The sequence below is a fragment of the Acartia tonsa genome, chromosome 6, assembly GCF_053477335.1.
Source record: "Acartia tonsa isolate MP-2025a chromosome 6, ASM5347733v1, whole genome shotgun sequence".
NCBI lineage: Eukaryota > Metazoa > Arthropoda > Copepoda > Calanoida > Acartiidae > Acartia > Acartia tonsa.
In genome coordinates this window covers 26,384,914-26,457,002 of record NC_137265.1, presented here as the reverse complement: position 1 = coordinate 26,457,002, position 72,089 = coordinate 26,384,914, and the positions used below count along the sequence as shown (strand labels likewise).

Sequence of the window (72,089 nt, the reverse complement as noted above, 5' to 3'; positions counted from 1 at the left end):
TGAGTATCAAATGTATTGTATAACCTTTGCCTGAAGAACTGATCATCTGCTCTAAAGCTTACTTTGCCCGCTACTTATGGAATTGCCGTCCTTGTTAATATAACATAATATATTTTAAGTATCTGTCTAAGGGCTTACCTAATATAAAAATTAATAATAATTGTTGATTGGACAAAGCAATGATAGAATGAATGTCAGCTTTTTCATGACCTTAAGGTATATTATTCTTGAAATAAACTATATTTTGAAGAAAAAAGAAAAGAGAGAGAGAGAGAGAGTGAAGGAAAGAAAGAGACACAGAAAGAGAGATTTAGAAGTGGGGATTCTAAATTGTCTAATCAGTCGTATCTAGTCTTTATTCAGATCTACAAAAAAATACAACAAATTACTTGAAACTTGAGATAATTTATGAGACAGTTGTTTTTAAAGTTAGGTTTTTTAAAGATTGGAGTTTTCTAAGACAGGCGTTTTTTATATTAACCTATATATTTTATAGAACAACGAACGGTTGGTTGTATGATATTTTTTTGGATTATATTGATTAATTTCTTGGTTTTTGCTAAAAAAAAAACAACAAAAAAATGCTTTTTTGTAAGAACAACGCCGTAACATTCATATGCAAACCAAATTTTCTTTTATTTTCTTTATTTGCTATCTTACAGACTACTTGTAAGGTTTTACAATCAAAGTATTCTAGATATCATCAGAGGGAAAGAAAACTATGGTAGATATATAATAAACCTCTTTTAACCTCATTAAGACTCCCTATAAAGAGAACCCCTGTGCTTAGCAGCCAGCAAGATTTTTTCGGTAAACTATTGTATATTTACATCTAATTTGTATATTTGTTTTTGAAGGTACAGTTACCTTATGTTTGTTAATGTTCGTTTGTCTATTTTTTTAGCTTTGCTTTATGGATGTTGACATCCTTTCTTAGGTTAATTATCATTGGAAATTTTAACGCCTAAGCAACACAGATAATAATTAGTCTTACCTACAAGGTTCATACGTTTGTTTCAAATTTAGGGATGGAGAAATATTTTATAAAAAGTAAGATGAATCAATTTTTTGGAATGGATTTGGATAAGAATGACTGAGACCGTGTTGAAAAGAGGATGGGGATATAGATTAGCAAAATTTTTAGCCCTGTCAAGAAAAAGTTGCAAGTTATAGGGCAATAGTCATGTGGGGCATTCCTCAATCCTATACAACCGAAAAAAAACCAAAAGAAATAAATCGTAGGTGAAGTTGAGATTTTTTTGTGAATTAAGTTACTTTCTCTGAAACTACATTAACTTGGTGTTAATATGATTAATTGTAATTATTGATGGTGTGCTTTCAAATTATTTATACAGTTTATTAGACTCTCTTATAAATCTCAGTCATGAACGCAATCATAATAAATTGTCTGATTGTTTCTAAATAGGTATACCCTTATCTTTGGATAGATAATTCTATCATTTCACACAACTTGAAGCTTCAAGTAATATCTTCAATAGATGTAGAGTGTGAATCACATTATGAACGTTATATATAATACCTAAAACAACTGTGTTTTGGGGTTTTGAGGCATGCTTTGTCCTTATTGAAGTCAATATAATTACTACGTAACGTTATTTCTTTAAGCAACGTTCCAACAATCAGATGATTGTTTTCTTTTGGTTTTATTCACTTTTGAAGGTTTAATGATCAACCAATGTTTGTTTTCAGTAACAGGATTCTAAAACTAAACTTTTATTTAGAGTTATACCTCTTTTATTTAGAAACAGATAATTGTCTAATAAACCCGCCATTGTGGTATTAGCTGCACTAGTAATTAAAGTTGAATTAAACGTCTTAATCTTAATTATGAACGGTCAGATATGGACGCACACCCTAACTATTATGCACGCTCTAAACCCTCCCCAGCCTTGTTCCTAGCTGTCTTGTAATTAGTAAAAGAATATTTTCATTATTTCAAAGTTTTTTCGAACACTTATTAATTTTCTCTCTTAAAACTTGTATCTAAATTTGGATACAGTGAAAATTTCAGATTGAACAATACAATGAAAGTATCTATAAATTTAAAAGCTTAACTTATCTTCCTTGTAGCTATCTATGTATCACTGTCTATTTTTTGAGCTATCTGGTCATAAATAATAATATATCTATCTACATAAACATGTATCTATATAGGCTATATAGTTTTGTTTTGTGTATCTAAGCTTTTATAATGATTAATTCTCATATTTTACATATCATATTTGGGTCCTACAAATCAGAAGGGAATATATCATCTGAAGAATATAGCCTTCAACTTTTTGTTCCTATAAATAGCCATTTCGGATTTTTGATTTCTTTTCTTGTAACAATGGGAATAGCTGTTGATGAAATTTAATAATAAACAAGGATGACAACATCCATAAAAGCGAAGCATTGAAACAGTAGGACAAACGGACATTAACACTTTTAGTGTTAGAAATGAATAATCAGAATATAAATGTATGAGAGCCGAAGCAAAATTGTAAGTAAATTTGTTGAAAAACTGCTTAATACAGAATAATATTTATGGACATACTTACATTTTTAGGACTTGATTATAGAGTTGCTTCGCTTATAAAATTGTACTTTGTTGTCCCAGGAATCAGTATACCAAAAATCAGATTAATTGGATAATTAGATCACATAAAAATTTGTTGTTAAAAAAATAAAAAAATCAACATTTTTAAAATGGACGTACAGACATTCTGGTAATGATTATAGAGTTGCTACGCTTTCTAAATCGTACCTAACTACTACAGGAATCACAATGCAAAGTTTGAAATCGATAGGAAAATTCTAACATGCCTGAATTAACGAAAAATGCTATCCGTTACGGACGTACGGACGGACCGACCCTATTTATAGCAAAACTTCGCTTTTACAAATTTTTAAAAATTGGGACTGATAGATTTCTCAATAACAATTAATCAAAACAAAACTTACTTGGGATATTATGACATTTTACTACAATTTGGCGTTTTGACAGATAAATCAAATGTATTTTACTATTAGGAGTTCTATAAAGGTCTAAACTAATTAAAAAGGTAAATGCTAGAAAGTGTTAACTGTAGGTATACATTATAGATGTATAAAAGTTAAAATATCACCTAATTTCTACCTATGCAAAACATGTACATGTAATAAATAAGGTGCACTAATTATTAAACACTAAGGAATAAAGATTGCTAAGTTTTGATAAATAATTGTTATACCAGAACCTTCGACTCTAGCGTCTAGGGTCTTCGCCAATGGAAGATGTTGGAAAGGAATCCAACATTTAAAAGAAATGCAAGTTGTCAGCTGAGTCTCCCATCTTTAATTAAAAGAATAATAGCTAGTAGGTTAAATTATTCAAAGAAATTTTTTAAAACTCCAGCGATTATATATTCTAATTCTTCATTTATATTCTTTATAGCTTATTAAACAGATATATACCTTATTATCTATCAGCTAGAAATTAGTCCATTTTCAATGATCCAAGAAACCACGTCCATCAGACAAATAAGACCTATTGGATCGCAACTATCCAAGAAGATGTCATACAGTTTTAATGCTATTTCTTCTCACCTCCTAAGAAAATAGCCCCACATTAGGCAAATACTTCCTCATTTCTCAAAAGAGAAAAATGTATTTTGAGAACCTAACCAGTTCTTGAGATTTAAAATTTTTATTCGAAGACATACAAGCACATCCTATAGAGAAGCTGTGATTCAAAAAAACACACCCATAAATTCCAAGATTATAATTCTCACTTCTCTGCTTCACAAATAGGCAATTTCCCTTTTTTTTTGTTTTGGCCAAATCCATACACCTTCCTTCTCTCATTTACTAAATTTAATATCATTTTCTTATCGTAATAACGCCATTTGATTTTTAATACTCAAATGATTGAGTACTACATTTTCTAATACCTACATCTACACTGTAACACTAATCCAAAACTTCAAAGATTATTATAGTATATCATCTGGAATTACAAAAATAATATTATTTTTTTATAATAGGGTCATTTCTAGATCTATATGTAATTTGATGGACATTGGACAATATAATACAAACTTAAACATATATACATATATAGCCATGAACCAGGGATTAGGTATTTGGAGATATAAAAACATTTAATTTCGAGGATATAAAAACATATTTTTGTCAAATAGAAGCTTTTACAACTCAACTTAAAACAAATGTTAATAATTATTAACCCTTAACAGTCGGGCCCTTTGCCGCACCTTAATCAGTCTCAGTTCCTATTAGAGCTAGAGGGCTAAAATTTTTTGTGCAAGTCCCCTGTGTTATGGTGAATTTCCGACTCCAAGTAAGTCAAGGTCAATTTCCGCTTCCTTCACCCTTTTATTTAACAACCTTTGTTTTTAGGTCCTTTTTTACTTAAAAATTTCAAACGGCTGTAATTTTTTTATTTTTAAAGCTAGAAGAAAATTTTTTTTTGCAGAAAATGTTTATTTTATTTAAATTTTATATTTGAAGTATCAAAGCATAAGTTTCAGCGGCCGCAGCTGTACTTGGCAGCTGCCAGCCGCCGCAGTCGGCGGTCGGCGGGAAAACGGCGGCGGATCTTTATGAAATTTTAATACATTATGTATACATGTAAGAAAAGCTTAAGTTTAAAATTTGAAGTCTCTAAGTAAAAACTTGCGGCCACAGGAGCATTTTAAAGATTTCTGGAGACCTGGAGGATCAGGACCTGCAGGATCATACCTGGAACCTGAAATTGACTTGAACACCTGTATTTAATATGAGGATGTACTACTAGAGGATATTTTAGTATTTTGGTAAGATAAAATGCTTTGTTTAAATCAAAAACAAATTTTTGTTCTTTACCTGGATGACCCTGCCAGGTTTGCTGGCATCCTGGAGATATTCAAAAAATTCCAACTCTCAGTTATGTGTCATACCCATACTTAAAAAGTCAAGCAGTTTGGGCTCTTTATCTTTCACACACAGAAAATGAGATAGAAAAAACCGGATGGGGGGGCGTTTAACGCCCCCCCCCCCCCCGACCGTTAAGGGTTAAGGAAGGGAGAATGTAGAAGTAAAGTGTAAAAAAGAAAGAGGAATGCTAAAAGAGAAAAAAAAATAGAAAGGGAAAGAGGGGACAGTGATTCCGGCGGCTGATGGACGGGCTGACGTGAACGAATTGTAGAGTATATAAAGTATAAATTGATATGCAGAAATATTTTAAAATCTATATACTATTCTTATAAAATTTACTATTTCTTAGATCCCTTATCTCTCAAATCTTTGGCTTTGAAATTACAATTCTATATAGATGAACTGAAATTAGTTTCCGAATGTGAACACATTTTCCTAGGTGTTTCCCAATCCTATCTCAATATTTGCTACTAGCTAAAAAACCTTCAAACTTCAAAAAAAAATCAAAATTTGAATGTATTAACGATTTATACATTATACATTCAAAGTTTTAATTTTTCAAATTTTGATTTTTTTTTTAGAAGTTTGAAGGTTTTTTAGCTAGTAGCAAATATTGAGATAGGATTGGGAAACACCTAGGAAAATGTGTTCACATTCGGAAACTAATTTCAGTTCACCTCTATATATGATTTACATAAATAATTGAATGATGTTTGTTTAGGTGTGCATTCATATCCGCAAATTATCGCATTATTAAATTATCTTTTTAGACTATTACAAACGTATATAATGCCCATTTAATTCACTCTTATTATTAAACACTGTGGGCTACAATCGAATCAAGACAAAAGTAAGTGCCGAGCCCTGGGACCTATGTAGGGTGAAAATAGACATAAATCCTTGATGATTCCAGGTGGAGACAAAATATTTTAGCGGGGTCTTTTGGTTTTTTTTTCAATTTAAAGTTCTGAAAAAAAATTGAAAAAAATATGAAAATCTTGAATAAAAAACAAACAAAAAATGATTTGTAATATTTTTTTTTATTTAAAGATACAAACAACTTATATAAATACTATAAGCTTTAAAAAAATCACAATTTTTAAATTTAGACTTTCAATATAAAGATTTGTAGAAAAAACCTAACAACAAATTCTAACATATTTCTGATCAACATAGCAATAAAACGTCTTTTGCAAAATCTTTATCATCAAAAATAAATAGGATTTACTAAAGACTTTTTTTCATTTAAACTTATACTTTTCACATTAATTAACTTTAAAGATTGATTTTTTAAAAAGAAAGGTTGCGTGATTTTTTTATTCATAATTAATTGCATAATTTTGAGATTCAGATAAAAAACCTTACTGCTTTATATCATTGGATACTCTACTAGCAGCGGCTACGCCTCTAGAGGCATATAGGGACCCTTAGGTTGGGGGGGAAGACGAACCCCACCTTACAATTACAGTTTTTTTTAATGAAAAAGTTAAAAACATTTATTTTGGAGAGTTGATTCTCTTGGGATAGTGATGGTACTCTTCCCCAAAATAGTAATAAACCTTAACAGGACATATAAGAAGCTACCATGTAAAGGAGAACCATATTGGTTCAGTGGTTAGTGAGATCCCTTGGTGCACAAAGACTTACATAGAACGTGTTACTTTATTATAAAGATACATATAAACACAGAAACTCTACAATCAGAGTATGTCTGTTTGTTCATCTGTCTGTATAAAAACATTACAGAATATATTTATTTGGTACTAGCGGCTACGCTCCTAGAGGCCTTTAGGGGCACTTGAGAGGGGAGAAGTGGTTGAATTCTACAACTAGATTTTTATTTTAGACTTAAAAAGAAAAAGTTTTTTTTGTGTGTTGTGGTCCTTTTTTAAGGGGCGATTTCTCTTCTCTTTCTCAAAAAAAGTTATAAACCTTCGATCCAAGGACCAATGAGAAGCTACATAGTAAAGTAAAAAAAGAACCATATCAGTTTTTAAGCATCAGAAAGATGGACAAACAGACATCAATCTATTTTGTATCATAAATAGTGCTTTAAAGCAATGAGAGAAATATCATCTGGAGAAAAAAAAATTTCCTATCGTTTAAAAGTTATATCCCTGTATAAAAAAGATAGGATGTCCGTGTGTTTTTTCTGTCTGTGCCTAAAGTTCTTGCTAACCGCTGGACCAATTTGGTTCTTCTTTATTGACCTATCTTTTATACTGATGATAGGATCAACATATTAAGGAGTAGTTTAGTGTCTATTAATCCTTATATAAAAGTAACAGTTTCTGTGTCTGTCTGTTTGTGTGTGTGAGGGTGTCTGTCGGTAACGAAGATTCTTTGTAACCGCTTAACTGATATAGTTCTTCTTGGTTCAAGTTTTTCATGGTCCTGAGAAGTTTTGAGTTTAGAAAAAATTAGTTCCTACCCAACATTTAAAAAAAACTTTTTCTTTTACATACTAAAACTGAAAGGAGGGGAGGGGTCAACTTCCCCCCACTTATCAAGGGCCCCTAGATGCCTCTAGGGGTAAAACCGCTAGTGATAAAATAATTTTTATCTTGAATTATGATTAAATTGTTCTTTTTCCATTTAATAAAATATAATTGTAATTATTAACCTCAAAGAATATCCAGAATTAGGTAATTGGATTTAACAAGGGAAAAAGACAACATACATAATTAGTGAATTAGTGTAACATACAGATACAAAAATATATTAATCAGAGCGAGATGGGACAATGGGCTATTTATTAGACTAGTCCCCATAGTTTAATATAGGAATTTGTTATTCGTTGGCTTAACTACTTAGGGGACCTGTTGCGACTTTTGTTTGGTTGGATTATTAAATTAAGTGCCCAACAATTCAACCATTAACTGAAACATACAGAAGGGTTATCCATGTATCATATTTGGGAATGTAAATCAATTTAGCGGTCATTGTCTTATCCCTTTAGATCCCTGAATAGTAATTAACAATGATCAATGATTCTTTTTTTTCTATGTAGCTTCTCATTGGTTCTTGGAAGGTTTATAACTTATTTTGGGAGGGTACCTCCACCATCCTAGGAGAAATCAACCCCTAAAAAAGGACCCCATTTCACACACAAAAAATAACTTTTTCTTTTTAAGTCTAAAATAAAAATCTAGTTGTAGAATTCAACCACTTCTCCCCTCTCAAGTGCCCCTAAAGGCCTCTAGGTGCGTAGCCGCTAGTACCAAATAAATATATTCTGTAATGTTTTTATACAGACAGATGAACAAACAGACATACTCTGATTGTAGAGTTTCTGTGTATATATGTATCTTTATAATAAAGTAACACGTTCTATGTTAGTCTTTGTGCACCAAGGGATCTCACTAACCACTGAACCAATATGGTTCTCCTTTACATGGTAGCTTCTTATATGTCCTGTTAAGGTTTATTACTATTTTGGGGAAGAGTACCATCACTATCCCAAGAGAATCAACTCTCCAAAATAAATGTTTTTAACTTTTTCATTAAAAAAAACTGTAATTGTAAGGTGGGGTTCGTCTTCCCCCCCAACCTAAGGGTCCCTATATGCCTCTAGAGGCGTAGCCGCTGCTAGTAGAGTATCCAATGATATAAAGCAGTAAGGTTTTTTATCTGAATCTCAAAATTAGGCAATTGATTATGAATAAAAAAATCACGCAACCTTTCTTTTTAAAAAATCAATCTTTAAAGTTAATTAATGTGAAAAGTATAAGTTTAAATGAAAAAAAGTCTTTAGTAAGTGCTATTTATTTTTGATGATAAAGATTTTGCAAAAGACGTTTTATTGCTATGTTGATCAGAAATATGTTAGAATTTGTTGTTAGGTTTTTTCTACAAATCTTTATATTGAAAGTCTAAATTTGAAAATTGTGATTTTTTTAAAGCTTATAGTATTTATATAAGTTGTTTGTATCTTTAAATAAAAAAAAATATTAAAAATTATTTTTTGTTTGTTTTTTATTCAAGATTTTCATATTTTTTTCAATTTTTTTTCAGAACTTTAAATTGAAAAAAAACCAAAAGACCCCGCTAAAATATTTTGTCTCCACCTGGAATCATCAAGGATTTATGTCTATTTTCACCCTACATAGGTCCCAGGGCTCGGCACTTACTTTTGTCTTGATTCAATTGTAGCCCACAGTGTAAAAGAACTTGTTGGTATGTTTTTCTGAATAATATTTCGCGGGTGTGATAGTATGTGTTTGTTGTTTATTAAAGTGTTTCATCAATTTCGCAAAAAAGAACCTTTTTTTAGTTCCAAAACACTTAAATATACTTTAACGGATACAAAAGTACCAAAGTTTCTGCTCTTTGTAGGACGGGTAAAGGTATCAAATCTCGCACTAAATCCAATAACATTTAGACAGTGCAATTATTGTGTTTTTTTTTGTCTGAAATATATTAAATGTATAAATTGCCTAAAGTTCTACTTAGAAAGCCTAGTTATAAGCTGTTATAAACCATTCCCCGAGCTATGATTTAGATATAAATTCTTCAAGAAATGTGTAGAATATATTTTTACAGGATTAATTCGTAATGACAATGTTAAGTTTGAACTTTCATAGCATGTAGTATGATAATTAGAGAATCAATTTTTTGCTGACTTTAGGGAACATCCCTCTTTAGTTTATTCAACAAATTAAATCATTGACCTCGCACTCTAAACTGTTTCTTAGCTACGTTTTGTTTTCCACGTTAATATAATATTAATTCCAATAAAACAGTCTAATGTAATAATTACTTTTTTAAAATTTGGGTTAGCTTTCCCTCTTGAAAAATAATTCAGTAGATATTAAATTTTATTTTATGAAGCTACTCGAAATTAATTTGTCTATCTATCCGACCGGCTGTCCGTCTGTCAGTCCGTTCTGCTTTAGGGGTAATGTGGTTTAAACTTTGAAATCAACAGGTACATTTTTTGTAGAGATTCAATCAATTGTATATCAATTAATATATAGAATATGACTTATTTAAGTTTTAAGTTTTGCTATATTTGTGCATTGCTGCTTGTGTATAATGTCATCCTTGTTAAAAAGCAGATATACTAACAATAGACAAATGAAAAGAATAATGCAGTTAAAAAGACAACTGAATAAGATTTGTTTGCAGTATAGAACAGTTTTCAAGATTTATTAATTCATGAAAGCGAAGCAATTGTAAAACTAAGATGTTTCCGTTTGTGTGTTTTGGTCATAAACAGTCAATTCTCTGGCACACGATTTTAGTGTTCTTTCTGATTTCATTAAAACTGATTGAAATTCTTGATTATTGTAATTGTGGATATTGTTATTGTTGTTCTTATTTACAAAATATAATATATGTTTCTTTTCCCTAACAATATATTCTTATTCAATTAAAATACAATAGGACTTTGGACTCTCAACAAAAAGTAGATATAAATCATTAAATTAGGGGGTGGCTACTCTTTAAACAACTCTCTAACCTTCGAACAAAAGTAGATATAAATGATCAAATTAGAGAATACAAAAAAATATAAAATTAAATAAATTCCAGATATATTATTAGACTCACTCCAGACAAAATCCTTATACTAAAGTAACAGGATGTTTGTCTGTGTGTCTGTACCGAAGGATCTCGCTAACCGCTGAACCGATCGGGTTCTCCTTAACAGGGTAGCTTCTCATAAGTTCCGGGAAGGTTTATAACTATTTTTTGGGGGGATGGGACACCCCCAACCTCCCAAAAATGAAAAATACCCCCCCCCCCCCAATTTTTTTTTCTTTCGTGTTTTAACTAAAATTAAAAATGATGGGGGCACCCCCCTCAAAAAAAAAAAAAATTTAAACCCCCCAAAATATTTTTTAAAATTTTTCTTTTAAAATCTAAAATAAGAAATTGGGTTATCAAATTCGACTCCCCCCTCCTCAAGTGCCCCTAGAGGCCTCTAGGGGGCGTAGCCGCTAGTCATTAAATAAAAGAATAAAAAAAAATAAAAGATACATTTGAATAACTTCATTATTATTGGACTTTTTTATATTAAGGTGACCCGCCACTACATTTAAGTTGATGGGGTCTATTTCTGGCCCAAACCTTAAAATTCTAAATACGTTGAAAATTTAATCAATTGCTGTTAAATCACTTGTTATTTTAAGAATAGGGGAACAAGCTCAAAGAAAAAGGTTATGCAATCAAAGTATTTGTTGTTATGCTACATTTCGTGGCCCTGGAAGAAGCTGGCTTGAAATGCTCAATATTTTATTCTCACCGCTAGTCATAGTCAATATTTTACTCAAAGCATATATGTATATTTTTCTGGCAAGATGAAAATGATGTTTTTTTTATCTTGTTCTTTACATAATTAATCATTCAAACTCAGTTTTATAATTTTATCAAAAATCTTACGGGATAAGCCAATGGACAATAAATTGATGTACATCCGCAATGATGTTTAACAAAAGAACCCTTTTGTAGATTATAATTATTTGGTTGAGATGGTTGGACACTATCAACTGAATCAACTAACCAAGATTTAAATCAAAGTACCCAAAGTTTTACAGCAGTGGATTAGAAAAAATGTTTATAAAACTGTAGGTAACAGCGTCATTCATTTTCAAATGTCCCCTCCTAACCTAAATTTTATATACTGTTAGTTCGGAAATTATCAAATCTCCCTCCCACCCAGAAATTTTTAGTTAAGTCCGACAGTCTCTTTCGGTCTTAGGATATTTCAACTGTCATATTTATCTATTCTAGGTTAAATTAGTCCCACAAAAAAAACCTATTATTATAATTAAATTGAGATGCTAGGGGTGCAGTCACTATAGCTTAAAAACTTTTGCGCCACTTTTGGGATATCAAGATAAGAGATAACTAACCCTCTATAATCATATACATTATAAATCCAGACAAATGTTTAATTTTTCAAATTAAATTTCAGTAAGAAATCTTTGTTTTTGATTAAAGTGTCACTTGACTTGAATTTATCTTTTCTCTCGGTTTAAATTTCAAAATTTAAACCAAGACTTTATCTTCTGCCCAAGACTACTGTTAAATCTAATAATTGTGCCATACATAGCTTAGATAGATAAATTCAACCCCTCGCCCCCCTTAAAAAGTTTGTTAGCTTCCAATGACTTCCATGGGGGAAAGGGATAAATGGGTAATACCTCCCTTCCCAGCCCAAAAAATATTTTTAAAATTATCCTTATACTAAAGTAACAGGTGTCTGTCCGTTTGTCTGTGTGTTTGTACCGAAGGATCCCGGTAGGTCCCGGGAGGGTTTATAACTATTTTGGGGGAGGGTACCACCAACCTCCCAAGAAAAATCGAACCTAGGAAAACATTACCTCCCCCCCAATTTTTTTTTTACTTTTACTTTTAAAAATAATAAATTGGGTTATCACATTCGACTCTCCTCTCCTCAAGTGCCCCTAAAGGCCTCTAGTGGCGTAGTTGCTAGTATTTGATATAACATCATGGACTTATTATGTTAACTTAATTAGTTGAAACCAAAGTTATGTTATATATTATTTTTCAGAAATTAATCTCAATTAATCTTTTTTAGTCGCATCTTTATATCAAAATAACAGGATGTCTATCTGCCCGTTAGCTTTATAAAGTTCCAGGGGAAATTTTAACTATTTTTGGGGAGAGTACCTTGTCGCTCACAAGAAAAATCCCCACTAGAACAATACCCCCCTAATAAAAATTTATTTTTAAACTAAAATTGAAATTGTAGAGTCGACTTAACCCTCTCCCCTACCTCAAGTGCTCATTGAGGCCGCTATTTTACACATAATAAACATCCTCATAAATTTATGTTAACATTTTTATAACCTTAAACTTCATATAGATTAGACTTTATTTTTAATAATTTTAGTTTTAATCATCACTTTCTTTTTATTTACTTTTTACGCTCTTTTTTTTCTTGTTTTCTCTTTCTCTCTTCGCATTCACTCTTCCTCTCTCCTCCCCCCCCTCTCTCTCTCTCTCTCTCTTACTCTTTCTCAATTTATTTTTCAGTATGGCATAGAAACCTATTAATATCCGCTGTATTAGAACCAGTTAAATGAATATGTATTTCGAATCTACATAAAAAAGATTATAATTTTTTAGAAATTTATAATTTACATAATTTATAATTCAATATAGACCTGGTACAACCCCCTCCTATGATTTATTCAATCAGTAGAGTTTTACAGTTGACCGGTTCGAATTTACAAAAAGGCTACAATTTGAAGTGCTTAAAGGCCATACTGAAATATCACGTATAGCATCGGCCTCTCGGATCTAACAAAACTGGTTTTAATCTTATACATTTTCATGTTAATAACCACGGAAAGCTGTCTATAAAATGATGCGATAAATAGCTATTCCAGAATTCCCTTAAAGGTAACGATGTTACTCAATAACTTGCTTTGTCCTACTGTTCAGATTTAGCGTTAGCTTGATTTTCTAAGGTATTTGATAGATACTATATAGTTCAGTTTTTCTTTAAAAATGAGCATCTACTCTATAATTGATTTACTTTGTCCATCAGTCTGAATGTCTCATTATAATATAATCTATTTCTTTCTTGCATAATTTTGATTATCTCACTATTCTTAGTTTTCGTCTTTTTATTAGACTTTCCATCTCCTTATTACTCTCTTTTTCTCTCTCTTTCTCTGTCTCTTGTTTAAATTCAAGGTTCGTATTCGAATTAATATTATAAAAATAAATAAACAAATTTGTGAGAAGAGAGATATGAAATGTTCAAGCATCATATTCTAACAAATTGGAAAATTAGGTATTATTTATTAGTAGATATGTGTATTTGTCTGTGTATTTCCACTAGAATCTCAGAAACAGGTTGACTATGGTCTCACACAACTTTTAGGAAAGCTTTTGGTCCAGGGGAGCTTTTTAAAGATTTTTTGTGTGGGAAATGAAAAAGTAATCATCTTGACCAAATTCAAATCAGTATAATTATGATAGGATATCGTATTTTTTGGTCCTTATAAGTGGCGTGCCGAAGGGGGGTGCAGGGGGTGCCAATACCTCCCTTAAATATCAAATTTGTACAGACTATTTTTCCGTTTTTTATACTTCTTAAAGGCTCACACCCCGGGCAAATATCTATGCACGCACCTTGTCCTAACGCCAAATTGTCCCAACTGACTTAAAACTTGACTTGTGATTAAAATTTGGGACATTTTATCACCTAGCTCCTAGATTATTTGTAGCAGCACGGAAACCGTTCTTATATTTCCAAAAAATATAGTTCATAACGGTTCTAACGGTATGCGTAACATTTTTCTACTACTAGCCGCGCAATTTGAAATTTAAAAATGTACGCAGCTCTTTTTGCACATCCTATTCTCTAATATTTAGTAATATACTCTCAAGTCAAGTTTTACGTCAGTTAGGACATTTTAACGCGTAGCTCCTTACAAATGCGTAGCTCAGGAATCGTTTTCATATTTAGAAGAAAAAAAATTTATAGCGGTTCTAACGGTATGCATACTTTTTTTCTATCATTAACACAAGCCGAGAAATTTGAATTTTAAAAATGTACGCATTTTTTGCTCACCCTTTACATCTATACTATAGATCTGATAAAAAAAACTAAATTGAAGTATTTTTTACTTCCAAACCTGTAAATAGGGTATCTTTGCATAAGTTAGAATAGAACAATCAAAATTAATGTATTTCTGACACATGTTTGATTAAATGAAAACAACACAAACTTAAAACTATGCAAGATGTACACTGTACACAGTGGCGTGCGAAGCACTTTGTCTAGGGGGGGGCATTTTGAAGATTTTGTAAAATTTTGCCCCCCCCTAAATCAAAGTGCCCCGGGGGGGCACTTTGCTTTAGGGGGGGGCATTTTGATTATATATACTAATTTTAAATAAGGGCGTTTTAAGGGGTGGGATTATTTGATTATGGGGGGGCACTTTGCTTTAGGGGGGGGGGGCATTTTGATTATATATACTAATTTTAAATAAGGGCGTTTTAAGGGGTGGGATTATTTGATTATGGGCCTTCTAGTTCTTATCCCTTCTTCCCCATCCCTTTTTCCCATTTATATCCCACATCTTCCCCCCCCCCATCATTTCTCCCCCATCCCTTCTCCCCACCCTGCAATGACCGAAGGGAAGGGAGCTAGAAAGCATCTTTGAAAAAAAAGTACAGAAGATAATTTAACCTCCCCCCCCCCCCCACCACAAAACATTTTTTATGGGTGGAAGGGGATGTTATAAAATCTCAGCAGGAAGGATGAATAACCTCATTAAAAAAAAATTTTTTTGGGGGGGGAGATAAAAACACTCATTTTGGAAATAATTTACCAAAAATTAACCTTATATGTAAAACTGATTTCAAATATTTATTTATTGTATGACAACAAGGATGACAACATCTTTAAGTAGCAAAGCACAAAAAATCATGAATAAGAATACAGACAAGTAAATTTAAAGAGCATCTGTTGAAATAAATATATATTTTAGGTAGAAGAAGTCACAAATCCTTTTTCCTGTATTTTGTGTGATGACAGTCAAAGTAAATTACATACTGGATGCTCGAATCAGCGAGAAATTTTATTTTTTTAAATATTATAATCCACAAAAAAATTACCTGTCCTTTCATCTACAGATATAAAAATCTCTTAGAAATATAGGGTATAGTCTCTTTTGTGGCAACGCCTCTTAAGGGGCATTTCGTCGTATTTTCATAGTAGCTTTTAAAAGGTTATTCTAGGTTAAGTTAGGTCAGGTGATTTCCCTGCAGGGTTAGGCAATTGGCCCCGCAGGAGCTATAAATAGGTGAAAAGCTACTGTGAAAATACGACGAAATGCACCTTAAGAGGCAATGTCACAAAAGGGACTATACCTGAAATTTAAAAGATACAAAACGTCCTGAAAAGCAGTCCAACCTCCATGAATTTCTAATAGTTAATTATACTCCATAATGATGGGAATGTTAACTGTTTTAGCCTTCTATCTTTAATTGCAGTTGAAAAAATCACATTTCCCCCTTAGCATTACGTACTGACAGCCATAGTGAATTATAGAGAAGCTAAAAAGTTATATCAACATATCCTACCCTCTTGAAATGGCACTTTAAAACTCTGTTAATTTTTGATTAAGTGGTGTTTCCAAGGATTTATAAGGGCGGTGCGTGAAGCGCACCTAAAATATTTACTCCCCCTTTGAACTAAAATCAATTAAAGACAACAAGAGTGGCGTATTTGATCAGGTTAGGAATATAGAGTGTAGTTAGTTTTAATGGTTTTTAATGAAAATTGCCATAAAAAACATGTCTTTTTGTAAGAGTATGTACACAAAAAAAATGATAAACTTATCCTGAAAATAAAATGACATCATATATAGTTATTCATTTGGACAGACATACAGTGTTGAGAAAAAGGCTTAGATAAATATCAACGCTGTTTCTTTTTTATATAAAATAACTTTTTGATTAAACATTTGTTGTTTACACATGTTTAAAAAAAAATAAAAACACAATATACAATGCAATGTGATAAAAAGCAGAAACCGTTTGGAAGGGTGCGAAGCGCAAATTTTTTCTTCAAATATGCAGGGAGAAAGGGGTTTTTGGGCTATTTATTACACTAGTCCCCAATATTTCATATAAAATTTTCTTATTCGTTGACTCAACAACTTTGGGGACTTTAATGGAACTTTGATTGGTTGGTTAATTAAGTCGAGTTTCCATACATTTCATCCACTAATTGTAATCTAAATAAGGGTTTGTGATTTTGTGTATCATCATTGGGGATGTACAAAATTTCTTTGGTAATAAGCTTATATTATACAAAATAAAATACTTCCTATTACCTGGTTTGTTATGTTCAGTGAAAAAAGATTATAACCTAATTTCTACACTAATTAAAAAATTTGGTAAGGTTAAATGAATAGTAACTGTCTGTTTGGCGCGAAGCGCCAAAAATTTTTTTTGGAGTATTTCTTGATCTTTTTTTTTGAAACTGGGATAGTTTTGCTTTTTGTAGGGTAGGGGGCAAAAAGGGGCATTTTTCTTGACCAGGGGGGGGCAAAATGGGGCATTTTTCAACATTTAGGGGGGGGCAGGGGGGGCGGTGGCTAGGGGGGGGGCAGGGGGGGGCGTTTTGGTCGCTAGGGGGGGGGCGATTGCCCCAAATGCCCCCTTCGGTTCGCACGCCACTGACTGTACAGGATATTGTATTCTTAGTGGCGATGTTGTCTTAGTGTCATGTATTAAATATAGTAAGGGTTTTTGCTTGTCATTTAACCGATTTAGTTCTCCATTTAGGGTCGTTTTATACATGTGCCAGGATGTTTTTTTGTGTGGCTATAATACACCCCCCCCCCCTCAGTTACAAAGGGCACATCCACTAGTAATGTCTGCAGCAAGAGATATAGACATATTGTATTCAGCTTTTCAAGAAAGCCTTTGAATTTAATATGAAAAATAAATCAAAGGATCCAAAAAATCAAATTCATGGTGGGATAACAAAAAAATAAAATTGTTTAAACGTTTGATTTAATTGCGGCTCCACTTTTAGCTTTCAGGAATTTCATGATGTTATATCCTTTTCTTATATTTCTTATCTAATTTTGCGAATTGGGATAAAATTAACATTAGACCATGAGGTTTGGTGATAAATATTTTAATAAAATTGGTCATTGGTGACATAAAACGACAGTCTAATAGCATAATAACTAAATACTTATGTTGATATACTAACGGCGTAATTTAATGGTAGACTTTCTTTATATAAAAAATATTTTTTTTCTTTATAATGAAAAAATCGTAGTTTTAAGTTTGAACTGAATAAAAGAATACTAAAAAGACAAAGAGCTGTCTAGAGCTATTAAGAATATAAATTATTCAAATATGATAATTAGAATCATCGGCAAACTTGATTTATACTTCTTTGACAGTTTAAAACTTGGGTGTTCTATCATAAAACCAAAAAACTTACTTTTGTATTTCCTATTATATATTAAGTAGTATGGTTTGTTTATTTTAAGATCTCAATAACTGCTGAACTGATTGGGTTCGAATCTCTATTTTAAGTAAGTTTTAACCAATAATTGTAAATTACAAAAGAGAGAATTTTATGTATCATCATTGGGGATGTGCATCAATTTGTCCGCCATTGTCTTATCACTTCAGCATTTTCACAAACGGATATTAAAATTTGATATTTGTTGTATTGATTAATTTGGGAAAATGATTTTATACCTTAAACTTTATCAAGGGAGAATCAATTTATTGACAGCACATCTACTCTTCAAGGTATCCTTGATTGATTTTTGCCTTGGAGAGCCTTTTTAAATAGTTTTGGAGTGATTTTTTATTTTAAAGAAAAAAAGATTAACTATTTCCCTCGAGAACGAAGCCTTTGACCAGTGTCGGTGAAGTTCCTTTTAAAATATAAAATGAAAGGAAAGGTCGTATTTTATGTTTAATTTTCACCAAGTTTGATCAATAAATATGAGAAAGCTGTATAAAAATTCTGTTTCGGACAAATTCATAATGTAGGAACAAATAACAAACAAGGGAATAAAAAAAACAATATTAACAATTTATAAACATTAAGTTATATGGTTATGTTATATTACAGTTAAGTTTGATAGAATAAAGTTTTAAAATGAGTCCCCCGCCCCCACAAATTGTCCCCCATTTTGAGGTAAAATTTTAAAAATACAGCTTGTATATTTACAGGATTCATCTTAAATTGTTTGTTAACGCAACACAAATTGCTGCTGCTTAATAATTAGGGTATATCATTATCCGTCCTAAAAGACTTTATTCATACTTTTTTTGTAAAAGTAATAAATTGATCATTAAGTAATATTTCAATGGTTTTAATGGCTATGGCTGACAACTAATCGACGCAAGCTGATTTAAAGCTATTATATGTCACATTTATTTATGTCGACAGCATGAACAACTTACGATAGTGTAGAAAGTAGATATACTAGTTGGAAAACGTAGGCTATAGAAAAGACTCTCTTCTAATTAATGTGAATAATATTGATATAAACAAAAATGATTTATGTAATAATACTTTTTATCTACCCATCAAAGTAACAAAAGCTGTTAATGGAATATAAACAAAACTTCCCTAGGCTTTTTGTCAAACTTTAGTAGACCTTGTCACAAATCAAAGCTCTAGATTTTTTTAAATTTGGGTTTGTTTTTAAGTAGATTAATGATCTTTGGTGATAATCAATTGAATAATAAATTGATGTACACCTTAAGTTATGATGCTATATTACCTCTTCTGGAGACAAAAATTATTAGTGAAAAAATTGGACACTGCTTGATTGTAAAACCCAATGAAGACTAAAAGTCTCCAAAAAATTTCGTACCAACGAATGAGAGAATGTGTTTATGAAACTTTGGTGACCTTAGAGTTAAATATCTCCTTCCTCCCTGTAATAATTTAAAGAAATTGAGCTTGTAACTATTACATTGTTGATGAAAACAGACTTTTTTCTTTCTATAAACTCAACTTTTTATCTTTTTAAAGGTTTAATTTTTCCTTATGTGACTTAAGCTGATGTCTCTTTTCATATCATTTGTCATTGTCTTTCCCATATATCTACCTATCAATATAAATATCTAACTATCTATTCGTTAATTTAAGTAGTGTATCTTTCTAATATTTAGGATTTTTATGACACTATCTAAAAAGTTATAGATAAAATTTAAGGATGACAATATCCATAAGAATGAAGCCCAACATAAAAAATTACTTAAATACAGGATGCTTAATAATAATTAATTTTCCAATATTAAGTGAATGGGATGATTATCTCATTTAAGATATTGCTTTCATAGAAAAGAAAAATCCCTAGGTTAAATATAAACATATGGACTTTCTGATAATAATTATAGAGTTGCTATGCTTTCTAAATCGACCTAACTGTTGCAGAAATTATAATGCTAAATTTTAAATCAATCAGCTAATTCTAACATGACTACATTAACCTAAAGAGCTATCACTTACGTATGTACGAACCGACCCTATTTATATAAAAGCGTTGCATTTTAAAAAGGTGAGATATTAGGGAAGAGAAAAAGTAAAAGGAATTTGATGTTATTGTTTTTCCCTCGTATATTATGATTGATAAAGACGTACCACTCTGTTTTAGTAAGAAATAGGAATAAAATCAGAAACAAGGTATTCTCCTTTTTAACAAAAAAAAATATGACTGATCAGTCGTCGCCATAGAGCTATCATAAATATCTTTCACACAATTGTAAAGCTGCTTAAAGCTGTATTTAAAAAGAATAAACATCTAATATATAACATACTAGCGGCTACGTCCCTAGAGGCCTCTAGGGGCACTTGAGGAGGTGAGAGTCGAATTTGATAACCCAATTTCTTATTTCCCCACCCATTTTTAATTTCAATTAAAAAAATTAAACAGATAGACATCCTGTTACTTTATTATAAGGATAAAACTTGACTTCATTATGTTTATTAGAAGGGAAATTAATATACCTTAAAATTTAACTTTAACTTAGTTAGAAAAAGAAAAGCGTTTACATATTGCATTGTAGATACTGTAGATATCATTCAAACTTACCAATCAAATATTGAAATAAAACTTCAGAATGTTTTTTCTAAAACATTTCTTCGTTTTAATTAGAGATCTTAATGAATAAGACAACGGGCACAAATTTATGTACCACCAATCATTATTATCATTAATAAAAATTACCCATTCTGTAGATTTTTGAGGGAAAAGTTTGAACACTGCTAGTTTGAACCAAGTAATCAAGATTTCATCAAAGTACCCAAAGATTTTAAACGAACCAATGAAAGAGCGTAAATAATTCATTTGATAATACTTTCTTAGGAGGAGGCCTACATGACAATTCATGATGTAAAATGGATTCCAGTTTCAAACAGACTTGCAGCCGTGGGTTCGGATCCCTGCAATAGAGGTGTTATTAAGGTTGGTAATATTAGTCATATATAGTTCTGAAGAAAAATATTGATTTTTATTATGTTGATAGTCTTTCCTTTAGTTTGTGTGTTTAGTATGTTCGTCTCTAGAAAAGTTGCTAAATATTATATGGACATATATGTAATTATAATTTTATATAATTATAGAGTAATTTTGTTACATACCATGCCCAGGTATTATTGCGTCGAAACAGTTATTTGTGTCGAAAAATGCCACAATTCAAATTGCATTAGATGAAAAACGTCAAGCATACATATACCATAGTAAGGCTTCATTTATGTTACTTTCAATTACTTTTATTTTATCAGATTTACAGTTTGAGCAGCAAGTTTAAGAAAGAGGATGAGTGGATACGAGATCATCCTATTAAAGCCGCTACTTTTAAGGGATCCAGTTTACAGGTTAGTTGTCGTACTTAACATTCTTGTATTCTAGCCTATGTGTAAGAATGAATCCTTTTATATAAAGTAGTAAGGTTTTTGGTCTTAAGCTAAATATTTCAATAGACACTGATATGAATTAGGATGGTTTTAGGATGTTTTTATTCGCCTATCCCATCTAAATAAAGATCCTTTAGATGCAACGGGCGCAGCCGCTATCCTTATATAAAAGATGTCTGTCTACATGCATGTCTGTGTCGAAGGATATCAGTAACCGCGGAACCGGTATGGTTCTTCTTTACAACTAAAGAAATAAAAAAAACTACTTTCAAAACAGCAATCTTGACCATATTATGGTAGGTGACCCGATAATGTGCAACTCCTAAGCCTTCACTTAAATCAAATAATTTCTAGTCCCAGCGGGAAACTCTAACCTAAAAAAAATATAAGTTCTTTTATCCACTAAAATCTGAAACGTGGAAACTCTAGTCTTTTCAAGAACATCAATTTTTCCTGATGATGACAATTATTTTATATTTTTTAGGACCGATATTTAGCTGTTGGTGATTTGGGTGGTAACGTAGAAACTCTGGACATTGAAACTAAACAGAAAATTTGGGGACTTAGAGGTCATGAGGTAGATATATTAATACAAGATTCATAAAATCAGGGAGGGAGGGAGGGAGGGAGGGAGGGGACTGTTTGTTAAACTGTACCCAAAATTTTATAATAATGTTTTCTTATTATCTGACTTAATAACTTTTGAGTCTTATATATTAAATTTTGATCAGTTGGTTCATTAACTATTGGTGTCTTAACCTTTCAACCAATAATCTTAATCTAAAGAATAAGTACAAGAATTTTTAAGAATTACATAATACATATTAAATGGTAGACATTAAGATTTATCGAAGATCCGCTATTAAAGCAGACGATCACCTGAAAAGTAAGAATAATAAATCTAATTTTGTTTATATTTATTTAGTTTTTGTTTATTATTAACATGCACTTTTTAGTAGATAATTTAATCTACAGTTTTACTAATCAGTCTGTCTGTCTGTCAAAACGATAACAAAGAACAAACGAATAAGATAATTCAAGTTTTAAATGAATAAAGCAAGCAACCACTAAAATACTGCATCAAGAAGTGGAATGGAAATTTTGTTTAAAACTATTTGTTTTATATTTTAGAAAGAAACCTTACAACCCCTATATGTACTGTACGATCCTTATATGTACTGTACCAAATTGGACACTCTGATGGACTATAACCTCTAAAACACTCATTCAGAAACCAATAACAAAAGAATATAGTAAGCTTCGCTCCAGCTTTATCAATTGATCTTTTGCAAATTTTCAAAACATTGCATATAATTTTATAATTAATTAAATATTAGATATAATAAAGTAACAAATCGTTTTTAGCAAAGTCTTTTCAAGTTATTAAGTATTTTAGTTTCTGATGCGTTGTAAGCAAGTAATTATTTCATTGATAGACCATTTACTGTACCATAATATGTTTATGGAAAAAAACACAAAATTGTTCTAAATATATAAAAGGTCTCCTTGCTCTAGATATGTTCCTTTAGCACAAATTGAAGCAAGAACGACTGTTCCATCAAATAAAATGATAATTGTCAACAATTTAATCAATTTGTGTCGTGTAATGATGGTATAATGTTTTATTTATTTAGGTAGTGAATTGTATAGATGGGGCTGGTGGAAAAAACGCTGGCCAGTATGAGCTTCTCTCTGGAGGTATTATTTTTATTGTGAACATGGCCGTCCGTCCATATGGCTGACTGTAATATTATTTTTCTTTTTCTTCTTTTCTTTCATCCCTTTTCTATATTGTTCTTTCAAATATCTGTTCATCGTAATTCCACTACTATATGCTGGATACTTATTTTGAACGTATTCAATTCATCCTTGTTTTTTTTAGGACGAGAAGGAAATGTAAAAGTATGGGACACAAGAATTAATAATAAACCAGTTGTAAAGTAAGCCTCAATATTTTAACAAGGATGACAACATCCAGAAGTAACAAAGCACAGAAATAAAACAAGATATTTTAAAATAATATCTCTAAAGTTTAGATAATGTCAGCTTGTCTATAAATGTACAGACAGGCTGACGGCAAAATGATCAATAATCTGTAGCCTTGATAAAAGCATCTTTAATAGTAGCTGAAAAAAGACATTTCTCTTTTTGAAATTGTTTGTCGTTAGGGAATCGAAGATTCGAGGGATCAATTCACTTATAAAAAAGATGCCTATTTTCTAAGCCACTAAAATATGCTGAGAAAAACACCTTTTTAGATTTAATTCGCTTGTTGGTTATAACTTATTCCTGGCTTTGATTAGGCTCTATATTGTTAAATGCTATTATAAAGTCAAGTTGGCAAATATAAAACCCTAATTTATCTCCTAATTAATAAAATTAAAATCATTCAGTATGGAGCCTGTGACCGCAAAACGTGAATGCTGGTGTGTTAGCTTTGGAAACAGCAGAGGGATGGATAGATGGGTGGCTGCTGGGTAAAGTATATTTAATATTATTGACTTAGTTTTGGTAACATAAGATGGATGTAAGGAAAGTTGCATTGTAGTTTACCAATTACCTCATACGGGCGAGGCTGCTGTCTATAACACTCTAATGTCAGGTTTAAGAACCCAGGATAACTAAGAGTAGCCAAATCTCTCCTTTTCTGTCAAGTTGCATAGTAAGTGCATAGGTGGAGAATTATTTATACAGTCATATAGTTTTTTTTTTAGATATGACAATGGAGAAATAAAAGTGTGGGATTTGCGCCAATTAAATCAAGTTTGGGAAACACATATAGGTAATTTTTAAAAAGTTTAGATTTAAAGTTGGCAAGAAATGGATTCATATTTGACAATTTTATATGTATAAATGCTAGTTTTAGATGTATATTTATATGTATCAGCTTACCTGCAAAATTTAGCAAACCGTTGTCAAATTTACATCCATTCATTTAATTTTAACAATAAAGCATTCTGCTAGTTGTAGAAATGCCAACGTTTAAGACATACATTTTGTTTAAGACAATGGAATATGTGATATAGAATTTGACAGGCCTGATATTGAAGCTAACAAATTAACAGCCGTCACTTTAGAGGTAATTTTGCTATTTGAAACTTTTAAAAGGGATTTTTTTATTGTTTATATCGAACCCACTTAAGCGAAGGTTAACAAATCAGGTGGTCGTTCATGGAAACATTAAAATAGCACACTTAATAGTAAACTTTATTTAGAGGTCTAAAAATTTCAACTTAAATCTATCCCAAAATTACTGAAATACTGGATCCTTAATATGGACAAACTTACAAATTAAGACTTAATCATAGAGATGCATGGATTTGCTCTTTTTTTAGTCTGGTGTCCATAATTGGGATTGTAGAAACAAATGGAAACAGAATAAAGCCAAAATAAAAGGTAACATTTATTGAAGAAAAAGTGGTTATGTTTCATTGTTTATCTTCAAAGTTTTATTATCACTTTTAATGTTTTAAAGCCACCACTAACAGGATTTTGCAGTATTTTCTTCCATAATTGAACTTTTTTGTTGTAAAATTTTGAAATCGTAAATTATTTTTGTGTAGGTACTGCAAGTACTGTATGGGTGGGCAAGCATTGTCCAGATAACAGAGATATTCTTCTTACAGGTATATAGATAAGAGTTATTCATTGGTTTCATAGGAACTTGACAGCAAACAAGCAATCAGTATTAGTTGATAAAATCTTGTAGAATTCCCTTTTTATTTAAAATGAAGTAACTTCTTTAGCTTCTTTAGAATAACACAGTTTTCAGGGATGAGATATAACAAAAAGGCAAAATAAATCTAAAGGTAAATAAAATATGTCATTGCTACTAGGACAACCCCTCTATAAAAGTTGAAATTAAGGAATTTCTTTTAAATTAATTAGTTGTTGTTTACTGCTGCATAAATACCCAAGATACAAGTCATACCGCCTGTCATGAAGTTTTTGATGGTGCCTATAAAAAATAATGCAATACTGGCCTACCATTTGTCAATAAAAATGTATACTGGCCTGCAATTGATGATTTAGTCTGTGTATTAGCCTATCATTGGTCATTTGAATTGCATGACGTCATTTTTATAGGAACTTTAACGAGTTTCGCCTGTCATATCCATATAATTTCTATATCAGGATCTGGTGGAGGAATACTGAGTGTTTGGAGGGAGCATACAGATAAACTAAAGCTCTTACAATCACAAGCTATTTCTGAACAACCTGTAGCTGCTCTAGATTGGTCACCAGATAAGAAAGGTATAAAGAAAGGGAGGGATTTATCCTTTTAGGAAAACTGGTTGTCTCCAACTTTTAAGACATTTGATAAATAGTTGCTTTCAAATACAGTATTATTTTCCTTTTTTAAAAGTTGAAAAATACTATGGTAAAATAACATGCATGCACAATTAAAAATAAGGAGTTGCTGTAGATTTTCTTGAAAGACTAAAACACAGCAAGACAACCAACTGCTGTAGTAAAAAAGCGATAATAAATCAGTATTTTATTTTTAGGATTAGCTGTGGCTGGATGCTTTGATCAAAAACTTAGAATTGTCATCATTACAAGACTAAAAACCCTTTAAACATGTAATAATATTCACATTATTTTTGTATTGTATTGATATTCATCTGTTAAACTGGTCACTTTATTTGTTGTCAAAGAATTTCAAACCACTTTCTGTTTTTGTATTTAAAATAGCGGCTACAGGCTACAAGCCTTTATATTATTAAAGGGGGAATTATTTCCTATCGGAAGAAATAAAGGAGAGTTATATAGTCCAGTGGTTAGTGAGTCTTTAGAAGCAAAAACACAGACACCATTCTGCTTTTTTTTGTAAATGCTTTTCAATAAAGATTATTTTACTGCTAACTTTCTTAATTTGTTAATATCCTAAACGATTTGTTTTATTTAATGAAATGTTACAACAAACCTTATTGTAAAAACGACGACATTACTGAAAAAAAGAATTTTGTGCGGCATTTTTGAATAAATGCGCAAATCAACAAAACTTTGAGTCTGCTGCGCAAGAAAATCAATGGCTGAACCAACTAATTACAAATGTGAAATGTCAAGTATTTACTAGTTAAATCACTCATAAAATTGTTACAAAATTATGGAAACTTCAAAAAGATGAAATTGCTTTAATAAAAAGTTATATTTGTGTCTTAAATACATTTATGCCTTGATGAAAAATTAAGTGAGTAGATATACGTTATATTTTTATTATTTTAATCATATGTTTATATTTTTGTGATTCTATAATTACTTTCAGATATGTAGAAGATCTTAACAAAATGATCAGCTGAAGACAATATTTCATGCATATACATATTAAACCACCTTTTCTACAATTAATTGAAAATCGAACTTAAGACAATTTTGAAAAATGGAAAAGTTTTCACAATGTTTGGTGTTGATGTCTGTTTTAACAACTCTTGTCAATATTGGTCATGTTGACTGTAGAAAACGGCACCTTGTTGTAGTGGAAGACAGCAGACCTATCATTCATCTATCTTCTTTTGGATTATATCAAGGAATTTAAATGATTTTAGTATTTAATTATAAATAATGCAGGATAGTTGTTGATGTAAAATGTCACTTTTCTAAGAGTATAAACATCAGTAGAACAAATTTTGACAACACGGACCAAGGCATTTGTAATCATTTGATTTACCTAAGTTCTTAAAAGTTTGTTCAAAGCTTGCTTCCTTGGGTACAAGATTTATATAATTGATCTAATACCTAACTTTTGAAACAAGTTATCAATTGTGTACCTAAGTTATAATATTGGAATATGTCCCTCACAATTGAATATTAAAATTGGGGGGAGGGGGGGGGGGGGCGGATCATCGGTTTAAGTTAAATATCTTGACTTAAATATCCAAAAGGGTACGTTATAAAAAAATCCTGACGTGGTCTTTTAACATGCATGCACCCCTATAAGAAAGAAACAATATGCATGGTCAAATATTTAGTGTGATATCTTATGGTATATCGATAAGAATAATAATCTCTTTTTAAATAAGGATAAGTTCCTAAATATTTTTTCTTTTGTCACGTCAAGGCTCACTATGTTCAACTGTGTAAAAAAGTTTTAAGCATATTATATATATATAATCATTATAATGACCAGAGGGAAGCCTGCATGTAAATTTATCTCATTTTCATCCATCAGACGGTCCACCTGTTGACCTCAACAAACTTGTTGTAGGTAAGTTAAAAATAAATAATAAACATTTTTATTCAAAGCACTTTATTCTAGGGTAATGGTCGTTTTAGAGTTCAAGCTAAATCACAATATCTTTATTACTTGGGTCTAAACCCCAATAGGTCTCTAGGGGCTCCTGGGGGGAGGGTCGAAAAATTTTAATCTTTACACATGTCACAAAGATCTTTAATCTGGTTTTGATTTTTATTCCTTGTATTTTTGACATTATTGTTTCCTGTATATTGGACACGATAATGAACACTAAGTATTTTCGCATTTTTCCCTTATTTAGTTCATATTGATTCAATTACCAATTCATATCTTATGACAGGTTTTACCATCGATCGCAGCCTTTCCGATGGTCTGAATCCTTACAATGAAGGAGAGAGGAATGTAGGTGGAGCAGATGAGTGTATTCTTAATAGAAAGATAACAGAGATGGGTGCGGCAGGAGCTGGAATTATAAGGTCAGTTAGAGGATTAAAAAACAATTCCCAATACCAAGGCAAATAGGGAGAAATATTTCAACATGATAAAACTTATTTTGCATTTAACTCGTGATAAAGTTTAGTACTTTTGTGCAATTTGGTGTACAATACATTTGTGAGTGGCGGAAAAGATACCAAGTCGATGAAAGTAATTTTACAGACCATGCCTAACCATTTTTTTTTTTTACAGATTTGTATTGAATTTTGAGACCAAATCTGCTGACATTGAGTGCAGTCAAAATATGCAGGTAAACATGTGATCATTACTATTGTTGTTTGATCAAGTTTTTTTAAACTAAACAAAAAACTTAATTGGATTTAACAAAAAATAGAGTTACAGCACTGAAATTTAGCATCATAGTTGCTTTGATGAGAAACGGTCTTAATATTTCATAAGAATTACACATCTTCAGATAAAACTGTTAAATTATGACTTATTCCTTTTAACTTTCCGAAACAAAGATTTTGTTTTTTCACTTCTCTGTGTACCTGAAATAATATTTTTAAAATTCAAATCAGGGTTTATATCATGTATAAAAATTAAAATAATTTATCAATCAAATGTTTAATCTGTCAGGGAATATCTATCTCAATGGAGAGTCCTAACAAGAGAGGAGCAGAGGATGAATTGTCAGATAATAATATTCTTCCAATACATAGACCTCAAGCTGCCAGCCAACAGGAAACACAAGATGCTAAGTAAGTGCACTAAAAAATCCTGTAAAATCTGGATTGTTATTTCTTGTAAGTGGTCAATGATTTTTGACAATGTACGTACATATGATATACTTTCATCTTCATCATCAGGGCCGCGTCTCTTTATTTGACTATTCAGTTCAGAGAATGCCACAATTTATTTCCTCCATGATGTAATGTCGAGTCCTTGGCATGGGTCTCAGTTACTCCCCATGACCATTTTAGCTTAATTAGAACATTTTTAGTGCTCTGCCACCAGGTCATATTTGACCGTCCTGGTCTCCGATTTCCTTACCATCTTTGGAATCCTGTTTGGTTTTATTCTTAGCACAAGTCCTAGCCACCTTAGTCTTTTATTTTTACTTTCTGTTTTAATGCTATTGGACTTGGTCTGGGCATATAAGTTCATTGTTTGATATTTTGTCTGGCCAAAATACATATGCTATGAGTGTTGTTTTAGAAATATTTCTTTAAAAAAAGGGTAGGTATCATTTCCAAAAGATTAAACCTTCCCTTAAAAAATAATTGTTAGATTTATAATGTGTTCTAGAGATCTTACTGGCGCCAAACAACAGACATTAAACTTCACTATTAAAAAAACATTTTGAAAACACAAGTTTTTAATAATATATTTTTCTTCTAGGAGACAGAAGAGAAATATGAAGAGCACAGATATAGAAGATATGTTTGCTTTACCTTTGGATAAAGAAATTCAAAGCAACATGGATCAAGAAAGTAAACCTAAAGCTCTGCCAATTAAAGATTACAATAAGGTAAGATTTAGTTTACTTTTCTTTTACCTAAGAATTATCGTAAAAAAAATAGCATGTATTTCTTTTTTTTGTTTATCGATGAATAATTTATTAAATTGGATTTAAAGGGAGTGTGAACCAGAAATTTTCTGTTAATATATGTATAGAAGAGTGTTTTTGAAACAACATTAGATAAAAAAATTATCTGAAAGTTCCTTGTATAAGAAAATATTGACTTTTTAAACCCGGAAAAACCTTGTTGGGGAAGGGAAGAAAATTTTTTTGAGCAGCTGAGACTACATTTTTACTGTTTAAATCTATTTTCAATAACATTTTGGATGTAAAATATAGTTTAAAAGTTTTCCTAACAGTGTCTAATTAGTTATGTTATATCGAATTTTTATTTTACTACTGTGTTACTGTGTAATTGTCAAAAAATGAAGTATTTTAAAATGGAAATTATCTGTATAATGTCTGGTTTAGGATAGCACTGCCATCTCGTTCCTTACATGAATTTAATGATTGGACAAATGACTCCTGGGTATTTTTTCCGTTTTTCATTTTAGTTACTTATCATAGTTTAAAACAAAAAAAGTCTTTTTTGATAGTCTTATAATGTTGTAATTATATTTATCGCAAAATAGTTTGAAAAAAAAATAATAATTATATATGTTTTTTACAAATACTCATTTGGGTATGGGTTAAAAATTACGACTAATATTTTGTCCATCTTCCTCTAAGGAAGAATTTACAACAGCTGTTTTTTGTTATTATTTTGTATCAGTCAAATCTAAGATTGGAAAAAAAAATTTTCATATATTTCCGAGTTTGTTTCATATTTTTAATTGATTAAGCGTAGCAATTCTAATATGATCATTCCTTGAATTAAGTTAAGTCCACTTAAATTATGATGATTTTTTATGTTTTATGATGAGATTATGTTGTACGTACTTATAGCTGTGTGCCTAGTCTGCATAGGCGAAATAAAGCATAACCCACACAGACCAGCAATAACTTTTGCTTAAACCAAAATAAACTTAATACTTTACATTACAGACTAGCAGCTACGCCCCTGGAGCCTCGATAGGCACATGAGGTGGGATGGGGAAATCAACCTTCCCCCAATCTATAATTTTGATTTTCAAAAGAAATAATTATTTTCCTCAGGGCAGTTTATCTTCAGAGGGTGTTTGTAACCTCCTAACGTACCAATAGTTAAAAACCTTCCCAGGATATATAAGATCAAAGCTACATTGTAAAGTATAACCATATCGGTTTAGAGGTTAACGAGATCCTTAGTCAAACAGATAAGACATCCTACTAATTTCATGTAAGGATAATATATTTATTCTTTTCACTTTGAATTTTGATTTCTTGGATAATTAGACATAAGGGTATAAGCGAATCATCTCTGAAATTAAGTCTTAAAATGTAAATATGTACTGTACACATTAATCATATTGATAATTTTACACCTATTTACACAATATTTGTCGTAAATCATACTTATCTATTCGTGATATTTGGTTTCACCTTTTTATTATTAAAGGTATGCCCCTTACTTTTGCCTATCAAATGTGCTATAATTTGTTTAATTTTATTTATTAAATTTTCAGAAATTAAAAATATGATAACATCTAAGTTGAACCACCTCCGTATTTCTTCAGTTTGTGAAAGGTAAATATTTGATACAGATTTAGCTGAAAGTAAAAGCACGTCCGCTAGTGGTACTCTCCCCAAAAATACTTATAAACCTTCCCGGAACCTATAAGAAGCTACCCTGTTAAGGAGAAACTGATCGGTTCAGCGGTTAGCGAGCTCCTTTGGCGCAGACAAACAAACAATCATCATGTTAGTTTATTATAAAAGGATCATGTTTAAAATGAATTAACATCACCTTTTAATTATTGGCGTGCACAGGGTTTTACCAAGGGGTTCGTGAAGCGCAATTGAAAATTTGACTCCGTCTCATACATAAATCGATGAGGCTGTATAACAGACAACAAACTGGTGTATTTTTAGTGTCAAGGGGGTGGCCCAGGGCCCCCCCCCCCCCCCCCCCCCAATATGTCCATCCACCCACTCGAAAATCAAACAAGTGTCCTTGAATTGAAAAATTGCGAATTGCGCAATTTTTTTACATTTCGTGGGGTGTATCCACCCCACTTAATTTTGCCAGGTGGTGGGAAACAACCCCGTTTTGCAAGCCTGTGATTTTATTGAAACAAGGATGACAACATCCATAAAAGCGAAGCTATGAAACGGTATGGCAGACAAACATTATCTCTTGTAGAGTGTACGTAAGAACTGAATATACAAAAATTTTAATATATAAGTTTTGACAACTAAAATATGTCACATAACTTTTTAAGTACAGAATTCTGTTTATTTAAGGACATACTGACATTTTTAAGACTTGATTATAGATATCAAAATATTGTACCTTATTGTAATAGGAATCAGTAATCCAAAAATCAGATCAATCGGATGATTTTATTACATAAAAAAATTTTTATGAAAAAGTAAAAAATTAACATGTTTAAATGGACGTACGGACATTCTGGTAACGACTATAGAGTTGCTACGCTTACTAAATCGTACCTATCTACTACAGGAATCATCATGCAAAGTTTGAAATCAATAGAAAATTCTAACATGCCTAAATTAACGAAAAAAGCTATCCGTTCCGGACAGACTGACTGACTGACAGATGGACGGACGGACTGACCGACCCTAATTATAGAAAAGCTTCGCTTTAAAAAAGAATAATTAAGGAGTAGATAAACTTTTGAATTAAATACATGTTGGCATTCAAAATTAAATCAGCCCAAACTTTACATTTACATTGTCTTCAAACATTTATCTAATAAAATAATATTTTTTTGTTTAGACGACGTGGACAGTGATATCTAGACAAACTGAAGCTGATGATTCAAAATCAGTTAATAAGAAACATGTTCAATGGTTCAATTATAACAATCTCAATTTTATATTAGTACTTTTTTCTGTTCAATGATGACAACTCGAGGGGGAAGTTATTAGTGTTACTTCTGAAACACAAACTTATTCAGCTTACATTTCTTGGTATCAAATACGATTGCACGCCTCCGCTATTGGAAAGTTTTTTTTCTGTAGTCATTAAATCCACATATATGACTAAAAGTGGACTTTTCACGAACAAGAGGCAGTAATTTTAAAGCTTCTTTTTAATATATACATTTAGTTACATTTATAAAAAAAGCATGACAACAACCATAAAAGCTAATAGACCTATAAAGCTGCTGGTGATGATTATAGAGTTGCTACGCATTCTAAAACATACCTAACAGTAACAGATATTTAATTACCCGTGACCGTGGCGCAATACTTAACACATACACTCATCGTCAGAGAGGTAAAAGGTTATATTCTCAGCTTAACATCCCTTCATAGTTAAAGACGTTAAAAATGGTTCCTACTGCTGCTATGTCAGGTGCGCGAAATAAATAGTTAAGAGTAGGGGGAATGCCTTGGCCCAAAACAGGCGCAACTCATTACCATGCACAGTAAGGTTTTACTAGCCTTCACACCTCAGTTATGACGCAGAGTATTAAAGGTGCATGAGAGGTATAGAAACCGAAGCGACACCAAGACCCCTTGAGGTCATAAACAGATATTATTATGACAATTTTATGACTATTTTAACATGCCTAAATAAACATTATTGTAGAAGAGTTTCGTTTTTAAAAATAATTTTAAACTACAGTTACTAATACAAGCCTATATTTTGTGATGTTTTTGTTATATATGTATTTATATTCGTTTATATTATTTTCATAAAACATTAGTCCAGTCCACATTTTTTTTTCATTCATTTAACTAACATCACTTTGTTTGCTTCTTGCAATGTATTTGTACAGGTATATAAGTACAGTCCTCTTTCTAGTAAATATTTCGATAATAAAATTTATTAAAGTCCAGAAACAATAGAAATATTTCCAATCTAAATATTTGTTAAATACACTTTATGAAAAGATCTAATTTCATAAAATTTCCATGGATTATATCTTTCTTTTAATTTTACCTAGAATATCATAGAATGTCTCCTTTAAATATTATGAAAGACAGCTGTAATTATGGACCTTGTTTGCATTTTATTTTTTGTAAAACTGTTATATATGTATGTACTAGCGGCTTCATTCCTAGCCTCTAGGGGCTTTGCCCCAAGACGTTTGATCAAACCAATTTTTTGTATTTTAGATTTAAAAGAAAAATTTTATAAAAAAATTCTTTGTCGGGGGGGGGGGGGGGTGGGGGTCGATCCCACTATTTTAGTTTTAGTTTTAAAAAGAATTTTTTTTTTGTGGGGTTTGGAGTGTCCCACCCCCCAAGAAAATAGTCATAAACATTCCCGGGTCCTATGAGAAGCTACCCTGTAAAGGAGAACCCGATTGGTTCAGCAGTTAGCGAGATCCTTCGCTACAAACAAACAGACAAACAAACAGACAGACTTTGTATTATAGACTAGCGGCTACGCCCCTAGAGGCCTCTAGTGGCACTTTAAATGTTTTTGTTTGCTACGATAATTCTTTAGTACGATACCTCTTTATTTTACGTTGAAGTCTCCTGTATTTAACAAAAATTTTCGATTTTTTTGTCATTTCTCTTGGGAGGGTGGTGGTACCCTCCCCCAAAATAGTTATAAACCTTACCGGGAACCATGAGAATCTAACCTGTTAAGGAGAATCCGATCGGTTCAGCGGTTAGCGAGATCCTTCGCTACAAACAAACAGACAGACATCATTCTACTTTGTATTATAGATAACTATAATACAAAGTAGTCTATAATACAAAGTAGAACGAAGTCTGTCTGTTTGTTCATTTGTCTGTTTGTAGCGAAGGAACTCGCTAACCGCTTAACCGATCGGGTTCTCCTTTACAGGGTAACGTCTTATAGGTCCTGGTAAGGTTTATAACTATTTTTTTGGGAGGTGGGACACCCCCAACCCCCCAAAAAAGTTAAAAATACCCCTCCCCCCAAAATGAAAAAAAAATTTCTTTTTAAAACTAAAATTAAAATAGTAAGGTCGACTTCCCCCCCCCCCCACAAAGAAAATTTTATTTTTAGATTTATTTTTTAAAATCTAAATTACGTAAAATTGGTTTGATCAAATCTCTTGGGGCAAAGCCCCCTAGAGGCGAAGCGACTATTAATAATATACATCAATTTATTTATATCTATTAATAAAGTATATTTTAGAAAAGAATTTCTTGATCCATACATTCTATAAATCCATCGAGTTTAATTTGTTAGATAAGATTTAACATATCTAACTTCGAAATTATTAGATGTTGAAAATAAGGATGACACCATCTATAAGTAGCAAAGTAAAAAATTAAAAAATGTAATAACATCTTTATGAGCATGACAAAACTTGTGCCATTGGAATGTTTACTGAAAATACCCCATAGCAATATGGACTGACTAACAGAGAATTATAGAGAAGCTTCGCTACAAATAAAATAAAATACTAATAATAACCCGACACGTAACCACAAAATGCTTCAAAAAGGTAAAAAAAAAGTAACTAAAATGACTACCTAGTTTTTATAAAACTAGCGCCCGTTTGAAATGAAACAAGGATGACAACATCCATAAAAGCCAAGCTCTGAATTGGTAGGATTAACATTAACAGAGTGTCAGAACAGAATATAAATAATTAACGTCTAATCAAAATTTTAAGTTGAGGGAGGGGGGGTAGAATTAGTGACTAGTCACACGACATACCAGCAATTTTATTTTGGGTGCTACTCCCTTAGTTTTAGAGATAATTGGGTAAAATCTTTTTGGTTGTGTCTCCAATTACCCCAAGTTTTGGTATCTAACTTTAAAAAAATGCCGTTCACTGCCATCTTCTGCCGTCGTCAAAAAATTTGTTATTGCATTTCTCGCCGAATTAGGCAATTTGGAAACATATGAGACCATGTTATTTTTTTCAAATTCTCTGTTATCAAGGAATATCTTAAATTCAGTGCTTCTCCTGTGCTTTTAAAGATATTGAAACAAAATCTTTTGAGTTTTTAGGTTAGTATAGTCAGTAAAAAATATTTGAAAAGAAAATGGCGGCAGTACCGCTTCTGCCATCTACTGGTGTTTTCCGCCGCCACCAAAAAATTGTTTAAAAATTGCTTAAGTAAAGGACATACTTACATTTTTAGGACTTATTTATAGAGATGCTTCGCTTATAACATTATACCTTCTTGTGACATACATAAGTTTTGTCAAAAAAGGTTAATAATTAATATGTTTTAATGGACATACATACATTCAGGTGACGAATTTCGAGTTGCTACGCTTTTTAAATCGTACCTTACTATTTTAGGACTCATAATTTGAAATTAATAGAGTAATTCTATCATGTTAAAATTAACGAAATGAGCTCTTATTTATTATAAAAGCTTAGAAAATATTCTAAAACTTAAGGTCTAAACAAGTTTAATATCAATATAAAGCAACCTTGCACCCTAAAATGACCTCTAGGTTAATATATAAACAAGGATGATAAAATCTACAAGGTGAAGCTCTGAAATGTAGAACAGACCATCAATAACACAATAACAGTGTCAGAACTGAATAAGCATAATATTCATGCATAAGTCTAACTAAAATGTAAGTAATTGTTATGATTCGCTTTTATCATTGTACTTTGTTGTAATAGAAATCAGTATTTTAAAATTATATAATTTTAACTTTGAAAAATTTGTTATCAAAAAAGTAAAAAATCAGCACGTTTCAAATGGACCTACGGTTTTTTCTGGCAACGATTAGAGTTGATGTGCTTTCAAAGTTTTATCTGACTGTTTTAAGAATCATCATGCAAAGTTTGAAATCGATAGGACAATTATAACCTGTTTAAATTAACGAGCTAACCATTACAGACGGACGGGCGAACTGACCCTAAAAATAAAAAAGCTTCGCTTTTAACAACTAACCAAAACACATTTCTATCTGTCCCTGATATTTAATAGAAGCCGAGAAAAACAATTCTAGCCAAATTTTAATCTCCATTTTTAGTTTTCCTCTGACATATTTTTTTATTATAGTTTATAGTAGCATCGCTACTAAAAAGCTAACCCTTGTAACAGTAAATATTATGAAAACAAGGATGACAACATCCATAAAAGCGAAGCACTGAAACGGTAGGACAAATGGAAATTAACGCCTGTATAGTGTCAGAACTGGATATTCAGAATAGAAATGTAAAATTGTAAGTAAATTTGTTGAATAACTGCTTGATACAGGATAATGTTTGTGGACATACTTACATTTTTACGACTTGATTATAGAGTTGCTTAGCTTATAATATTGTACTTTGTTATACCAGGAATCACTATACAAAAAAAATCAGATCAATCGGATAATTAAAACAGATAAAAAATTGTTATTAAATAAGTAAAAAAATCAACATGTTTAAAATAGACCTACAGACATTCTGATAATCATTATAGAGTTGCTACGCTTTCAAAATCGTACCTAACTACTACAGGAATCACAATGCAAAGTTTGAAATCGATAGGAATTCTAACATGTCTAAATTAACAAAAAAGTTATCCGTTCGGGACGGACGTGCGGACCGACCCTAATTATAGAAAAGCTTCGCTATTAAAAAAGTCTATCCTTTGAGAATGTTTATATTTAAAATTTAACTAGAACTAGTTAATACATTCACATTTTTAAAAATACAAACAGATCAAGAAATCTTTGTTTATTTGATATTCAGGTTTTCTTGCATTCTCGACGAATTTCTTTAACACCTGAAAAATAAAATAAAAATTAATAAAGAACATTTTTGTATCTGTAGTTTATATTTTACTCGAGAACCCTTATAGCTTGAGTGAGCTAATTTCGGATTAAAGCTTCTGTAGGGACAAAGTTACTTTTAAGAATATCGGTGAACGCCACTCCCGTCAAAAATCGCCGTTTTCGGCGGTTTTCAGCGGGAGCAGCGGATACCGATATTCTTGAAAGTAACTTTGGCCCTAGAGAAGTTTAAATCCAAAATTACCTCACTCTAGCTCTAAGAGTTCTCGAGTAACCACACCCCACCCCCCCCCCCCCCCCCACCTCCTGCCCAAACCATTTTAGTGGACATTCTCCTTTAATTATCTATAAGTAAGAATTAAAAATAAATTTTACTCTCAAAACTTTGTTCGCGGTTTATAAGCGATATGAGGGCAATTGCCTTTATTTTTGTCTCATTTTTAGAAATCTATAAAAGTAACAGAATGTCTGTATGTGTACATATGTGTGCGTATGTCTTCGCAGAAAAATATTGCTATCCGCTGAACCTATATGGTACCCCTGTACATTACAATGTAGCTTCTCATAGGTACTGTACTGTACCTTCCACCCTCCCACATCCTCATTTTTTTATTTTCAAATTTGTATAACTTAATTGAAATTTTAAAAAGAATATTTATTTACTGCATCGTATTATATATAGTTTTCCGTCGATATTAAAATAAAAACTTAGTTAGTTTTGTTGAGTTAATAATACTAAAATTAATCTTTTATTTTATTGTAATATTTGTGGAAAATTGCCTATAATAATACGTTGCTATACATAATTTCTAATCTAGTGGAGATTATTTGGTTTCGAAGCCATACTTTTTTTCATAAAAATATTTAGGTTTGGTGAGGTCGTTTATTATGTTTCTCTTGTAAGGGTGGAAGTGCCCTCTCTCAAAATAGTTATTTACCTTCAATGGAACTTTGATACAAAAGCTCCACTATAAAGAAGAACCATATTGGTTCATTGGTTAGCAAGATTCTTTGCTGAATACACAGACAACAATTTTTTCGATCTTCCTTTTACTAACAACAGAACTGATTAAAATCTCCATTTTGAGTGAGATAAAAAACATTTTGAGCCAAACTTATAGTTAGATAATGTCACTTTAAACAGCATATAAACTAACTAATTTTCAATTTTCTTACCAGCCAATAAAATGTGTTACTCGAAGATCATCCCTATTTAATTCTCTCTCTTAAAACAAAATTACCTGTAAGAGTTACGAAGCTGCCATGAAGCAAATTTCGGGGAAACAAACATAATTCTTGACTGGCACCTTCTATTCACAGTTCTAAATATTTAGACAATTTAATTGATGGTTAAAGGATGAATTTCTTTACTTACTCCCTAATGAGTCCCTATCCCCCCCCCCTCCCCAGCCCTTAGAGAGTTTTTTTTTAAATCAAAGGAATTTCTTAAATTAATCAATCACGTGAGGTAAGGGTGGGGGGGGGGGGGGAGGAGAACGCCCTCACCATTAAAGTTGCTGAAATAGGGGATAGGAAAGGAGGTAATCTCTTCCCCCCTCAAAAAATGGATCAAGGAAAGAAAACGAAGTTTCATCGTATTTTCACAATAGCTTATGAAAGGTTATTTTAGGTTAGGTTAAATATGTGATAATGATTGTCCCACAGGGTTAGAAAATATGCCCCGCTGGGGCTAGAAATAAGAGGACGGCTACTATGAATATACGACGAAACCCGAAACTTCATTTTCTTTCAATGATTAAAAAAAATAAGTATTAAGAACTCGTCAAATGCCCTATCTTTTAGTGTTATTTAAGGGGGGGGGGGGGTTATGCAGCCATCTCGTAATCAATGTATAAATGGCACATAGAATTCGAATTTCTATCTGAAATTCTGCATGAGTAATCCTTGGTAGGTAATTTTCCCTAAATTGAACAAAAAGTTGAAAAAGTAACGAAATTCGAATTCTAAGTGCCATTTACACATTGATTACAAGATGGTTGCTTTACCCCCCCCCCTTCCCTCCCCCGCGGCCGCCATCCCTAGAGCAGTTAACAAAATAATATTATTTCTCATATTTATTCGAATCCGGCGGATAGGAACCGGTTCTCATCCATACGAGAAAACTATGTCTAGCATCAATTATATCCAGCTTTCTACGAATATAAAAATGTACAACCATAAGATTAAAACACCTCGGCACCTCGGGGCAAAAAAACTGGTTTTGATCTTATAATTGTACATTCTATATCCGCGGAAAGCGGTTTATAATACGATGAAAGAAAAAACTATTCCTTACTTAAAGCTTAACTAACGAAGAAGCTGAAATAGTCAACATATCCGAGTAATTTCTGCATTTTGTCTGAAAATTATGTAATATGTATTATGTTGGCGCTGGTAGCATTAGTGTACTAACAATATAAAAACCACGTCAAACTGAAATTCATCTGGATAAAAACCAGTTGGATATGCATACAATTTTACCCCACATGATATTAAGTAAATTTGAATGCCTAAATTTGTGCCAATTAAAACCTCGGGAATGGCATAGACGAAAAAATCACGGCGCAATTAATATGATAACTATGTACGTTGAACGTTCTACTATATTACTAGTTTTGCCTACATTGAAAATCTTTCATAAACAAACGTGATGTTTATTTAAATTTATGTAATTTTCCAATCAGCTGTTTATATTTTCTGCTTCAAAATAATGGAGGGGAAGTAATGAAAAAAGGGAAGAGTGGAAATACTAGACTAACCTATTCCGAACCTAGAAAAGAGTTAATATATGTGTCACAGTAAATTTGTGGTGTCAATTTTGTTATGTAATTTTAATGGCTGATTTGAATTTCCAAAAAGAACATGACTTATTTCATCAATTTCTCTGTGCCTGGTTCATATTTTAATGAATAATTTACATCTACAGATAGCTTAACGGTTAGGAAAAGTCAAGAACTATGCGAAAAAGTTTAATTTTAGCTATAATGAGAGAAAAAAGCAATTTAATGCACATTTTATATAATACGGAAAATTTCTTCCTTTCCCCGTACCTTATAAAAATCGGCGGAAAAAGCCGTTTTTTAAGCAAACAAAAGCGCGTTTTGCTCTATCTGTGAGATATTATGAATGAGATAATGTTAAGATTTGATATTAAGATGAGAAAAATTCTCGTTCACAGTCCCTTTAAAGGAAAGTATTTGTTCCCTGTTTGATTTTGTTATTTGAAATTTCGAAGAATCCTCCTTTTTAATCACATTGTATTAAACATAAGAGTGCAGAAGGGGAAAGTAGACAGAGCTGTGTTAACATCCCCCTCCCTGCCTTTCTCCATTTTTACTTTCTAAAGAAACTCTGTCCAAGCTACTGAATACAAACCTCTATATGTAAATCATAGATTCTTTAGATACCTAGGTAACTAATTTAAATATTTTTATTTTTTAAGATTACTGAGGAGATTAGTGATCTGAATAAAAAGTCAAATATTGAAGATAACAGTGCTAAAGAGGAACCAAAACAACCCTCTGTCGAGACAGGAGTAGCTGTCGTTGAACCAGAGAAACAACCGGAAGTTCTGAATACAGAAGACAAATGCTCAAAACATAAGATTCCAATTCATAGGTACCTAGATTTTTTATTTTTTAAAGAGCTTTTACAAATATTTTTTATACCTAGTAGGTACCAAAAAATTATGAATTAAGATAATTTGCTTCAAAGTAGATCATGAATTAATTTTCATGAATTGTGTTTAAATGTATCAATAGTATTTTTTATTCATATATATTTTAGTGAGGAAACGGGCTATCTTCAGATGTCATTTAAATTCAGCATTACTGAAGTTAACCAAGAAGGACTTTACTCCATTTTCTTTCATAACTGCCCGGTAAATTTTTTTATAATATCTTCATCATTTAACTGTTTTAAAGGATATAGAAGTGTTAAATTAGCCTTGCAATAAATTTTTTTTTGTAATGTTAATTTCGACAACGATTAGGCATATATGCATAAAATATCTATATTTTGGTAAACATGAAATTTGTTCTTTTTTACACATATAAAAACGATGTTTTGTTGAAACTTTTGATATTATATTAATTCTCAAGAATTAAGGTTTTTTCCAGGCATAACGTCTGTTTATCCAATTGTCTGATTAGCTAACTTTGCTTTTATGCATCTTGTCATTCTTGTTATTGTTTCATGCAACGTTTTGAATCGGGAGCCGCCATATTTTGCCGGAGTTTGAGCCGTTATTTTCAGAGCGGCTCCGGGGGTTTTCATAAAATATAAATTTTTAAATAGGTACCAAATTTTATGAAAAGGGTAGATAAATACCTATGTAGGTATTTAAATGAATGAGTTGTTTTTTAGCAACAAGATGGTGAAAGTGCTCCTCTTGATTTTGAGATTAAAATTGAGGAAAAAAATCGCGGAGAAAACTATTTATCAGCTGGTGAAATGCCACTTCCAGCGCTTTATCAGGTAACAAATTATTACGCCCTTAATCTCTATTTTGTTCTGTTTTTAAGTATTACTAAATGGGTTCTTGATCTATATGACTAAACTACCAATTTAAAAATTAATGTTTACTATCTATACACTTTCAAACTGTAATAGAAAACACCAACATTAATATTATATGAAAAAAGCAGTCAAATTATTAAAATATGTATATAATAAAATTAAAATCACAGCTACTGTTTACATAAAAACTAAATGTAAATGAGGAGAGGCAGTCAAACTAGCTGTGTAACGAGAGAAAGAAACGGAAAGTTATATACGAAAAAAATTTACCATCTAAATGGTTATTGTAATACAATACCTACCTATATATTTTAGATGTTGAGCATTCTGTTCTTATTGACTGGTTGTTTCTGGGTCTTTATTCTGAAGAAGAATGGTTCTGAACAAGTTTTCAGGTAATCATTAGTTGCGCAGTTAATCAATAACTATGTCTCGTAAAATACACTGCGCTACTTTCAGACAGAATTGTCCTTGTTAAATCAACCTTTTCTTATATAGAAACAAAACATCTCTTAATTTTAATGAAGTTGTCGAATGCCTAATATATTCCTGGATATCTTATAATCTTTTAGCGGTATTTTTTTGGCGACGTCTACCTTTAATGTCAATTTCATAATATACCTAGAAAAAGTCAGGGATAAGGGATGGGAAACGTAGGAAAATATTTTTTCAGGCCTATTTCAAGCCTAGGCCTAATAAACCAGTTTTGGGATGACGCAGTGGTTCGTCCTAAACGCTAATAAAAAAGCTGTGTGTGTGTGTGTGTAGATAAAGTATAGAATCAAATTCAGGTAGCTAGTTTAAAGTAAAAAACATAACTTTTTATAAACCTATATATTAATGGCTTTTGTTAAAATGAAGTTTTTTCTCTCCCAAAATTTTTTATCTTTTACTTTGGTAATTTAAACTGTCAGAAAGCTATCGTTGGGTTTCCCTCAGACAGATTTTAGTTTGTATTATTTGCATTTTTATTAATGAGTAAAAAATTTGAAAATTTCATTGCTAATTAAAATTCAAAATAAATAAATAAATATGCACTTGGGTAACATTCTATCAAGTTCTTTGGATACTATAATGTAATGATATATCTGTACTGTGTTGTATTGTACAAAAATTAGGGTTAAGGTGTTGTATCAATTCCGTACTAATTTTTTAAAAATTCAAAATACAACATCTAATTTATAAACTACCAAATGAAAATTTGTAGCTACCTTCTTTCCAAAAAAATAATCCCGTTATTTTTGTTTTTTCTATATGGCCCTTTTTTAATGTTTAACTCTAAGCAGATTTAATAATTAAACTAATGTGATCTAACACCATTTATATTTATTTTTTCGTAGCAGACGAAATCATTATTTTTTCTAGAATTGTCTGCTTCTAAAATTTCCGCCATATGTGATCACAGAACACTATTGGATCTGTGATCACAGAACTGAGAACACTATTGGTTTAGAGCGGTAGCCAATATGAGCCGTCCGCCAGTAAGGTCATTAAATTAGGCAAATGGTAAAAGTTGCATGATCCCTTTCAAAACCAGGCCGAGACCTAATTTATGGCCAGGTTTCCTATCCCTTATCCCTGGAAAAAGTGAAAAATCAACTGAATATTTGTAAGTTAAAACACCTATAAACTTAAAAACGGAATATTTTTTTTTCTCTTAGGATTCATTGGATTATGGCTGCTCTGGTATTTTTAAAATCCCTTTCCTTGTTCTTCCATGGAGTAAACTACGCCAAAATTGCAGCCAACGGTCATCATATTGAAACCTGGGCTGTTCTGTACTATATTACACATCTTATTAAAGGTAAATTTTGAGGGTCCAGCCGCTTATTGTTAAGAGTCTGTGCTTGAAGTTAAATGAGTAGATAGTTTCAACTATGGTCGTTCTAAAGTAGACAGGGCTCAATAGCTACTGGTTTAAACCATAAAATTATGAAATATTTTGCATCCGGGGGGGAAATGAATCTTGTTCAGAATATACACCCCTGCTTCACATACATGAAGAATACTAAGGGAGTAAGGGAGGGGACAATGGATCGAAAATTCAAATTTTAGGAGTCTCAGACTTTGGGTACTGGCTTAAAGGGAATATGCAAGAATTTAGCAGTTTCTGGCCAACCTTGGGTACTAATTATGATTGACGTCACGGGAAATCATGCAAAATCTCGCGGCAAACTGCGCGATAACAAAAACATAAACAATAAAAACAAACAGACAGAAAATTTTGATTTTAAAAATTTATGTTTATTTCGGCCGTGTACACTGCACAGTGTATAAACTAAAATTGAAATGATAATATCTATTATGAAATAAAATATAATTATAATATAATAAAAGGGTAGTATGTTACATCTAAATTATTTGTTTGATCCAATTATAATTATGGAAATTATTTATCTTTTGTAAATTGATTCATTTAAATACATTATTTTATCTAATTCGTTTATACGATTAGAAAGCATAGCAACTCTTTAATTGTTACGAGAAAATCGTTATTTGTAACATGCTTTGCTTATACTTTTTAGTAGTTGTGCCAAAATCCTATAAAATAAAGTATTAAGTTTTTTGTCTGTAGCTTAATATTTCAGTAATAAATGATCCGATTGATTTCTAAATTTTAGGGAGGCTTTGAGAAGTTCTGAATTGTTCAAGGCTTTTTTAACATTAAAATCTCAAGATGGCTCTCGCCTGGATGCTAGGGACGCAGCCACTAGTTATCCTATGATATGTTTTCTAAACTTTAAGGAACTTTTAAATTAAGATGTATTAATGCTCTCAACTTTTTTATATATTTAGTACCAAATTTTGTCGCAAGGTATTTTTTTTTATATTTTTTTTTAATGAAATAACTTGTGTTAAAATTTCTGTAGAGAGGTATTTGTTTAAATAAACGTTATAATTCAATTAAAAATAAAAATTTGGATAATAATAGTTGTAAAATAAAAATGGTTTCAACTTTCCAAACTTATAATACCAACATTTATGGAAATGAATTGTAACCAAGTTATTAATCTTTCTTATCAAAGGCTTGTAGTAAAGTACTGTTTGGAGGATGGTGCATTTGGAATCAAAACTAATTTAAAAATCATTAAATTTCTAATAAAAGTTGCTGCATGAGAAATACTCGTTTTATCTGGAAATATCTGGGTTTTTAACCTTATAGGGTCACAACTATAAAATTGAATTAATTGCCCATTGTCCCCTCCCTTACCCCTGAGAATACTACAGTCAATATCACAACATAAGCTTTAGATATAAAATATTTTTTTTATTCTATTCTCAGGTGGACTGTTATTCTTCACAATAGTGCTGATAGGATCTGGATGGGCATTCATCAAGCATATTTTGTCCAGCAAAGAGAAGAGAGTCTTCATGATCATTCTACCACTTCAAGTTCTTGCCAATGTCGCCTACATCATTGTAGAGGAATGAAATTGACCAATTATAAGTTTTTACTGATTAAAAGGAATGCATTGGATAAAGAATATTCCTTTCACCATTGTTTGAAATAAGTTCATAAGAATATTTATATTTTTTTCCTAATGTTCTTATATTCTTATATACAATGTAATGATAATGTAATTCAAATAATATTAATTCTAAGTTTTATCAGAAGACATTATTGAACCCAAAACTGCTAAAGCAATAAAATAATCTTTCAATAAATATAAAATTGGTTGATGATAATGCGTGAACAGGAAAGCGAAGAGGGGGCAGCAAGGAGGGCAACTTGGAAGGAGATCTTCATTCTAATTGATCTCATTTGTTGTGGAGCCATTCTACTTCCAGTGGTATGGAGCATTAAGCATTTACAGGTACAGATTATTCATATGGGTTATTGAAATACAATCCAGGAACCAAAAAGGATAAAACTTGTAATTGGCAAATTTAGAACACTAAATACTTACTCTTTAAAAACTCTTAAATAAATTATCCAATAAAATTAAAGTTGTTTTACGTTGAAAATATCTACAGCAAATGTTTTTAAACATTATATTTCTTTTTCAGGACGCTAGCAGCACAGATGGGAAAGCTGCCATGAGTTTGGAGAAACTAAAACTCTTCCGTCATTTCTATATCATGGTTGTCTGCTATGTTTATCTCACAAGAATTGTTGTCTACCTTCTCAAGATCACCATTCCCTTTCAGGAATTTATATTCAAAATTAAAAAATTTTTAGATGAAGTTTTATACTATACTTTTTGCCTACAATATTTTTAAAATATGTAAAATTGGTCTATATTTACTTTTATTAAGATTGAATCTGAATTTGCAAAATTTTAGTATTCTTGGTTTGATGAAACTTTCAAAGAAATGATAACATTTGCTTTCTTTGTAATGACAGGTAACATTTTTATTAGTCATAGCATTGTTGACCATTTATTCAATTAAAAGAAGATGGGCATTTAACGTGTCATAACTTCAGTAGAAACTAACTATTTTTAGCATCTTTGAAATGAAGTAATGTAAAAGATTGAAATGTTTATCAAATAGACAAATGGTTGAAATTGTTATCATTTTCAGGAAGGTACATGAATTTTAATTGCTTCCTCCTACCCAATTTTCTTTTGAAATATGAAGAGCCAGGACAAGATAACAATAGTAGATCAATATGCTTTGGAACTAATATTATCGAAACCTTATTTATTAAAATATGCAGAGATAGAGGGGACAATGGGCAATTTATTACACTAGTCCCCAAAGTTTTTAATAACATTTTCCTATTCGTTGGCTTAGCAACTTTGGGGACTTTGGTGAATTTTGATTGGTTGGTGCATTTATTTGGTTGTTCAAACATTTCAACCACTAATTTGCAGATGGGGTAGTTTTGTGTATCATCGTTAGGGTGTACATAAATTTATCGACCATTGTCTTATCCCTGTAAAATCCCGTAAAATATAAGTTGTTCATATGTTATTTAGGTTACAAGTTCCGTCCTGCCAGCAACAACCCATATTTCTCCGTACCTAAAGATGACGAGGAGATGGAACAAATTTTAATTTCTGGATCTGCTATCCATGATCAGGAATATATACAAGCATTTTAATGTATTTATGTATTCGATTAAAAATATGCATCAACATTAATTGATTTTATTTTAAAACTTGCAAAAGGTACCTACCTATGAAGATTTTTGTTATCAATATTTTTGCTTTCTAACTCCCACATTTAACCTCTCTTCATATAAAAGAGAACATGGCAGTATAGGTATTTTTTTTCTCTCGTCTATTTATGTAGGTACTAGTGTCGATTGTATAAGCTTTTATTATAACTGCATACTCCCAAACAAGTACTGCTTTCCAACAAGTGGCCAGTTTAATACTGATACCACTCCCCCTCTTATTCTTTTATTATAATTAAAAATATATAAGGGAGGGGTAGTAAGTTTTTTTTTCCATAATACTTAATCTCTACACAGTTCCCAATATAATCTAACCTAACCAAAGAAATAAACAATAAAACGATAAACTCATCCCCCTCCCCTTATTTTTATTTAAATTAAAAATATACGGAGGGAGGGTTATCAATACTGTGTAGTGTGTATTGATAGCGCCGCTATTTGAAAAAAATTGTATAAATGTGTATTGACTCGCAGGCTGTTATCAGAAAGTCGTATAAAATAGACTCTGACGAAGGTGATGATGAAGAAACTGTTGTTCTTTTCTCTAAGAATAATGAACTCAGCCATGAACTTGATTAGGTAATGTGACATGGGGGGACATGATTAATTTGGAGACCCCGTCCGACCAAGTTTTTGTACTGTACTTAGTAACATATTTGAAAGCTAGAATTATTAAAATATATCTTCCTCTATACTTACAGGAAGTAGGAAGAATAATACAAATATACACAAAATTTAGAAAAGATTTTGGGTTGTTTGGTCTATTTTTTTGTATTTTAGGGTGTTTTATAATGCACTAAACTCTTTGTTGTACGAAATCTCCATAATATTTGTGGTGCCCTTTATTTAATTATTATATTGAAATCATCTCTGTTGTAATTTAGATTTATTGAAATGAATACTTCCATCAAGGATAGGGTAATCTAATGATCAAGATATAAATATTTTCATTGCAACTCTTGTTATTTCTGTGGTAATATTGAACTTGATATGTTAATAACCTCCTTTAACTAAAAATTTGGTAAATTTTCTTAATAAACTTTTTTTCAGGCTGACTGAGAACATAGTGTAAACAAATTTTGTGTATGAAGTCCGCAGAATTCAGTTTTAATATGGCCTATTACTACAATTATGCATTCAGTTTTATTCTGGTGAATCAATAATATGGTCGACTAAGTAATTTACAAAACTTGTTAACAATGCATTGTACACAGATTTTATTACTGGGCCAAATCCTTTCAAATTTCCTAGGCTAGTTTAGGAGTTAAGGTTTCCAAAGTTAAGTCTTACATATCCTCTATATCTATGTAAGGCTAAGGAAACCCTAACATGAAGGCTAGCCAAGGATATTTGATAGGATTTGGCCCATTATGACTAAAGTGTTTTTTTTAATTTCCCTAACCAAAGTAAAAAAGAAAATTTTAAAGATTTCTTGAACTTTCATGGATTTTGTTTGGGCTGTAATAAGGTCATAAGAAGTTAGTTACCTAAAGCTCTATCCTGCAAACACTTCTTATTTATTCCAATTTGAAAATACTATAGTTCTAATAAAAAAAAATCTGTATTATTAAATATTGGCATTCATATTCCCTCATTATGATATTTCTCAAATTAGTGCTTAAAATGTAAAAAAAAAGTTTACTTAGTGATAAAATATTTGAATTAAGCTCAATATTGATTAGTCAAATCTTAACATGATTATAAGTCTTTTCACAAATTGCTAATGTATCTATTGGCCCTAGTTATTTTATTAATTTTGTTTTATATTTAGGTTTATTATAAGGCTCACTTTCAGTGCTTTTAGATATATTCGATGACAATAATTAATATTAATTCATTTGTTATTTAGTATTTATAAAACCCATCTGTAACTGAATCAATTTTAGAGAATATTTTATGATTTCAGCTGTTTAGCAGGGATCTTAAGGGATAAGACACTGGTCGATAAATTGTTATGCATACCAAAAATCAATAATTAATTAGATTAAAATTATAGGTGAAAAAGATTGGACACTATTAGTTTGGAACCGCCAAATCTAAAATCAATAGAAGAACCCAAAGTTTTCAATAATATATCATGGATGTAAAACTTTGGGGTTTTAGTGTAGTCCCTCCCTGTTTTTTTTGGGATTTGAAAAAAGAGCTGAAATTACAAAATATATTTTGAATATCAGATATCACTGATAAAACCATAGATTATGATTTTATATTATTTAATTTTTATTTTGTAAATTGTACTAAAAAGTAAAGTAGTAAGGTTTATTTGTCTCAGCTTATTTTTTTTTGGATTATTGAATTTGAAGCTTTTTTGACATACCTGTTCATTGTAAACACAGCCAAAAGAGGCTAGGTTCAAAGCCACTAGTATAGTTGGTACACCGACAAACGTCCTACCGCGACAAACGTCCTAATGCGACAAACGTCCTAAACGACAAACCTCCTAAACGACAAACGTCCTACCGCGACAAACGTCCTACTGCGACATCTCTTTAGTAAAACGTCCTAAAAATTTTCAAAAATTATGAAATAAAAAAAATCTTCCAAATTTAAGGACAAAATCCTCTAATTGTAAGAATACTTATCAATATAAAATTCAAAATGGCGATAAAACACAGAAATAAATAATCTTTAACTGAAATTTATTTTTTGAATAACTTTAACCATAGGCTAAATTTTAAAAATCTGTCCGACAGTTTTCCCAAAGTCTGTGTTGGCTATCAAATGGTATGGTTTCGAACCCGATACATCCTTGCATTACAAAATTCGACCTTTAAATTTTTAGGACGTTTTACTTAAGAGATGTCGCAGTAGGACGTTTGTCGCTTAGGACGTTTGTCGCGTAGGACGTTTGTCGTAGTAGGACGTTTGTCGCGGTAGGACGTTTGTCGGTGTACCGTATAGTTAAATCATAAACTTAATTCAAAGTAAATTTTGAGTTAGTATATTTTATGATTTTTAATTTTAAAATATTATACATAGTTGGGATGAGATATTTTGGGAAAATCTTTTTTCTTTGACTTTTCCGCAAGACATAATTTTTGTTAAATTGGTAAGAAATAAAATTTAAAAATGCAACAGAAATAAAATTTGTATAGATGATTATTACTGATGGCCTGAAAGGTTTGTGAAAGATTAGTTTTTCTTGAGATAAATAATCCATTTATGATTTTACCATATCTACCTTTCTTGCATTTTAATTATAGATATTGTTTTAAACATAATTTTAAATAGAGGTAGCTTGTTTTATCTGTTGACTAAATCAACATGAAAATTTTGTTATTTATTTTATAATTTTATTCCAATAAAGCTTTTTTATCATGTCGTTGTATGATTATTTTTTTTCTAAGCTTTTCTTTAATTAGGGTCGGCCTGTTTCGTTTATTATAACAGGTTAGAATTGTCCTAGCGATTTCAAATATGGTTGGATCGGATATCCGGTCATTTTTGATTTTCGGCCGGATACCGTATATTGAAACTATCCGGCCGTCTATCCGGCAATATGTTCTTTTATACCATACTACAAAAATCCCTACGTTTTATATTTTAAATGGCTGTAATTTTCTTATTTTTGAAGCTAGATGAAATTTTTATTTCAGAAAATGTTTATTGATATGAAAATTTTATATTAGGAATCTCAAAACATGATTTTGGCGGCGGCAGCTGTACTTGGCAGCTGCCAGTTGCCACAGCCGGCAGTCGACAGCTAAATGGCAGCTGATTTTGATCAAGATATTTATTTTTTGCTACTTTAATATCCGGTAATCGGCCAAATAAGAATTCATCTCAACTATAATTTCAAACTTTGCATGATTATTCCTAATCCACTAAGGTACGCTTAAGGAAGCGCAGCAACTCTATCATCGTTACTAGAAAGTCCGTACGTCCCTTGAAAACATTTACTTTTTTGGCACTAAATTTTTGTATGTTATAATTATCTTCTTCGTTTGATTTTGAAATATCGATTCCTATTACAACAAGGTACAATGTTTTAAGCATCTCTATAATCATGTTCTCAAACAGTATCCTGTATTTAAGAAGATTTGCAACAAGCTTACAATTGTGCTTAGACTTGTGCATTACTATTCTGCTTATTCAGTTCTGACACTCTACTAGTGTTAATGGTACCTTACAGAGCTTCGCTTTTATGGATATTGTTATTTTTGTTTTTATAAGCAAGACTTCTCAATAACTCAATTTGTCCCTTGTTCAAACGGTCTATTTACACGGCTGCAATTTCTCACGACAGTCCTCTGCAATATATTTTACACTGATCTGAGCATCACCTCTTGTGAGTTGACCAGTACCAAACTTTTTTTTACGACCTTACGTGACTTACAGCTCTTATCGTTAATATAGGCATGGCAGTTATTAGTATAATGATTTTTTATTATTCGTGGAAATTTTTTCATGTGGTTTGTATGTCTTTTGTACATAGCAGAAACTTTTTTTCTTTCATGACAACTAATCTTGTAAAATTATATTTCTTAATCTTAGCAAAGCAGTCGATAAAACTGTGAGAATGGAAACCACCCTTTGAGTTCTTTTCACAAACCCCTTAGAAATTAAATAAGATTTATTAATGAAACAACTTTATTTTCAGAAAAAATGAATAATCTTTACAAAGCTCAAATATCTTTGCAGGGTAGAACTATAATATAGATGTAAAAGTATTATAAATTTTAAATATATATAATCTATATCTATGAATACATTGTATAAATTATAAATATCTTATTTTATCACTATAAATCTCTCCAAGAAAGTGTTTATATTTTGAATAAAGTGAAAAATACGAGTTTAGGTAATATGTATTTTTTCCTGTATCTGCTGTCCCCAGGGCCCACTGCCTAAGTTTACACATAATCTTAAATAGCTAAGATCTAAGATGTCAGAAAGCGCAATCTGTTTTATGCGTGCTCTTTCTATTAAAATGCTCCCAGGATTATTTTTAGGCTTTCTTAAGCGGCAAGCCGTGAGTATATAACTAAAATATACCTAGCCTCGTATCTCCCCACTTTATAAAAATATTTAATTTGTTTGAATATAAAAAAAGCTTGGTGTGAATCACTAAACAGCATTTGAACTCCATAAAAAATATTTATGTAAATTTAAACAAGAATGATAATTTACATTTTCGCTGAGGTAATTTTTGTACAGTTTTCTTTTTTCAAAGTGTTAACAAATACAAATAGTAAGAATACTTAAAATAATCAAAATATTTTGGACTACTAAGATTTTACATTTACTTTTACACTACTAAAGGTAGAAAACAGGTTCTATTTAAAATATAAAAATGTCTCAGGATTCAAGTTATTGTAACAGGTAATAATATGTAAGAAGAGGCAATAATCTTTCTTTTCAAAAGTTTATTTTCCTCTATTTACACGTAAAACTATGCTTAAAACATAGGCAGGCATACATGCATTGCATGTTCAAATTTATAAATTTTTTAAAAGCTTAATAAACTCTTATTTTGACCAGTTTAATATAAAGTTTGATATAAAAGGTACTTTTTAACAGTCAGGAAATTGATATTGTATTTTTTGATTATATTGAATGTGATAAAATGCCTTTTTTTGTGGTTTCATAAATGTAAAGCATACTTTTGTGCATCTAAAAATGGCAGGATCAAACAATTGAAGCATATATACAGCTTTTTTAATTGTTCAGCACTTTTAATTAATATCGAGTAACATTAAATCAACAAGTATTTAAAAGGATTGCTTTAATTGAAAGCAAAACAAGCAGATTTAAAAGGCAACAAAATTAATTCTTTGTCTTGGCAGTTTAAAATAAAATCATTGATATAAAATTCAAGAAAATTGTCAAGTGTACAGAAGTTAAAATTTATAAATTATTTGGACATTTTATATTATTACATAATAAAAATAAAATCACAGTGAACTTAAAAGATAAACTATCACATTATTTAGAGAAGTCAAGTTGCATTAATTAGGTTAGATCTATGAACATTTTTGTATATTCAAAATCTAATACACAACAAAGTTGTGACTTAGATAAAGTTTGTGACTAAAATGTGTAATGGTTTTTGTATTTCTTTAGTAAACCACTTAAAAAGAAGGACACTGTGATGTAGGAATGTATAACATAAAGATAAGCAGCTAGACATATAATCATTAAAATAAACAAATTAAGCAAATATATGAACATGTTTTAACATTAAATAACAAATATATATAACTATGACTTGAAAACAAGAAAGACAGAGTAAATATTATGCATAAATGGATACAAGCAAAGGCTTTAATGCCATTTTATTATTAACTTCACTTTAGAAAAAAGTTTGAGTATAACAAAATTTCCAATGTTTGATTAAGATTCTGATTTGCTCTAAAGCTTTAAAATGAGATGGAATTGTTTAATTTTAGTTAAACCTTGCACAGGCCTTTTTCCATTTGCACTGAGTACACCACAAATCTTTCTGCTCCAAGCCGTACAACTGAAATTAAGTTATCACTAAATCAAAAGTAAGCTATTTATAGTAATAACATATAAATAAATCTTAAGGTATTATTAAAAAATATAAAGTTCGACAGATAATTAACATTGGCAAGTATTTATTATTTCTTAAAAATCACTTTTACATATGAACATACGAACGACCTTATTTATAGAGCATCTGCGCTTAAAACTATAATTTTTACCTTTCTGCATTTCTTATCACTGCGAGCTATTCCAGACACTTGATTGGGGGGACTAAATATGAAGGGTTGGTTACCCAACACATTCTCAGGCTTCGGGATGATTGATATTAGCTTCTTGGGGTTCCAGGCAGCAGAGGTAGTTGTCATCATCTGAGTAGGCGAGATTACTGAGGTATATGATGTGGGGGAGGAGGGAGAGGACACCAGCAGAATAGGTGAGGTAGAAGGAGGTGGTAACTTTACCATGTCAAAATGTTCCGATATATTTGGATGTGGTTGCTGTTTATGGAAGACGATATTTTTATGATCTACAGCAGCTGACTTGGATCTGAATATCTGATTCTCGGGGATAAATGATAGTGAGGGAGGGGCTGAGGTAGCTAGTAAACTTTCTCCAGGAAAGATGGTTCTCTTCTCTGTTCTTCCTTGCGGCGAGAATTCTAATTTTGGGGATTTTGTAGGTCTTGGTGCTGCTGAGGTTGTATCAATAACAATATAACCTAAAAATTAAATAAAAATATACTAAAAAACAATAGCAAAATTATTTCATTAAACTTAACATTAAAAAATTGACAATTATTGAGACAAAATGTACTATTTCTGCAAGAATGCTAAAAATTATCAAAATTTGTTAACTGTCTTAGTTTGAAAAATGATCATACTTTGTTTTTCTTCTAGTGAATCTGTGTCGGTAGAATCTGAATGTTCTGAAGTATCAATAACAAAATCTGCATCAAGTATGTCTTGAGTTTCAGTGTCCTAAAACAGAATGGTGATTTGTTTGTGCTTTTTTATTGTATAATATATACCATAATTACAAATATATCACAGCTACTCGAAGATTAGGATATGGTTGCTTGTTCGTCCGTGAAAGTTAATTAGAAAGTATTAACTCAAATAAATTTACTGGAGTTTACTTTTGTTTATAAAATTTAGTTAGTTGTTTCAAAGTTCTTGGTTTTTGTAATTGAATTTACCTGATTCAAAATATTAACATCCAATTCAATTTCAGTATAATAGAATTCCTCTTCCATATCTCTCTCTTCCCCTGGCAAGGGTTCTCTGCGTCCAAGATGGCCGCGCACATGTCTCTCCATTTTGTTTTGATCAGCTGATATTTCCAGACAACCTCGCCAGGTACATTTGAACATCACACCGACCGATCTGGCGCACTTTCTAAATTATAAATAATCCTATAAATATTTGAATGAAGTAAGTAAAATTTTAGTGGTGCGATTTAATCATTTTCATTTTGTACAACTCTTCTGTTCATCTAAATTGATATTATTATTGCAGTTGAAAAATTTTACCTGGCAGGTCCCTCTTCCTCTGCCATTCTCACTTGAAATGGAACTGGGGAGGGATGCGGGGTGCTGGTTGATCCTGTCGGTGATACATTCCCACTGTGCAGACTATGCTGCAGTGGACTTGTAGATAGATTCATCAGAACCATGGCGGCTGTGCAATCACGCAGCTCGTCACGTGATTTGAAAGAGGAGGACAAGATATGACCGTTGGGATAGCTGCCGTTTAGACCCCATGTGCTGCTGCCGCCCGATGATAGGTAGCCGCTTTCTGCGTCGTCGGAAAGAAGGCTCTCGCTGGTGCGGCGTTTGCGGGACTGCGGCACGTCTATGCGGTCTGAGGTGATTGTGGAGGTGTAGGGTAAAAGGGAGGATTGTTGACGCTTACGCATTTTTGATAGATCCTAAAATAATTTAAAAATTAGTTATGGTGGGTGCAGAGGGTACTTTTTTCCCTTTTCATCCCTTTCAAGCTGCTGGCAAATCTTTGTGCGCGCTTATGGTATTGATTATAAATTTAATATTCCATCAGACATGCCCTTGTTGTGGAGAATCTAATTTAATGCTCTTTAATATTATATATAGCTTGTTATTGTCTAGCTACTTATCCTTACAAATAATAAAAATTACCTGTTTTGCATCAATAAATGACGACATTGAATGTAATCTCCTTCTGTTTTTATTATCAGTCTGTATTCTCTGGTAGGGATGACCCATTTCAGCCAACCTAAAAATATGACACTATCAACTTAGGTAGGTACTCTTTTATATTAAAACAGGATCAAAGCCATTATTAGAATAGCGTCAAATTGTGATAGTAGATAACAAAAATGATAATAATACTTTTTTTAACTAAAGTTCAATTTTTTTTATTAAAATCTCTTTTACTAATCGCCTTTATTTTTTATACATATAAAACTTACTTTGAAAAGTCGAGGACAGATTTTCCAAGTCTGGCGGATTTTCTTGACTCCAGTAAACGAATTTCTTCCAAAGTTTTAATGATCACCTTCTCTCCTTCCAATTCTACTGTTAACACATCCTAGAATAATTAATGTTTATTATTGGGATCAATGGAACTCCTAAAACATGAGAAAATAGTATAATTTTAGGAAATGTTAAAATTATTTAGAGTTATGTGATACCACTTAGAAAAAATAAAACATTTAGATTAATCTACTTCGCTCCAATCTTGCAAGTTAATAAATTTCCTTTTATGTATTTTGTTTAAAATGTTTTTTTGTAATATTCAAAATTGCTGTTACTACAACCATTTTTTTTCTTAATACCTGTTCTGTGTTATGTGATTGTATGCGTCCTTTCACTTCTCTACCTTCGTGGGTTACAAATACACGCTGACCTATACATAAGACATATCTTTATAAAAGTAATATTAATTGATGGGCATAATGTCGACAGCCAAAGACCCGGTTCAACAAAACTGGTATTTCTATAATTTTAATAATAATATTTGTGAAATATTGTCTTTAATACGATGCTATACATGATTTTTCAGCATGGCTGAGAACCGATTCTAATCCAGTGGATATATTAATCGGTTTCGAAGCCATACTGGATAAAGCATTACAACTTCATAACCTGTCAATAATTAAGAAATAATATATATGTCAAATTGATGGTTCCAGGTTTAATAGGATAAATAAAACAAGTCTACTACCTGGCAATAATTTAGTATTGTGTGGAATACTTGTATTGAAACCATGTCCATAGATATCATCCTCACAAAAATATTTGTCCCCAAATTTTCCATCAGTTAGCTCGATCTAAATAAATAGTTTTCTATTTTTGAAATAGATAGAAATTATGGGAGGAGGTTTAGTTTTATTCCTATGACTAATCCTTGTGGGGACTTTACTAGCAAAGATATCTAGTACCCAATATAACCTAACCTAATCTGTCTACGGTAAAAAATATGAAAAACCAACACTACCTTATTTAAACAAAAAAGAGGGAGGGGGGTATTAGCGACCAACAAGTTAATTTGTGTGAAATTGCCGTTACATCTTTGTGCACTTGAATGACTTAGTGTCATGCAAAAAAATTTATAAAAAATTCACCAAATGCTTTCCTTACATCAAAATGTATGAAATGTAAAAAATCTAAATTACCTCAAAATTTTTTTCAAAAGGCATCAACCGGTCTTCAGTATTTCTAAAAATAAGAAAGAATACAATCAAAACTAGAAATTTGTCCACATTTTCTATATTTTATATGGAATTTTTCACTTTTTCAACAAAAAAATCATTAGCTTTGCAAGTTCGCAACAAATGATCATAAGTTGTGTTTCACATTATAAGCCAAAGTATGGGCTAAAGAGGTGGAAGGCTAGTATATAAATTTCACTAAAATAAGAAGAAAAATACCAATTAAAGAAAGAAACTATCTAAATTTAACTACACAAGTATATGACTGGTATTTATAAACTGGTAACGTGAGTAAAAGAAAGAAGTTTGGGCTTAACCCCTCTGACATTTCAACAATTATGTAACAAAGCATATATTATATATATCATAATATGTATACCTATAGTATATAGCTTTATAGTAACTCACAAAAAATATTGAAATAAAGCACATTAATGTCCAAGTATTTGTTTGTTGTGTAGATTTTCTTTTTAATATCAATTATATATAAAATAATTAAAAACGTGTTGAACATTTATTTTACATAATTTTTAATAAAACTGGAATATTTGATGGCTTATTTGCGCCGCTACTATATAATTGCAGGTACCTGATTCCTACGACAGATCCTCGTCTCCAGAATCCATCCTGAGTCTGCACTGCTACCACACTTCCAATAATTGATCTGAAACAGGAAAAATATTTTAATTCAACTTTCTGAGGTAGATAATTCATCAGAAGTTTATATTTTCTCATTTTAATTAAATATTAAGATTTTTATTCTTGGAAACAAAATTATAACATTGAAAAAATTTCCAGACATACTTTTATTTGCTAACTTTCTTTGCTTTTACATGTTTTTTTAAAATTTAATAAAATTATTTTAATCATGTCAAAAAAGATCAAATATCTGAATGCTGGTTAAGATGTAATTACAAGCAAATTATATTTTATAGATCTGTTATAGGCTAAACTTTTCTGATAATATACTACTAGCTAATTCCATAGTTAGTTAACTTAAACTAAAAATAATTTTTATCTTTAATAAAGACATATGAAAGTAATATGAAAATCCCCTAGCAGATATTAGATTTAGAAACAAAGAAAAACAACAAAGAAATTAGTTTGATACATAAATGGGATCTTAGCATCTTAATTTAGATAAATACATATTCCCCTTTCAAATATTTCCTTTATTCTCTATATTTTCATGGGTGTAATGTCTACACCCCTAGCCTTGCGGTACATATTTATAACAAGAATGATTGATAACATCCATAAAAGCGGAGCTCTAAAATCAGAAGAAAGGACAACTAACAATAACTCTTGTAGAGAGACATAACTTAATAAGCAGAATATTAATTCGTAAGTCTAAACAAAAACATACTTTCATATTTAGAATTTGATTAAAGGGATGCCTCCAGGGGCGTCCAACTTTTTTTTTTTTTTTTTTTGGGGGGGGGGGGGTAAAAATTTTTAGGAATCATCATACAAAAAATCAGAAGAATATACATACATATTGTTAATCAACAATTAGATAGAAAGACAGAAGAGCAGCTATATTCTAGAGAGCATAGGGTAGAAAACTAATATATATTGAAGACATAAGTACACACAATGAGAGAACCCGGTTAGAAGATAGACATGCCTAACTTTTTTGTCCATGAATGTGTGTGGAAGATAAGATAGTCTTTAATTTTAAATTGAATGGGAAGTTTTATAATAACTTGGCAGACAATCAGCTGATTATAGGAATCCAGGCCTTCCCTAGCATTTGCATGGAATATTTTTCTTATGCTTACAACTTCCCTTATTTTAACACCCCATGATAATTACCCACCCCTCCCCCCCGCTACCCTCAAAAATATTTACCATGGCTTGTGATAAATGTTAAAAAAATTGCAAAAAAAATTAGAAAACTTTAAATAAACATTTTACTTTGAAAAGGATACTTTTTGTGGTATTAGCTGATAAAAAAAGATTAAGTTAATATCAGAGGAGTATATAAATGAAACTTATTCCTGAAATAATCGTATGCCAGGGGGTTGGGTGGGGGAGAATAATACAAGCCAAGTTATTGTAAACATAACCCCCCTCCTCATATGAAGGTTATCAGTCCTCCCTTAAAAGAAGGGATGGGGGCATGGCCGAGGCAGTGCTGCAGTGAAAGTACGACACAATCATTATAACATATATGTTACGGAAAAGTACAAATAGATAACCAAGAGAGAAAGAGAGAGAGAGATAGAATGTAAAAGAAAGAGAAAGTACGAAAAAAGAAGAAAAAGTGAGAGGAACGAGATATTTTTGGATTATGTTTTTATTGAATGGAATTTTTTACTTTCAAAACGTAAGATTATAAAATGATTTGGTATTATCTAATTCTGAATAGTTATTATGATAAGATATCTGAAATATTTGTTAAGAAAACTGATGATAATTATTTGTTATCAATCAAGTAACCTAGCAGATTATTATATTGAAATTACATACTCACATGGGTTTCCTATTAACTATACAAAATGAAATCTAAAGTTAGTAACCTTGTTATAATTATTTATAATTATAGTATAGTGTCCCTAGCCTTCAGGGCTAATAAATTAGGGTCCCACTAGAAACAATGCAGCTTAAAATTTTTAGTGGACTCTTTTCAAGATGCACCCTAGAAATTTAGTAACAAAATACCAATCCGTCCTTCTCATTTGAAAATAGAAACACAAACAGTGTGCTCAGATGAAAATTTTGCTCAAGTCCATTTTCTAGGTCGAGTGAAGTCCATTTTACATCCATTTCTTCCATTTGAAGTCCATTTGGGAAGAAGGGGGTAAAAAGGGGAAGGGGGAGAAAATTTTTCTTAAGTCCATTGAACATCGAGAGGTTGCTTTTTTTCAAGTCCATTGAAGGTTTTCAAAAGTCCAATTTTCGAGAAAAATGGACTTGAAAAGTCCAATCTGAGCACAGTGAACACAAATTACTATCTTATAAGCTTGTTATTACAAAGAGCACCTTATCCTCTCGGGCTAATAGGGTCTTCAAGATAAAGCTTACTATGTTAGGAGGCTCTTATGACGATGCACTGTTTTTAGAAAAAGCGCACTTGCCTCTTGGGTAAGAGGGAGAAAAACATTTTTTTCTATTTGAAAATTTTGTATACGCAGCCTGTATCTGTATGGACAAAACAACCCAACTCCTCACTTCTTTTTGAAAATTAGGACAAAAAATTTTAAATGCTTTGTTATTCATGAAGTGAGTGAATTGTAAGCTTCTGTCGGGTCATAAATATTGGTTTGGTCACTTCAATAAAAAGACGCTAACATATTTAGATAGAGGGAGAAAAATTTAAGATTGGTTAAAAAATCCCTAATTTTGTAAAGAAACATAACTCACCAAGTTTTTTACAAATTTAATTTTAGTTTCAAATCCTCCTTCATGGGGTTCGATGAACTTTTAATTTGTTTGTTTTTTCAGAAAAAATGTGCGAAAAAGAGAACACAGTAATAGTGTCTGACTGATTATGATGTAACAAAAAAAAATTAGCCAATGAGAGGCCGTTATTGACCAATGGTAAAATTAATAGTGGCCTCTCATTGGCTAATTTTTTTTGTTACGTCATAATCAGTCAGACACTGTTACTGTGTTCCGAAAAAGATAGATAAGTTTTAACAAAATTATCCTTGTTGTTTTTTCATGCAATTTTCATTAATCAAAGCCATTATGATTTAGTCTGCAAGGCTTATATCATATTTAATAATTATAAACAAAAGGGATGGGAGGTAAGTGATAAGGAAGAAAGATAGGATAGAAAATAATAGAAAGATTGATAACAACAAAGATGAAAAATCCAAAAAAGCGAAGTTGGACAAATAATATTAAGGTAAAGACAAACATAAATTATTACAAATAATATTAACATTATGGCTAATTAACAAAGGAATCACCAATAAATTCATGGATGATTCTATAATGTCAGGGACCATAACAGCACATGATATACATATATGTTTTAAATGGGTATACTGATATTCTGGTTATTATTGTTTGATAAAGATAGGATAATTCTAACATTCATAATTTAGTGATCAGAGTTATCTGTTTTGCCTACCGGACGTACAGTCACACCCTACATGTGGCTAAGCTTGACGTTTTATAACGGGAAGGGTGAAAGGATGAATTAGATATTCTATCAGGTGAAACGGAAATAATAATCATCTGTTGAATAATATTTTAATGAATAATAAAGATAATTAGATATTCATGTTCTTATGACACGCTTAGTGCAATATTATTTGTAGCGCAACTACTCAATAATTATGGTATGAGAATTGACCATAAAATTGACTTTTACTTCACACTTTTTTCGACTTAACATTAATTAAATAGGTTGCTACATGTTATTTTATTTTAATAATTTACTGTTCTTTTTAACATTTTTTTTACTTCTTGTGGACCCAATTGTCCTTGTACTTCTCTATAAATTAATTTGTATGTCAGTCAAATATGGGTATGAAGGAGGACATTGATTGAAGCGTAATTTCATTTTAGTTCATAAAAGATCATTGCTAATTTCCCAAGTTCGCTCATTAAAAATTAGTAAAGATGAATGCTTATCAAGATGGACTATTTTAAACTGTTTCTCTCAATCATTGTTTGTTGTAAAATCTGCTTTAACAATTTTAAATAATATGGGTCTAAATTCTGATTTCCTAAATGATTTTCTTGAGTTTCTATTAAAACAAAAAAATAATATCTCTTACTTTAAATGTACATGATTTATATTCTTTAATTCGTAATCCGTACCAATTATAAACATTTAAAAAAAACATAAATTCATAGTTTGTTTCATGTTTACCTCGAAATAAATTATATAAAAACAAAAGTATACAATCGTCAAAGTCAACTATGTAATACCGCCCTTTCTTTTTTAAAAATTGCTAGAAATGTTTCATTACAAAAAGTTAATTACTAGCTTCTACTTTAACAAAAATGTGTCAAATTTTTTTATTTTTTGTGTTCAAAGACCAACTTGCTGTTTTAAACAATATCTTGGTGTAAACAAAAAGCAGCTACAAATATGTGTTGGTTAAAAGCTTACTTTTTTATATACAAACATGTAAAAAAGTGTTCACAACTTTTGCTAAAAGCATTTTTAGTAGTATTCTAAAAATACTTCGCATAAATTTAACAAGCGTTGCTATGTATTAAAGGGGATGCCATAAAACGCATTAAAAATATGTAATATGGGGGTAAGGGAAAAATAACTGTTTCTTTGTTCAAAACACACACACATACATGTGTATTGTTTATTAAAGATCAATTGAAAAAGAAGGATATTTATTATTAAAATTATGGATAATTGTGAGAATCTTTCATTAAGTTCATTACTTATTGTTTGCAGAAAAGTGTTTAATTTTAAAAAGATATTTTTGTATATCCTTTGTGGACGGGGAAAAGTGTACAAAATTTTATGAATGGTTTTTGTTACAATTTCTGTCACTCAAAATCCTTTTCGCCTACAGCAATATATTTTTTTTGTGGATTGCAAAGCTGCTATATAACTGTAGTGTCTGTCTGCTTGCAAGTTATTCTAAACTATTTTGCTAAATGCGAAAACTATTTTCAAAATGTCATTAAATAATATATTTTTCTAACAGTTATACAGTTGAGTCTTATTGCTTACTTTATAAAGTAGAAAAGTTTTTAACCACTAAACTGATTACTAAGTTCTCCATTTTAACATTACTTCCAGCTATTTGATATCTATTTTAGATTCTTTGGATAGTTTTAGGCTCCCCCCCCCCCCTATGGAAGAAAAGGAAATAAACGCGTATCTACGTTAGATAAGACAATGTCTAGTAACTTTTGCTTGTTTCTACTTCGCCTTCTATAGAAATATATATCCTTGTTATTCTTATCTGTGTGTGTATTTGTAAGTTTGTGTGTATTTGTTTGAAAGGCTTTAAAATGTATGAGTCTGAGCCAACTTGCAATTTTACCCGGAGAGTTATAAAATTTTCCATTTCACTTATTTCAACCCACTTTGCCAAAATTGGAATATACTGCTTTTCTTCACGTTTCACCCTACACGTTCAACAATTATGAAATGGATGATAAAAAAAATAATAACTATATTTATAAACAATTTGTTAAGAAACGGTTTGGTTAAAAAGGGGAGACAAAGACGAACACAGTAAAAGTGTTTGACTGATTATGACGTAACAAAAAAAATAGCCAATGAGAGGCCACTATAAATTTTACCATTGGTCAATAATGGCCTCTCATTGGCTATTTTTTTTTTGTTACATCATAATCAGTCAGACACTTTTACTGTGTTCGACAAAAACGTATGACTGAAGGGTGGGTTTATGAAATGAGAAAATAGTTGTCTATCTAAATGGGAAAATGTCTGCCCTTTAGCAACACGAGGTTGCTAGGGATTTTATGGGATGGGATAGCCAGAATACACACATAGATTCACACAAATATACACAGAATAACACACAGACACAAAGAAGCAAACACACACAATTACACAAAATTACACACACACACACTTTGAAACTTACACAGACTGGTTAAGTAATTCTATATTTATCCAATTATAGAAATATATAATCCAAATTTATGAATATCTGAATTATTCAAAAAATCACAAAATCTTAAAGACCCATGTGCTAACAATACAAATGTGATTTAGACCGATCAGGGATTTCCAAATATAAAAATAAAGGTTTTGCCACAGAAAAAAATTAGGCATTTTCGCCTCAATAAAGCAACAAAAGGGTATAAAATTTTTTGAAAAGTGTATTCAGACAAAAAAACTTTTGAAACTTTTTAAGGTTTTCTAACTCAAAACTTTTTTTATTTGTCGTTTTAGATTAAACCTGAAGAAGCAAAACCAAACTAATTGTTTAATTTCAGAACAAAGATATGTTTGACAAAATTATGAATGTTCGCAAATTGATTCCAAAAAGCGTCTGAATTTGCTTTTTGGTTGTACCAACTTGCAATAATTTCTATCTCGCAACAATATCATGCAACAAATTAGATGCTTAACAATGGAAAAACGGTTGTAACAAAAACCAAAAAAATATTTGCAAAAATATACTTTATAATTTAAATGAAATATGACTTTTCATATCTAAACAATGCAAAAAAAAGGTAAAAATATATTTGATAAAAAAAGTTTAAAATAATTTTTTTGTCATCCTGCTTGAAAAAACCATAAAATTTTTGTGTAAAATTTTGCATGAAAATCCAGACATACAATAATTATGAAACAAAAATTTATCTGAATATTCGCTTTAATTTATTGTTTCCATAGCTAACTTTTTTAAAAAAATGCTTGACAGAAGCAGATACCGCAATTAAAATGCAGCTGTGATAAAATTAACATTCTTAATTTAACCGCTAAATTTAAGCCCTGGCTGTGGTTATAACTTACGGCAGCCGTATTCTGCTTCACTTATCTTATTACAATAAATCAATTATCTCACAAGACATTTCTTTTATTTATACTCAAGTTTAATTAGTTCAAATAATAGAATCTCACTACTTACTACTTTGTATCATTTGGTTTATTTAGCAATGTAAATTAATCACCTTTTATTTAAGGAAACATAATACCTTCTAAAGTTTTAAAACTGTGAGTAGATAAATTTCATTTAAAAAAATAAATGATTTACTATAATTTTTTTAAAAATCACTAATTTTTATATGTATAAGTCACAGAAGGAATATGTTTAATTATGTGTATCTTTAGAATTTAGAATTTACCTACATCCTTTTTCTAATTTTTCATATGGTTGTTAAAAATGCAACATAAAGTTAAATTGGATAGATTTTTTTTAATGTGACCGTACGAAGTCACTTTTGTAACTGGCATGGTATGCACTAGAGACACGACAACAGTACATGGTATACTTCATGTACTTGAAACTTTATTAATATCCAGAACAAAGACTGTCTGTGTTTCTGGAGGCCTGGAAGGATCCTGCTGGACCAGACTAGAAAGGACAGGTTTTATAATCCTGTCTCAATCTATATCTATAAAAGTGAACTATAATACCAAGTCCCTAGCTCATAGCTAGCATGTACTACACCAGCTATACAAACCCTCCCTTTCCAACCCCTCACCAGCTCTGGGAGCTGCAGAAAAGCGCCAAATTTTGGCAAAATCCAAGTTTAATATTATATTTGGTATATATTGCTAAGATATATGTATATATGTCTGTAACCAACTTGCAAAATTCACCCCTGGCCCAGCAAAAATAGTCCCTCCCTCCGCAAATTTACCCCTGACCTAATTTCGCATTTGAAGAGAGAGAGAGACAGACAAGAAGGAGAGAGAGAGAGAGAGAGAGAGAGATAGAGAGAGAGAGAGAGAGAGAGAGAGAGAGAGAGAGAGAGAGAGAGAGAGAGAGAGAGAGAGAGAGAGAGAGAGAGAGAGAGAGAGAGAGAGAGAGAGAGAGAGAGAGAGAGAGAGAGAGAGAGAGGGAAAGAAACTAATACAGAGAAAAAGAAAGATGATTTTAAAAAATAAGAAAAGAAATAAAGGATAACCTATCACTAGGTAGGGACTTCACTCCACCGCATCAAAAATTAAAAAAAATAACCTTTTCCCAATTTTTCTGTTGCCCGACATTTCTTTAGCTGCTTTAGACTTGTTTGCAATTTTTCCAAGATTTTTGTAAATATATCGCAGATTTTATCACTTTATCATATTGTTTTCTGTAAGTTTTATCACATATATGTTAGAAAAGATCTAAAAATAGAAACTATCTTTATTCTGTTCTCTTTGCAAGTTCTTTGTGTTGAGATTATTTGAAATAAACTGTCTGCTAACTTAGAGTAAGAGTAAAAAAAGGAAGTGGGGGCGGGGGGGGGAGATGTCAAAAGATATAGATAGATAGTAGATACTTATGTTGGAGGGTAGGAGAAGAGGGGTGGTTAACAGGCAAAATGTGACGTCATTAAAAGTTAGACGTAAAAGGGATTGCTTTGATTAAAGGGAGGTAAACTTGATAAGGGGGGAATAATGTTATAGCGGACGTAAAAGAGTAAGTTTGTACTCGCTACTACTATTCTACTACAATAACAAAACTACCCCTAAATTTAAAATATTCACGCTACTCCCTCTTTCTAATTGCGGCGGAGTATTTTACTAAACCCCCAACACTCTTAAAAACACCCCCTCCCTTCCTTTAAATTTGACCTACATAGTTACTATTACCGTTTTGTTCGGCACTATTAAAGCCTCCCCCAACGCCACTGGACGAATCACCAACCCCTCGTATTAATGATTCTGACAGGACAGAAATCAGCTGATTTTATTATCCATCTAGATTATACACACCAAATATTCTTTCAAATCCGGGTACAACATCGTACAAATGATATAAAAATCCTAACAAATGATGAAAAGCTGTACATTCTCCTTGCTTCAATGATTAAAAACAACTAAATGAAAAATCTAGATGAAAAATAGACTCTAAATCTTGTCTAAGAGCAAGTCTGAATTTCAGAGAATGTACAGTGAAAAATTCAAAATTTGTTGACAACAAAAAACATTATGATAGTACACACACTACTGTGAAAATTGTTACTACATAACTAAATGAAAAAATGTTATCGCCTTCACGTGCAAGGCTGCCATAAAAAAAGAATAACAAATAAAGGCCTGGTGGGGAAAGGAATTGAGAAGGGGCATATTTAGAATTGGGCTGAAGCATTTTTTAAGAAGGAAAAATTATATTAAAGAATAAGGAGATAGAGAAAGAGAGAAGTGAAGGAGATGTAGAGAGAAAGACGCAAAAATACTTGCTAAGTTGCTTTTCAAGGGCAAGGAAAACCTCCGCACACCCCCAGTCCTCCCCTGTCACTCTGCACCATCCCTCCCTCCCCTGAACCGTGGAACCACACCTCTCTTAACACAGAAAGGAAGTTTTTGGAACGTAGTAAAAAAGATCTACTATGAAAAAGTAGCAACTCAAGTTTATTTTTTTGACATTTAAAAAACCTTCTTTAGTATTTGTATTTTATTTAATTAAATTTTTTAAAAAGTTTAAGTAGAGTAGAATCTCTTTAAAATGAGAGGGGGAGGTTTATTTTTTCTGTATGTAAAACTCTGAGGGAGGCCTTAACCCTACGGGGCCTAACCTTTCTCCTTATTTTGAAAATAATCGGAGACAGGTTTTTTATGTACTTGAGTATGCACTTTGAGGAAGCCTCAATTTTTCTATTAGTTGTCAAAGCTCAATAACTTTATTGTTTTATTTCATTTTACTTGGGGATACGCCCATAGGGACCCTTGAGATTGGGGGGGGGGGGGGAGGGGTTTAGTCAACCTTTGAAGGTTGTAGGTACTTTTCCCCAAATAGCAATACATTCCCAGCACCTTTGAGAATCTTGACTGTAAAGGTGAACCATATTGGTTCAGCGGTTAGCAAGATCCTTTTGTACACACAGAGAGATAGACAAATTGTTTCTCCTCTATCTCTATAAATATATGAAATCCATTCGAATGTTATGTCATATGATATTTATAACCTCTACATCAATTTTTGGTACTACGTCAAAACCTAGATACGTCAGTAGATGCGACAAACGCTAGACAGACAAACCCTAGACACGACATATGCTAGATATGACAAACGCTAGAATGCGACAAACACTAGAATATGACAAACGCTAGATTTTTTTAAAGGCAACAAACAATAGATACGACAAACGCTAGAATTAATTCTTATAATAAAGTAAAAGGATGTTTGTTTGTCTGTACTGAAGGATCTCGCTAACAGCTGAACCGATCAGGTTCTCCTTAACAGGGTAGCTTCTCAAAGGTCCCGGGTAGGTTTAAAAATATTTTGGGGGAGGTTGCCACTGCCCCCCAAGATATTTCGCCCCTAGAAAACCCCCCCCCCCAAAAAAAAAGTTATTTAAAAAAATACTAAAATAATAAATGGGGCAGGGGGGGGGGGTCAAAAGTTTTATAAGAAAGTTTTCTTATTCATTGGCTATGCAACTTTTGGTACTTTAAGGAATTTGGATTGGTTGGTTTAATAAGTTGAGTGTTCAAAATGTTCAACCACTAATTTACGCTATTGGAGATGTACATAGATTTTTTGGCCATTATCTTATCCCTTTAGATCACTGCATTGATAATAATTTTAAATATAGTATTTATGAACAAAAAAATCTATGAATATTTATTTAAGTTTAAATTCTAGCTTATGTCGCTTCTAATGTTTGTCGCACTTTCAAAATTCTACTGTTTGTCACGAAATTGAAAATTCTACTGTTTGTCGTAGTCTAGTGTTTGACGCATCTACTGTTTGTCTGTCTAGCGTTTGTCGCATCTACTGTTTGACGTATCTAGTGTTTGACGTAGTACCCAATTTTCAATCTTGTTTCAAATAGCTTTGATCGGTTGATACGCGAGTGCTCTAGAGTCAAAGCTATTAGAGTATATAAAAGATTACATCTCTTTTATTTTATCATTGCCCAATTAATAAACCAATTATGTCAATGATATTTTTTAATTGTACACTAAACCCTTATATAAATTTTTGACCCATAATATGAATATAATAAATTCTATTTATAAAAATTAGATATTCATCTACGCATCTATGGCCATTTTCAGTCTTGTTAATTTGTAAATTTGTCAATCAAACCAATTTTCTCATATTTCTAAAAGCTCCTAAAAAATGTTGAGTGCTAGTGAGAGTGAAAAAGGAAAGAAAGGAAGACGGAGAGGGAAAAAAATCCGCTTATTATTTTATCCACTAGGAATGGGGGGAACAAATTCTTTGTGTTTTTGTATTGCAAAACTGGGAGGCTAAACTAGGAGGGTGGCAAGCAATGAGCACATTGAGAAGTTACTGCGTAATTTTATATTTACTGTGTTTACTCTAGTCTGTATACGTAGTAGTACCGGCTTGTGGATACAGATCAGCCAATCACAGCACTGTTGTTGCGGCTCTCAACCAATGAGAAGTCTCCATTCATGGTCCAACTATTGTGAAGTAGCACAGCTTCTATAAAACTTTATTTGTTTGTAACACAAATCTGGATTTTAATGCATAACTTTTGATAACATAAGCTTAGCATCTGGGTACATTGCATTTATTGGTAGGTGTCTCATGCTTCCTAGAAAATAGCCTAAAACTGTCCTTAAATTAAGATCAAGATTTAAAAGCCCAAGACAATTTAACTTAACTTATGACATTTTAGAAAATGAGAATTAATAGTAAATATTACAGTTAATATTATGAAATAATAAATTTACTATATTTAGATGGCAAAACGTGACAAACTCATGCTGACCGGCCATGATATAGGAATATCTTTTAAACTAAAAATTCTCAAAACATATAGGTAAGCTTCTTTCAACTATGAGAAAATACAGAAAAATGTCAATGCGATGCGCCACTGACAATTGAATGTGTCCTTGTTTGAATACAATCAAAATACAGAGATTCACGTTTTGTATTTGGGTGTTTATTTATCTACATATCTATTTCACATGTATTGCCAAAATTAATCTATCTTGCTTTACATTAAAAAAAAAATAAAAAAAATTTCATATTTAATAATATTTATTTTTGTAGTTTTTTTTAAATGATAATTTTCTACAATATTGAACTATTATGATCTATATATATTTACTTATTTACGTACTTTCTTTGTCCAATTTAACTATTGATAAATTTCTTTTTTCTGTCTCTATCGCCAAAAGAGAGGTTGTGGGGTGTGTATTCCATCCCTACATTTATTTTGTACTACAAACAAGGATGACAACATCCACAAAAATTAGACAAACCGACAGATAGAAGGAAACGGTACGTTAAAGAGAAAATATCTACTAAAAAATTCGAAACATTTATTGCTTTATTTTTAAAAGCAAAGCTTTTCTATAATTAGGATAGGTCCATCCGTCCGAGATAGATAGCTTTTATTCGTTAATTTAGGCATGTTAGAATTGTCCTATCGATTTCAAACTTTGCATGATGATTCCTGTAATAGTTAGGTACGATTTAGAAAGCAACTCTATAATCATTACCAAAATGTCCGTACGTCCATTTTAAACATGTTGAATTTTCTACTTTTTTAACAACAAATTTTTATGTGATATAATTATCCGTTTGATCTGATTTTTGGTATATTGATTCCTGGGACAACAAAGTACAATATCATAAGCAAAGCAACTCTATAATCAAGTCCTAAAAATGTAAGTATGTCCATAAACATTATCCTGTATAAAGCAGTTTTTCAACAAATTTACTTACAATTTTGCTTCGACTCTTATACTTTTATATTCTGATTATTCAGTTCAGACACTATACAAGTGTTAATGTCCGTTTGTCCTATCGTTTCAGTGCTTCGCTTTTATGGATGTTGTCATCCTTGTTTTCTAGAGGCTACGCAACTAGAGGTCTATAAAAATATTAGTTTTTAAAGTAAGAAATAGGAGTACGATATCGGTTTAACGGTTAGCGTTACATTAGGATGGTTATAATGGAATCCATCAATTGTAAAGCGAGACTTTTTAAAATCGAAACTTTTCTATAATTAGGGTCGGTCAGTACGTCAGTCCGTCCGTAACGGATAGCTTTTTTCGATAATTTAGGCATGTTAGAATTGTCCTATCGATTTCAAGCTTTTTATGATGATTCCTATAGTAGTTTATATCTAGAAAGCGTTGCATCTCTATATTCATTACCAGAATGTCCGTACGTCCGTTTTAAACATGTTGTTTTTTTTATAACTATTTTAAAAACAATTTTTTTATGTGAAAAAATCATCCGATTGATCTGATTTTTGGATTACACATTCCATTTACAATAAGGTGCAATATTATGAGCAAAGCATCTGTCTTAACCATAACACTTTGGTTAAGTGTGACTTCCGAATTTGCGGGAAGTTCTAGAGATCTTAGTCTTACAAGGCAAAACCCCCAACACCAGGAACCATCAAGTTCAACAGCAGGTTTGAGTATAGATTTATTGACACAAACTATTTCAAAGTCCTGAAATTACAAATCAATTAATACAAAATTCCAGTATTAAATGCATAAATATAAGCACATAAAATTACTAAAACATAATATTTGAATCATAATAAAGTTTCACGTGTAGCTGGCTAAAGCCTTTAAACTTAATAAATCCGTCCTATACGCCATACAATTTATATAAAATGAAAAAAAACTACCTGAAGTTCTTATGGTTTAAGCACCTGGCATACTAGGGTTATTCACGCACTCTGAGACCAATGATAGGCCTGACTCAATTCTCCGAATGTCTTTATCCACACACATATAATTCAGAAGTAACGTGGAGAGACCAAAACATAAACAATATTCAAATGCCGCGACTCTTTAGGAAAGTTAAACAAAGACAAAATTTTTTCTGGGCTGAATTATGGAATAAGGAAATTAATTTCGATCTTGATAAACACAAAGCTTCCTCGAAAAGAGGTTAAGACAGCATCTCTATAATCAAGTCCTAAAAAGGTTCTTAAACAGAATTCTGTAGGTATTTAAGAAATTTTGCAACAAATTTACGCATAATTTTGTCAAAACTTATATATTCTTATTTTGTATATTCAGTTCTGACACTCTACAAGTGTTAATGTTCGTCTGTCATACCATTTCAAAGCTTCTGTAACGAATACCTCTGTTTTGGGTGTTTTGTCGATTTGTCGATTGTCAAGTAAAATCTTACACAGGACCTAAAGGGCACACCAAAGTTTTCTTTTGAAACCTTCTCCCCTACCCTCCTTTTAAAAGCGAAGCTTTTCTATAATTAGGGTCGGTCCGTCCGTCCGTCCGTCACAAACAGTTAGCTCTTTTCGTTAATTTAAACAGGTTAGAATTGTTCTATCGATTCCAAACTTTGCATCATGATTTCTGTAGTAGTAAGGTACAATTTAGAAAGCGTAGCAACTCTATAATCAATACCAGAATGTCCGTACGTCCATTTTAAACATGTCGATTTTTAACTTTTTTGACAACAAATGTTTGTATGTTAAAATTATCCGATTATTCTGATTTTTTGAAAACTGATTCCTATTATACCAAGGTACAATGTT

At 31.3% G+C, this 72,089-nt stretch overlaps 3 protein-coding genes and 1 long non-coding RNA gene across 6 annotated transcripts; 2 read left to right on the top strand and 2 right to left on the bottom strand.

The window, feature by feature from the left end:
• The first annotated feature begins 18,412 nt into the window (after window positions 1-18,412).
• LOC145322238 (dynein axonemal assembly factor 10-like) lies at window positions 18,413-26,173 on the top strand. Its single transcript, XM_080164101.1, has 13 exons — window positions 18,413-18,574; window positions 20,757-20,855; window positions 21,176-21,268; window positions 21,792-21,884; window positions 22,942-23,005; window positions 23,190-23,247; window positions 23,701-23,784; window positions 24,022-24,089; window positions 24,313-24,386; window positions 24,643-24,703; window positions 24,871-24,933; window positions 25,442-25,561; window positions 25,816-26,173. Exons 1-13 carry the CDS (start codon window positions 18,536-18,538, stop codon window positions 25,884-25,886), a joined length of 987 nt encoding a protein of 328 aa, XP_080020227.1. The 5' UTR covers window positions 18,413-18,535; the 3' UTR covers window positions 25,887-26,173.
• Window positions 26,174-26,574: 401 nt separating this feature from the next.
• On the top strand, window positions 26,575-50,211 carry LOC145322237 (protein GPR107). 3 transcript variants are annotated; one of them, XR_013880574.1, is made up of 19 exons: window positions 26,575-26,838; window positions 27,438-27,515; window positions 27,844-27,979; window positions 28,191-28,248; window positions 28,578-28,699; window positions 29,340-29,469; window positions 40,692-40,867; window positions 41,036-41,129; window positions 41,615-41,725; window positions 42,083-42,162; window positions 43,429-43,571; window positions 45,051-45,196; window positions 45,469-45,582; window positions 45,776-45,916; window positions 46,052-46,112; window positions 46,690-46,794; window positions 47,365-47,468; window positions 47,940-48,514; window positions 49,064-50,211. XR_013880574.1 is itself a non-coding variant. In XM_080164100.1 (18 exons), the coding sequence occupies exons 1-17, from the start codon at window positions 26,691-26,693 to the stop codon at window positions 47,466-47,468; spliced, it is 1,947 nt and encodes a 648-aa protein (XP_080020226.1). In that variant the 5' UTR covers window positions 26,575-26,690; the 3' UTR covers window positions 47,940-50,211. The 3 variants fall into 3 exon arrangements, 1 of the variants encoding a protein (XP_080020226.1); XR_013880573.1 differs by having other exon boundaries at window positions 47,940-48,756; XM_080164100.1 differs by having other exon boundaries at window positions 47,940-50,211.
• On the bottom strand, window positions 37,106-39,642 carry LOC145322235 (uncharacterized). Its single transcript, XR_013880572.1, has 3 exons — window positions 39,546-39,642; window positions 38,491-38,571; window positions 37,106-37,242 (listed from the first exon to the last, which is right to left on the bottom strand). It is a non-coding gene; the product is annotated as an uncharacterized LOC145322235 (long non-coding RNA).
• Window positions 50,212-51,461: 1,250 nt separating the features above from the next.
• On the bottom strand, window positions 51,462-65,835 carry LOC145322236 (zinc finger protein 395-like). Its single transcript, XM_080164099.1, has 12 exons — window positions 65,615-65,835; window positions 57,613-57,687; window positions 56,988-57,030; window positions 56,537-56,642; window positions 56,148-56,218; window positions 55,782-55,900; window positions 55,489-55,585; window positions 54,865-55,262; window positions 54,532-54,730; window positions 54,217-54,313; window positions 53,555-54,054; window positions 51,462-53,349 (listed from the first exon to the last, which is right to left on the bottom strand). Exons 1-12 carry the CDS (start codon window positions 65,641-65,643, stop codon window positions 53,275-53,277), a joined length of 1,809 nt encoding a protein of 602 aa, XP_080020225.1. The 5' UTR covers window positions 65,644-65,835; the 3' UTR covers window positions 51,462-53,274.
• Between the last annotated feature and the right edge of the window lie 6,254 nt (window positions 65,836-72,089).

Bases quoted from the DNA above. Each gene is read 5' to 3' on its own strand.
- LOC145322238 (XM_080164101.1), top strand. From the start codon at position 18,536: ATGAGTCCCCCGCCCCCACAAATTGTCCCCCATTTTGAG. The intron at 18,575-20,756 runs GTAAAATTTTAA...ATACTTTCTTAG, and splicing joins AAATTGTCCCCCATTTTGAG to GAGGAGGCCTACATGACAAT. The intron at 24,704-24,870 runs GTAACATTTATT...ATTTTTGTGTAG, and splicing joins GAATAAAGCCAAAATAAAAG to GTACTGCAAGTACTGTATGG.
- LOC145322237 (XM_080164100.1), top strand. From the start codon at position 26,691: ATGGAAAAGTTTTCACAATGTTTGGTGTTGATGTCTGTTTTAACAACT. The intron at 26,839-27,437 runs GAATTTAAATGA...TATAATGACCAG, and splicing joins TTCTTTTGGATTATATCAAG to AGGGAAGCCTGCATGTAAAT. The intron at 27,516-27,843 runs GTAAGTTAAAAA...ATCTTATGACAG, and splicing joins CCTCAACAAACTTGTTGTAG to GTTTTACCATCGATCGCAGC.
- LOC145322236 (XM_080164099.1), bottom strand. From the start codon at position 65,643: ATGTCGGGCAACAGAAAAATTGGGAAAAG. The intron at 57,031-57,612 runs GTACCTGCAATT...TCTTATTTTTAG, and splicing joins GGATCTGTCGTAGGAATCAG to AAATACTGAAGACCGGTTGA. The intron at 55,901-56,147 runs GTATTAAGAAAA...TAATTATTCTAG, and splicing joins AATCACATAACACAGAACAG to GATGTGTTAACAGTAGAATT.